Genomic DNA, 69,725 nt, shown 5'->3' on the forward strand with positions numbered 1-69,725 from the left:
TTCTCTCTCACTGCAGCCGGAGGCGGCGGCGTCGGGGCGTCCACGATCGCCGTTCTCGGCGCCGGGTCCGAACGGAAACACATCTTGTGCGCTGCGACGATCTCTGGCGGTCTTTGCATGGATGAACGGGGATCTCAAGGCACAATCAGCAACGCTTTTTCGTTCCCAAATTTGTAAATGTTTATATTGTAATTATATAATCATCCTTAGTCATTACTAAACGGAATATGTTCCCATGCATCGCGCGCATGTCGGGCCGGCGAACATGCAGACATTCCTCTCCAGTGTGTGTAAATACCAAACCGGAGTCGCGTCGCTCGCCGCCAGAGGGACAAACTGCTGCAGATCTTTGATAGTCTGGTGGCGGGTCGACGGTTCCTCCCGCCCACGCTAACGTCATGATTTTTAACAAAAACTGGTAATCTGACTGTTTGGGGATTTGCTATGCATCCGAATCTTTTCATGGTTTAGTTTCGCTCGACTTCAAAAAGTCCCGGAAACGTTCTCACTGAGCACAAGATCCTGGAACCTCTGCAGGAAACCACGTCCCGAACCAAGAACCAAGCTGACTCCTTCGCCCCGCGGCCTCGCTGTTTCTGTTCTTAGACGCGTCGTGTTACATATGTGGTCCCTCATTAGTTCGGTACGGATTTGCTTCGCTGCACAATGTGAACAGGGCGCGCTCCAGTGGCATGCTGGGAAATGGGAAAGCTACAACTTACCAGTCCGTGAAAGTTCAACAGATACGTGATAAAAAATCCTTCAGATTATTAGCATTAGCAACAGCACTGGAATCAACTCGTTGAGGGTTGTACGTTTTAAAAAAGTCTCCTGAAATTTAAGAGTTGGCAGCCATTTTCCAAGATGGCCGCCTTTTTGAGCTCAATGTTTTCTCCAGGTTTGTTTGTTGGGTTGATTTGTGTTTTATGACTATGAAGAAGTCAAATGTTCATCTCTCTAGTGTGTTGTGCTGTGTGAGAAGACGAGACGAGAACCAAGACTCCGTTCACCAGCAGCGCTTCAGAGAAGGTTCACGTTTCCATGGAAACGACCGGAACACTGACAGTGATGTTGCTTTCCTGGTGGTCCACTACCGGTGCTGTCGATTGTTTAAGCAATGGAACCACACACACACAAACACACACACACACACACACACAGAACAAACACTCTGAACATTAACAATGGGAAAGCCTCTACTGAGCATGTCCAGACGCTGTTTACTGCATGTGCACTAGCAGCGTTTCAGAAAAGTTGCGTTTTGACCCTGTTTCCATGGAGACGGGGTCACTGCATTTTCAAAAAGCTGAATCCTTCTGAGCCGTTTCCAAAATACTTGTGTTTTCAGTGACTCCGAGCTCCGTTGTGGTGTGAACAGAAACCCAAAACGCAACGGCAGTTCAGCGTTTTCACTTCAAATGAGCCCCAGGAGCTAGCTCCCTGTCTCCTGGTTTATCAGACATAATTAGCCTGCTGTTTCTCGTGTAGACGCCGTCTTCATCCAGAGGTGGGTGAACAGTCACGCCGCTGCTGCTGAGGCAGCTGGGAGGACGGTTGCTGGAGCCTCTGACTGTACTAATCAACAGCGCTCGATGATTGCTGCTGTGTGGAAGCGTTAATTGCCGCCCGATCCATATTTCCTGATTTGGCCAAACCCTTCGGACGGCGCTCGACAGCAGCTGATCGCGTCTGTAATTGCGGCTGCCCCGCTCTGCCTCTGCGGTCCTGGACTGGATAACTGGGGCTGACTTCTGAAGGTTAAGGCTATTCCTGCTCTGATCTTACATGAAACGACTTCCCTTTCAGGACTAATGAGACAAGCGCCACGGAGAAATCACTCCCCATGTTACATTTCTTCTCCGTTCTGTACCGTGCATCTGAGGGCCGCGATTCTTCTTTTATGTTAATTGACTGACTGATTCTTAGTGATCCTGTGAGCAAACAAATGCTACCTGCTCCGTCTGCGGCGCTAATGACTGTCGGCGCCATTTGTCGCTCAGAACTGTCAGTCAGAATGTGCTTTGTTGCCATTATAGCTCATTTCCCGTCCCTGTGGTGTCGGTAAAGACCCGATCCACCGCCACTCTCATCGTGGCAGCTCTGTTATGCAAATATCTTCTTCTTAAAGGACCGGAGTGTCGAATTAAAGACTTGATTCGTACATGAGAGGGAGGCTGAGGACTGCTGGAACACGTCCAGTCCTCCAGTCAGGGACGAGTCAGGAGGAACCGGGGCTTCTTTTTAACATTTAACTCATTAAAATCAGACAAATACACCAGATTTCTTTTGTACCACTGCTCAATGCCCCACTCCCTGTTTGGTTTCTTCAATTTTAATCATTGAACTTTGAGCATTTCTGCACATTTTATTGATTTTATTAGATTCTCATATTTCATGTATCTGTGCAGCAGCGTTAACAAATGGAGCTGAGTTTGAATTTGTTATTGATATTTAGTTACTGAAATGACTGACGTTCTCAATCAGTGGTGGAAAAAGACCTGGAAGCTGAAATTAGACTCAACTATAGGTATGAAGTATTGTAGAATACTTAAATACTCTTCTAAGAAAGTATTAGCTACTTCCTAACTACATTTAGTCACAGCTGATTTCATCCACGTCTGAAGGAAAATATATTAAATCACAGGATGGAAAACAAATAATGCAAAGCAGACGTCGGATCAACGGTTAGAAGATTAATTCAGTGTGTCACTAAACCAGCTGCAGGACGCTCCGATCCGGCAGAACCATCCAGAAAATTGTCAAAAATTCAAAGAAAGCGTCACTGAGAGCCGACCTGAGGGTTTTCGCTCCTGTGAAGCTGTTTCAGGCGTTCTGTTGTCACTCAGTGACATCTAGTGGTGGCTGGGGGTATGGACCGGTGTGTGTTCTCCTCCCATTGCTAATGATTCCAGTGTATTGTTCCCTGCGGAGTGTGTGGTTTCATGACAGTAACGACCAGCAGCACCAACTAGTGGAGCAACATGAGAACTGCATGGTTTTCAAAACGTTGCAGAAGTGAAACTTTTCTAAAAAGTAAAACACAAAAACGAAGCGTTGCAGTATGAACGGGTTCTCGGTTCTGGACGGTCCCCTTCATCAGGAAGCCTGGACGGGTTTTCCAGCTCCCGCCCCTCTTTAGCTGATGTTATTAGCGAGAAGCCTCTCAGGACGCTCCAGGTCCAGGTCCAGGTCCAGGTCCAGGTCCAGGTCCAGGTCCTGATCCTGATCCTGATCCAGTGTGCTCATGTCGCTTTGTGCAGTTGAACTGAGTGGAGCCCTGGTTTTCAAAGTGTGGGGCGGGCCTCGCCTGGGGTCATCCGAGAGCCCCGGAGGGGCAACGCATAAAAACCAGGGAGGGGGTCTGGAGGGTCCTGCGTCCCAGCATCAGGAAGAGAATCAGGGACGGGGAACCTCCAGGGAAAACCTGCTTCACTGGTCCGTTTACACGACGGCACACTCAGAGACACTGAAAACACAACTTCCTGGAAACTGAGATTTTTAAATCCTCATCAATCACAGAATTTCCTGGTTAATTATTAATGAAATATTGATTTATGGTGATTATTTCAATTTCAGTTATTTTGCAATTCGAGGCAGTTTTAAATCCATAATGTAAAACATTTCTTACCCGACTCTTAATTAGGAATCAAATGAACACGAGGAAAAATTGTTCTTTTTGACCTTTTGTATTTTCCTTCAAAATAAAGTTCCATGTTCTCTAACTGGTCTACTTTGAAAAAAAAAAAACCTTTAACAGCAAGCTCCAGCGGTGATGTCCCATAATGCACCTGTACTTCAAAGTCCCACTAAGAATAAAATTAAATGAATTCACGAGAGCTGAGATTCAGAACTGCCTGAGTTCTACGGTTTCTCTTCTTCAACCATAATGAGATAAAAACAAATTAATCTGTTGAGACTAATTAATCGTGATTAAAGGCGGTCTGGAGGCGCCCTGCTCTCTGCAGCACGTGTTTGTGGTTCCATTAGCGGAACCATCAGCGCCACCCAGGGAACCGACAGGAGAACCACACCGTTCTCACTGGTTTTCACGACGCTGCCGTCGAAACGTGAAACTCTTCTGAAACATAAACCGGGTGGAGGCGGGACCCGGGCGGCCTGACGGAGTCTCTGCTCCGGCAGCTCCAGGAAGACGTGTCTCTTGTCCCCTGCTCATTCGAGTCCCGGTGTTTTTAAAAAGTGTTCCTTTTGATCATTCTTGTGTGAATTCCACGTCTGTTCTGGGTTCCGCTGCACCTCAAGCTCATTGTTCTAGTTTTCTTTTTGCTCTCAAGCTGCTAGTAGAACCGGGGTCCCCCCACACCTGTGATGGAGATCTTGAACTGTATGGACCCCCCACCCACCTCACCCCTCCCCCATGGTGAACTGTGCACGGCGTGCACGGCGTGCACGGCTCGGCCGGCTGTGCCAAGTGACCACCACACTGACTATGATATTGTAATGTACAGAGCACTGTTGGATTTCCTGTATTCTCTGAGAAACAAACCTTGTATTTTCCCGTTATCTGTAAACTACTAAAGAAAATGCAACACCTGCTCCGAGCCGCGTCGTCCTTTGTGCCCGAGAGGCGGAAATCTGCCAAATATGAATTTTAGTTCCTGTTAGAAGTTTGATTAAAGGTGGATTAAGGTTTAACTGACATGAAGCGAGTCGTTTTATAAACAGTGGTCCTTCCTGTTACCATCAAACTGAAGTTTAACTTCTATGTCATTTATGTTAACTAAAATTAATGTTTTTACTTTGACTGTCACAGATTCCAGTATTTGAACTTAATTCAGAGACTAAAACGTCCAGGAAACAAGTTTCTGTTGCTCTGCAACATCTGCAGCCAGACAGATGTTGATGGAGGTTACTGAGTGAAACGAGAAGATATTAAAAAAACGCATCATTAGAACAGGTACCAGAGTCTCACACTGTGAACCGTGGCGAGGTTTAAATGAGCCCATGAGGGGGTTCAGTCCTGGTCCTGGAGGGTCTCAGTCCAGGAGGATCTCTGGTCCTGGAGGGTCTCTGGTCCTGGAGGGTCTCTGGTCCTGGAGGGTCTCTGGTCCTGGAGGGTCTCTGGTCCTGGAGGGTCCCTCTTCCTCTGAGTGATTCCTGTCATGGTCCTCCTCCTGTCCCGTCTCCGGTTCCTCTGTGACGATCTCTGGTTCTCTGAGTTCTTCATCAGAAGGAAATGTGGAACTGAGGAGTCCAGAAAATGAAGATGGGGGGGGGGGGGGGGGGGGGGGGGGGGGGGGGGGATTAGGGTGTGGATCAGGTCCTGGGGGGTTATGGTGTGGATCAGGTTCTGGGGGGGTTATGGTGTGGATCAGGTCCTGGGGGGTTATGGTGTGGATCAGGTTCTGGGGGGGGTTATGGTGTGGATCAGGTCCTGGGGGGTTATGGTATGGATCAGGTCCTGGGGGGTTATGGTGTGGATCAGGTTCTGGGGGGTTATGGTGTGGATCAGGTCCTGGGGGGTTATGGTGTGGATCAGGTTCTGGGGGGGTTATGGTGTGGATCAGGTCCTGGGGGATTAGGGTGTGGATCAGGTCCTGGGGGTCGGGACTCATCCTGCCACACCGGGCACTGGGCCTGCAGCTGAAGCGGACTGTAAAGGTTCAGTGGATCCGCTTCACTCGGACTGTTTCTGATCCGATCGGTGGAATTTCTGTCCACTGCTGGACGCTGAGGACCCAGACAGCCAGAGATCAGACCCTGAACGTTCCCCGAGAGACTTTCAGACCACTGATATGTTGTCCGTTTGGGGGGACGAAGTCCAGTCCGGGGTCCTGCTGTACGTGGAAGACAAGCGCGTTTAAGAGGACTGTCTTCAGCCCCCGTGTAACCCGGGCCGGTGGAAGTCCTCAGCTCCAGCGCCTGGACTGCGTCAGTCTCCTTCAGCGCTCAGATTCTGTCAGCGGTGAGAGGAGAGAGGACTTCAAATGCTGCCTCCATTTGAAGCCTGCCTCTCTGTGGCTCTGCCCCCCCACTGTGATGAGTCTGCCCCCCCGCTGTGATGACGCTCAGTCCGTCCCCTCAGATCCACCACTTCTCCCCCAGAGACGCTCGGGTCCCGCAGAGAGCCCCGGGTCCCGGTCTTCACTGCGTCCAGTCGGTGTGAGTGTTGACGGCGTCGTCACGGAGACAGACGTGGACATCTGTCTGCTGCAGGCGGACACATTCTGAGGGTCCCCAGTCCGAGTCCCCACATCTCCTCTCCTGCAATCCACTCACAGGCTCCGTTTACGTTTTCACCTCCGTTTCCATGGAAACTGCAGTCGCAGCAACGCTGACGATGACGCGGTTCACAGAGTGTGGCTGATTTGTGTGATTTTTCTTCGTTCAGTTTTAGATTTTTCTGAAACAACGTGAACAGCAGACGAGCATTCCCTCGATCTCAGACGAAGACATCATCCAGACGTCGTTCAGTTTGTTCGTTTCCCCGTCAGATATTGTCCTCCCTCCTCATCTCATCATTTCACAGTGTTCGTCGACCCACAAAGCTCACAGAGGGTCACCAGACGTTTTCTAAACGCTCTTCTTCCCTTTCAGCACATCTGTCTCCATCGTTTGCGTCTTCCAGTGTCCAACTCCTGCTCTCACTCTTTCATTTCAGTCGGTTCGTCTCTTTGTTTGAAACACATAAACAACCGCTCACTTTTACAGGATACAGTCCCAGAAGGAGGAAGCTTCATTACGTGATCAGAAAACCAAAACCAGAACTTCTGAGTCCCCGAGGAGAAATCCTGTAGTTCACGGGCGGATCACACTCATGTAGTCGTTTGTTCAGTTTTACACGGAAACTGTGAATCCGAGCAGAAGAAGACGTTACAGCTGCACCTTCTCCTCCCCGCCTTGTGTTTTGTGTTTTCTTCCGTCGCGCAGACTGTGATCCCTGTGATCTGGTGTCGAGATATTTCCAGCGCGGCCACGGCGAAGCCTGACGGCAGGAAGATCTTTGACTGTGTGAAGCAGCAGCAGTAAGTGTCAGACTTCGGTGTCAGCCCTTCCAAATCAAAGACCGGCTCGTTTTCAGAGGCTGGCGAGCCGGGGGGGCCGGGTAACGGCTGGGCCCTGACAGCCGCAGACCTCCGTAGACCACAATGCAGCGCTTCATGCTGCTGCTGAGAGTCTTCTTCACGCTCCTGCCGCCATGCGAGCGTCGCGGTGAGCCGGAGCTCCGGAAATAGAAGGAGCTCGCAGATCGTCACTGTCAGCCCGGCCGAGCTCCGGGAATCGTCCCGCTCCGTGATCAACGCTCGCTCTGAGCCGCAGGACGGGTTGTTTGTGGTGTGATGCAATGTTCCTGCCACCTTCAACAAAACTCTCCTTTTAAATCACAAAACTAGAGATCTCTGCCAGGAGCTTTCACCGGAACATTTTCTTATTCTGGTTCCAGAGGTGAGTTTGCACAGAAACTGAGCCAAACCAAACACGTTGGAGGGAAAAGTTTGTTTTCCAACAGAACTTTTTTAGGACTGTTTGTGTCGATACTAGAGAGCGGAGTGGCACGGTGGAGCAGTGGTTCACGCCGGAGAAAGCTCAAAAATGATGTGTATCAGAGAAAGAGGAAGTCCTCCCGCCTCTTCAGCCTGCTAGTGGCTAACAGCTAGCAGCTAGCCACAAGGAACTGCGATATGAAGTCCGAGACCCGGGTTTGAAGGGGACCGGAGTTCACCTGTTTGATCCGGATCACAGTTCAGGGGAGCTTTAGAACAAGACCAAAGGAAGAGGAATTCAACAGGAAGTCCCTGAAGTGGACTCTGGTCCGGATCAAGCAGGATTGCTGTGAAAGCATCGTTAGTCGTTACTGTTTCCTCCAATCAGTGGAACTGACCTCTATCTGAGGAAACTTAAACTATCTTTTACATTTAGAAACCTTTGTGATATACCATCAGTTTGCTGGACTTGATATTTCACCAAAACAAATCAATATAAACATCAATAACTTCAGTAATAGGACAGAACGCCTCATGGCAGCATTTCCGTACGCTCATAGAGCTTTGCTTCATGTTCTGAAGAGAGAACATTAAATCTCACACACACTTCATGAATTAAGTTTGAATAAATGCTCCAGAAAGTTCCGTCACTCTCCTCCAACTTTCAATCGGAGCGAGCCGTGATGTGATTTGTGCGGCTGTGAGACAATGAGGGGATGGGGCCTCGTCGGGAGCCTTTAAACGCCGCCGTCTCTCCGTGTGTCCTCCCACGCCTCCCTTTGCATAATTCCAGCGTGCGTCTCTGCCTCTCCTCTGCAGTCTGAGCAGCCTCCCGGCGTCCTGCTGCTCCTCCAGATACGGCCATTGTTCCTCAAACCGGGGCAATATCGGCCTGGTTTCCTGTGGTTTGGGCTCCTGTACGAGCCTCTGCTAGGTAAAGCGGAAGCGTCTGTGGATCTCTGAGGGTTTTCTCATTTCAGACCGTTTAAGATGGAAAAACTCAACACTGACTGCAGGTCAGCAGACAGCAAACAAACCGCCATGAAAATATATTGACTGGTTTTCGTTCCCGTGACTCTGAAAGCGTGATTCAAGGTCGATCTGAGGCTGGCTGCAGTTTTAAGCCGTCAGCTGCTGTCGTCGCATCCTGACTCCCGTCCAGACTCACTCAGGTTCAGGGTCTTTCAGCGCGCCTGTCTGCGGGCGCCGCCAACGCCGGCGTGACTGCGTGGGAGTCTGTTTGGCTCCTGAAGTCCAAAAGTCGTCGCTCGCCCAGACTGCCTCTGGTGGTGTGCACCAAGAGACGGCCATCGATTAGCCGCCACTCTGAAAAAGTCTGGGAGCCGCTCAGTGTGTTAGTCTTTAGCAGTGCACTGTGTTAGCTGTTAGCTGCTCAGTGTGTTAGTCTTTAGCAGTGCACTGTGTTAGCTGCTAGTCTTTTACTGTGTTAGCTGTTAGCTGTGTTAGCAGGTCATTGTGTTAGCTGCTCACTGTTTTAGCTTCACTGTTAGTCTTTAGCCGTGCACTGTGTTAGCTGCTAGTCTTTTACTGTGTTAGCTGTTAGCTGTGTTAGCAGGTCATTGTGTTAGCTGCTCACTGTTTTAGCTTCACTGTTAGTCTTTAGCCGTGCACTGTGTTAGCTGTTAGTTTTTTACTGTGTTAGCAGTTAACTGTGCTAGGGGATAGCTGTTCACTGTGTTAGCGGTTAGCTGTTCTCTGTGTTAGGAGTTAGCTGGGTTAGTTGTTAACTGTTCACTGTGTTAGCAGTTAGCTGTTCACTGTCTTTGTTGTTAACTATATTAGTGTTTCACTTTTGTTAGCTGTTAACTGTGCTAGGGGTTAGCTGTTCACTGTGTCAGCAGTTAGCTGTGTCAGCAGTTAGCTGTGCTAGCTGTTCACTGTGTTAGCGGCTAGCTGTTTCAACAGTTAGCTATGTTAGCTGTTAACTTTGTTAGGGGTTAGCTGTGTTAACAGTCAGCTGAGTTAACTGTTTGCGTTAATTCAGTCAGGACATTTCAACTGAAAACACGTCAATTCAGAAAAGTTTCACGTTCACATGTTGACGTTGTGGAAATAGCATGTGGCAGAAATGCTGTAGTTTTATGTTGTTTTGTTTTAGAAAAGTTACATTTCCTCTCTCGTTTCCATGGAGATAGAGTGTCTTCAAAAACTTGCCTTTTCAGCTGCACCATTTTCATGTAAACGGATCCCAAAATGCACCAGTTTGTTCTTCCCATGAAACCTGGGTAAATGGTAAATCCGTGTTCGTGAGCAGAACGGGGAGAGACAGCAGCTCTGCAGCTTTACAACCGTATCAATGACTAATTCAAACTTCAGCAACTGAAGTGGTCAGTGATGAATTCTGTTCCATTAAACACTGGTCAGAACAATAATAATAGTCCACTTCATTTATAAAGTACTTTTCATTTAGAGAGTCTCAAAGTGCTGCAGGCAACAGAAGCAGCACAAACACTTCAAATTAAAACGAGGTCAGTCACAATCAACCTGTTATTCTGGGTCTTTCAGGTCATGCAGATTTTAGATTTTACACAATCTGAATCCAGTTAGATGATGATCATGCTACAGTGTTTTTAGGTTAAAGGCGCTATCCACAATTTTAATTTAACCACGACGAGAAAAATGCTTTTGACATCATGTACTAGCAAGTCCATGCTACATTTCTGTGTAAAAAAAAAAAATCACACATTGATCAGCGTGTTTTGGATATTTGGCCCCGCAAAGCGCTGCCTGAGGATTCAGCGTGACGACCTCTCTGCTCCAGTGGCAGCAGCAGCAGCAGTGGGGGCGGGGCAGGGGCGGAGCCAGGCCGTCTGCAGCGCCTGCACGACACCGGTAAACAGACCAGCATGGAATCTGAAGGAGCAACAAGCTACTGTCTGCATTGAACACATAGTGACAAGGTGACATCTGGTTTACTGAGACGAAGCGGCCATTTATTTGAACAAAAAAGAGTCGAAGTGGCTTCTGCTGTGTTTCTGCGTATGGGATGTGCCTGTAGAGTGGGAGGGTTTTTTCAACGTGAGGAACCAGTCAGAGAGCTCGGGGGCGGAGCCAACATTTCAAACTGAAGTCAGGGCTCAGAATTGTGCAGAATCACGGAGAGCTCCTTTAAAGTAAATCTAAAGTAAGTCTCAACTTCATCAGACTGAGTTCATTTTGGATGCTTCATAAAAACCTAATTTTAGGAGTGAATAGATAATAAACCATTCCATCCTCATGTATTCTGAGTTATTTCCCATGTTTCCATGGTTCTCTGTCTTCAACTGCAGTTTGAATGAATCAGATCTGATGATTATTATGAGAATTTAACGTTTTCTTATTTTCCCTGAAAATGCTTTTTTATGGTTCTCTGTTGACAGACTGAGGCTCTGCTGTGTGGAAAGGATCAAACCTTGATAGTTAACTGTACTGTGACAGCAGTGCAGACACCAAAATAGGCGATGGGTTAAAAATATTACAACTGATCATTAATCTTTGAAAATTGAATTGTGCAGGATTTAATGTGAGTAAATAAAGTGAAGTGTTCTGCTCCTCACTCAGCACATCCTGCTGAGTCCTGTTTGAATTGGACTTGCTACCTGTAAGAAGTGAGCAGTTAAACCCAGCAGCCTAAAAAAATCAGGTCTATTCTGGCCGGCCGCCATCGGGCCGCGCAGCGATCTCCGTGTAATCACATGCAAATGCGCCTCTCAGACGGTGGAAATGTGTTTTTAGCCCTTTGCCTCCTTCACAGCGGGACCGTGGCGCTTTGAAGTTTGGAGCTGAAGTGGCGGCGTGCTCGTGTCACGGAGGAAGCGAGCGTGGGCTCCGGCGTCTCGGCAGCCAACGCGACAACTCGCCACTGCTGGCAAGCATGAGGACGGCGAGGCGTTTCCACCAGCGGCGAGGTGAATCCGAGCACGTTATCGGCCGGAGTCTCATGCTGATGAACCTCCGCCACGTGCACACACACACACACACACACACACGGCCATGCATGAGCACGGTGGGAGCCTCCGGCGGGAGTCTCGCCAGCCTCCGCCGGCACCGAGACGTTTCCTCCAACATGTCCGACCTCATCAGTCAGAGTCTGACCTGCACAGATGACAACTAAAGCCCCGGACAGGAGGGACGCAGCGCACGTTTCAGTGGAGCGCCTGACGGAGTCCGGACGCAGCGCACGTTTCAGTGGAGCGCACGGCAGAGTCCGGACGCAGCGCACGTTTCAGTGGAGCGCCTGACGGAGTCCGGACGCAGCGCACTCGACTCTGAGGAACCAGGGTCGATCGTTCCAAGAAGCTGGGATGGAACATGTTTACCGCTCAGTGTGAGCTTCTTCAGGATTTTACTTTTGTCTTTTAGGACAGAGGTTTTAAAAATGTGCCTTTGACATGTTTTGACCGACTTCCTCTGTCTTCATCAGAACGCCGTCGGTGGAAACATTTTGCAAAATCTTTGACAACCTGCTGCTTCTTGCATCAACATCTACTTCCTGCTTCAGTCGACAGTTCTCGTCACATTTCTGGTGAAGACGTAGCATGGCTGAAGCATTTAAAAGTTGTGCAGTGAAAACTTGGGTTCTCTCTGGTCTGTGTCCTCTGTCCAGTGGCATCGAGAACATTTCAATTCAGGAGACACAAACAGCGCGGAGGCCGGACGGGAACATCAGCCACCATAGCCTTTAAAGCTCAACTTCAGATGATGAAAATGTTTTTATTTTCACATCACATCTAAACAATAATTCCCAAAAGTTCCCAAATTGAAATCAGTTTTAATGAAGCCTTCTGCCGTAGCCCTCAGGCCGATATCTCAGCTGGAATCTCAGTGTTGTGTCAAAGTGTTGGAGAATTCAGATATCGGTCTATTCTTTCAGTCGTCTAATCATACACTCATCTGCAAACTATCTGAAGTTTCTTTCCTCGTCTGTTTTTGACCTGTTTGCTGCATCGCCTCGATTTTAAATACTCTCGTGGTGAAAGCATGATTTTATGTGATAATACTCAAACTGCATGAACTCAGGGAAGGGGAGAAACACTCGATTGGATGTTATTTTCAACATGAACAAACTGCGTCACTCTGTAGTCGTCGGCATAAAAGCTAATGAGCTGTAGATTAGATAATTATATGTAATTTATGCGCTTTACATTCTCTGTCCTAATAAAAACTGCGGCGAAGTAGGACGCCAGCGTCAGTGGAAATGTGCACTTACAGAGGAGAAACTCCCCTCTGACATTTACATCCATTTTTATTTAAAGGGCATTTATTAAAGGACTTGTTCCTGAGGAGTCTGTGAACATACAGTATGAAGAAAGGTAAGATTCAGAGAAAAAAACAAAACAACATGAGAGTACTTTTACTGTATCTGCAGTTTTTCTGTAAATGTCACTATACTGAGATTAATCAAAACCATAGAGAGACTTCCAGTATTTTTGGCCTAAAGATCAAATGAAATTGTTCAAAATGTCACATTAAAAAAAATGAAATTACTTAAGAGCTTAAAGTCTGCCCACAGTAATGTAGAGTCATTCAAATATCAAGCACTGTAGGTTAGCTATTTTTCTTTTTCCTGCAAGTAGATGCATCAACTGTTTTATTTTTCAGCTTTTATGATTTCTACAAAGCAAAGTTGCTATCATATTAGCATTAGCATTAGCCAAGTTGCATCGAGTAGTGGAGGAAGATGCTCCATCATCTGGATGTTAGCTAAATAGTTATCTTCAGCGGGTGTGATGATCAGAACAGAGAGACAGCGGCTCTGCGGCTGTTTAACTTCCACTTTGGAGGCAAACACATAAACTACATGGACTAATTTAGATTACGACTATTTACTCCCAGAGGGTTTGAAAACACAGATCACTGAACAAGGCCGTGTGCTGTGAACTCTTCATGTTACATGAACGTCAAAGACGTGTTCTGCATAATTCATGAGATGTTTGATGTGCAGCAGTGGAAGAATTCTCCCTCTCCACTGAAAAAAGCCTCTGATGCTTCAGCTTTTAAACTGCCGTCAGATGTTTCTGAAAGCTCCTGTCAGCGAGAAGCTGCTGCTGCCAGATGTGATCAGGCTGCTTCACAGGAGGAGAGTCCGATCCCACAAACAGCTGTTTTCACCTGACACCACTGGGCTGAACGCTGCTGTGAGGGCAAAACAACCGACCGATGTCCATCCGAGATAAACTGGATTAAGACCAGTTCTAACTAGTTTAAACCAGTTTGATGTTGATCAGGCTGGTAGTAAACCGGATAAAGACTAGTTGTACCTCCTTTAAAGTGGACCAGACTCTCATGGAGAGTGATTCATTAATAGAGGATCAAACTGCTTCTAAACTGGATTCAATCTGGTTCTACCCTTGACGGAGTTTGCGGGAAGTGGATTAAACTGATCGTGGGGTAAATTAGATCTGGTTTAAAGCAGACTAAAGTCTTTCAAAATGAATCAGATTGCTTCTAAACTGGTTCTTACTTAAAGGTATAGTGGACGATGTTCTTAGCCTATGAATTCTGGGATGTGGATCTCAACTATTGGTCCTCCAACATGTCAGTCACGCTGGAGAAATGCTTGCGTAACGCCGTCAAGCGCACTCGTGCCCGTTATCTGCACATGCGCATTCAGAGTGTTTATGTAGCCGTGAGCTTCGGTTCCAGCCAGGACTTACCGACGGCGAGTCTGACATCATGAAACTGGAACTGTTTCGGAAAACAAGCTTTCTGAGCGAGGCCGATGGCAGAAACTGTAAACAGAGCCGTGCACGCCCGGAGAAGATGAGCTCGCGCTCGCACGCTCCCGACATTGATAGGCGTTTCCTAGGAGAAGCAGGAGAGCCGAGCGGATGGTCTGGCGCATGAGCGTTTTTCAAAAAGCGAGTAACAGACGTTTGGCTTCCACTTTTGAGAAAATCTTCCACTATACCTTTAAATAAAGTTTCCTTCCAATAAAGTTAATTTACCTTGAATGAGGCTGGTTTCTTTACCACATTAGGACAAATTCTATTCCAAACTGAAGTTGTCTAAAGTGGATCAGGGTAGTTCTGGGGGGTTCTGGGGGTTTCTGGGGGCTCAGGGGTCCAGGGAGGTTCCACACCAGTTCTACAGTAAAGTGGAATTTCCAAACAGATCACCTATAAACTGGATTCAAACTTGCCCTGGATCAAACTGGATTATCCTTTCTGGCGGTGGATTAGAACGGTTCCTGAGTAAATCAGACCAGTTTTAAAGTATTGAACTTCTCCAGAGTGAATTAAACTGGCTCTAACTGGATTAAAGTGAACACAAAACAGCTGTTCCTACAGACAAAGATCCACCCAAAAACCATGTCTCCAGACTGCTTTAGGAAACCAAACCAAGTGGAGAACATGCAAACTCCAAACCCCGACAGTCCAGTGTGAGCTGGGTATCTTCCCACTGCGAGGCAGACTGCTAACCACTGCTCCACCTGTCCCTCCACTGGCGTGACGGGGCGTCTCTCACGCCGATTCTCCTGCTGTGGTGATGAACTGCTTCCGGCACTTTTTGGCTCCAGTGAATAATTTCAACAGTCTTTAATATGCAATAGTAAATTCAATCCATTATTGATAGCTAATAACAAACAATGCACACGGCCTGCTTGGTAAATTGACTTTGTTTATGGTGCAAATGGTTTTGAAACACTATGAACATTCATTATACGTCCTCTAATAAATGATTAGGGGAATGAAAGTTGCTCTCCAAACAGCTCTGCATTGGCGCTGTCTTGATTTAAGGCTCTTCTACTCTATGTTCTCCGTTTCGCTCGTCTCATTTGTCTGGAACGAGACGGGTAATCAGCTTTGTGCATGGAAATTGGTGGATAATTCACAATGACCATGCGGCGCAGAGAGCAGCCAGTGTTGCTGCACATTTAATCTTAATATCCTCCTGAATGTGAGGCCTGCTGGGCGAGAGGCTGAGAGCCGAGCTGATCCCACCGAACTCTGCGTCTCGCTGCCGTTCCTCCTTCTGCTGGGCTGAGGGATGGACAGTTGCTCTGGAATAAACCATCATTTTTCCTACTGAGCTCCTATTTGGAAATCTCATGTTCTCATTGTTTGGACTTGAATCTACTTCACAGGTTTCAGGTTTCCTCACCTCATCTGAAAGGCCGTGTAGGCGACGACGTTTCAGGTGGAAACGCAGCGTTTTTATACAGTCGTTTCAGAAAAGTTGCATCATTACACTGTAACATTTAGAAAACTGAAGAAACGCTGAACACGGTGTAGTTTTCACGTTGAGCCACTAGTGGGTGCTGCTGTTTGTTTCAGTGATAAAACCACACACACACTGCAGAGAACACGGAGAACAGTACTCTCTAAAAAATAATGGAGAACTCAGACGTTCATACTGACAGAACACCAAGTCGGATTGTTGTTACGGTGACTGTCAACTCTAGAACTACCAACTCCAGGAGGATCTAAACTGGAACCAGGACCAAGAGGAGCAGGACCAGGAGAATATTTCCAGGCCCAGAGTTTTCGGTGTTGACTCTGGACAGAAGTCGAGTGTTTTCAACAAGTTGCACTTGTTCAGACTAAAGTTGAGCGTCGTCACCGTGTCAGCGGGCTCCAGGGCCGTCTGTGAATGAAGCCTTCGTGACTCTGTCTCTTCAGAATGTGGAACTTAAAGCTTTACATGCCGATAAGTCCAGGATCCTGGACTCCTCAGAGTTCACCGAGTCCTCATTGATACGGTGTGATGGAAACCTGCCGGATCGGAAACTGAACTGATTCATCAAAGAAGCCTTCTGAAGGAAAGAAGTTGGAGGAGAGAGCAAACAGCTGAATCTCCCCCCAGAGGTGATCCGAGCCGTGGCAGCACAGAGGCCCTCGGTGGAAACTCTGCAGGCGTCCAGAAATAACCACCTGATGCTCCATTAGATCAAACCTGCAGAAAGAATGATCTCCGTCTCCCACAGGGTTCTAAGTATAGCCAGGAACAAAAGGCAGCCCAGGAAAATGGATTTTTCTTCTGAGTCACGTTAAAAACAAGCCTTCCGATTCTTACAGGACGAGCGGCAAAAGAAAAGACTGTAATTTGGCATTTTGCTCCTAAAAGTACGACTTCACAGACTCCAGTGAGCAGAGATTCAACTCTAAAGAAGAAAAATACATCTGTGTGAGCCGACACCACCTCACACACCAACCTGGATAATCCCCGATCGGTGGAAGAGTCACGACCGACACGAGTTCAGGCGGTTAAACACGACACTTTGTACAGCTGAGATGTAAATAGATCATTAAACGTTTTTATTTAAAGTACTGAAGCAATGTAAAGGACTTTTTGTTTTATGAATTACTCTGTTATCTGGATGTTACAGGAGGAAGATGCTCTATAACCTGGATCTAATCTGAAGGTACATCAGCTGGTGTTTCTACATGTTCTAAGATGAATGACTGCTCTACTTACGTCTAAAGGAACAGCACACTTTATTTGAATACAAATCTTAAATTCATTCACTTCTCAGTCATTTTCTTCCAGTAATCTCGTGTTTCTTCTCATTTGCCATCACTGGTTTGGCTGCGAATAGAGACGCTTCTGGAGGGTATATTAAAGAGCTGATGAAAGGGAAATAAGTTGACAGAGGAGATATAATCTCCTGATTATTAGCAGACTTCTTTTGACCTTTGATCCTTGGTGAACCTGTGCCGTCTGCAGAGCGTTCAGTTAAAGCCTTTAACTGATGGAGAGGAGGGTTTCATTCTTCACCAGGTAGACCTTCATCGCTCTCACATGCAGCTATCTGCTCTTAATCTGGAGCTGGTTTAAGATGAATTATATCGGCGTATTAAAGAATCCCTGAGAGAGAGATACTTCTTCCTCTTCCTTCCAGCGGATATCAGATCAAATGACTCAGACTTCATTTACAGATCATACTTTGTACGATCTATTAAAGAAAGGTGTTTAAACTGTACGAAGATGGGAATGAAAGACGGGGACGTGGAGTGAAGAGGAGGAAAGCGATGCTGAGGCTGACAGCCTGCAGGGTTTGGAGTGCTGTCCTCTCTCAACCTGCAGACAGAAGAGCTCGTACCTGGATTAAATGATGGTTTCCCTCCGTGTCCGTCGGGAGAGAGGGAATCTAAATCTGCCGGAGAGCGCTGGAGGAGTGACAAGCTGAGTCAAAGTCAATGAGTGGTTGAGCTGTGAGGCTCTGCTCCGCCACACGTCCAGTCAACAGCTGGAGGAGTTCACATTTTCACCCTGACGCTCGTTCAAAGCTCTCTCCTGTGTTTTCATCTCTTTTCTTACTATCATCCCACATTTCCAGCTAAGAAAAACTCGAGTCATGTCTGCTCTCACCAGCATGTAAAGCTGGTCCCTCCAATGGACCAAGTCTTTCCTACAACTGCAGACACAAGATAATTCATCCACTTTCAGTTGATTGTTTCTCAAACCCTGCTGAGAGGAGCATTTCCGTCCTGCTCCATCCTCCTCCCTGTCTCTCCCACACACACCGGACAGGTGCAGCAACCATCCTCAGCCACACCTGAGCCAACGGACCTCGACCTCGTCACAGCCCCTCTGCAGAAGAATAAACGGCAGAACATCCCCGTTTCAAAAATGAATAAAAAAAGTACATTCAAGCATTCTCATGCACCTTTAAACACATTGTAAAGAAACCAAAAATAAACATTTAAAAGACTGGTTTTAAGTAATGCTTTAATCTTCTATTTATTAACATATTGTAATATTTATTTCTATTTCTTACAAGGCTACAACACATAATGACAATGGAATTATTCATTCATTAAGGGTTGAAGTAAATAACGTTTATTTATAAATTTGCTTTCAAGCAAAAACTATTTCAAAGCACTATTTTAAAAAACTGACGATAAACACTGATTTATTGGAAATAATCAGATGAAATTAAATAAAATTATTTGGACATAGCTAAAATATAAATGAAACAAATGATTAAAATTGAATTAAATGATAAATAAAACAAAAATAATCAATACATAAATTAAACAAAATTAGCTGTCCGCCGTAAAGGGACAGTCACTACATTACCCAGAATGCAACGCGTTTCTGCTACTACGGTAAGCAGGAAGTAAGCCTTCCAGTACTTCGCGTAGTGTTTTGACACAAAATCCGCAGAAATGAGTGAATTAATTACAGATGATGGTCAAGTCTTTGTTTTGCCTGTATAAGAATACTTTCCTCGGGTAAAATCCGGTCAAAACGTTGAGAAAATCGCCCATCTCGTCCCTAAAGAACAGGCGGGGAGAGAAAAGTTTGCACGAGTTAGCCGCTAAGCTAAAAACAACAGCTCGCGCTGAAAAGAGAGATTCTCTGAGTTTTTATGAAGCGTTTAGAGTCAGGCGTGACAGCATGGTGGTCCTGAGAGACGGCATGTGTCCTGGGCTGGAAGAGGAGCTACTGAGACAGCTGCGAGCTGCGGATGTGAAGACAGGTGTGTGTGTGTGTGTGTGTGTGTGTGTGTGTGTGTGTGTGTGTGTGTCTAAATCTGTCTTCTTGTGTCCACAGTGGAGGATCTGGTCTCATCCGATATTGAAGAACTTGCTCGGAGATGTTCAGTGTCCTATAAAGTAGGTACAGCTATGACTTTATGTGCATCAGAGGAAATAAGACACTACAGATTATAAACAAACAAATAAATATATAAATACAGGCGCTGTAGAGTCGTTATAGAGGCAGAGGAGAAGCAGGGCCACTAGAGGAGGTGTAGATTCGCTGTAGAGATGTAGAGTCACTATAGAGAAGTGGAGTAGAGCTGGGATTTGTGGCTCTTGGAAGCGAGCCGGCTCCTGAAGAGCCGTTCGTTTGAAAGAGCCGTTCAAAAGACTGACTCCTTAACAAACGTCACGCGACTCTATTATACCCCTTTCACACCGCAACTAGCGGGTCGACCCGTGTTTTCGACCCACTAATAATCGCCTTTTGTGTCCTTTCACACTGCCTGCAGACCCGCGTCTAACCGCCTGCTGGCGAGCCGCGTCGCTGCATCTTCTCGCGCTGATAGTGTCCCGCATTGATGACATCATCAGCGCGACGGAGCAAAGCGAAAGTAAACAATGCAGCAGAACACAGTCCCCGTTACCTGTAGACAAATCTCCTCTTCCCCACGGATCCAGAGCAGCTCTCTGGTCTCGCTGTCTTGCCAATACTGGATCATCTTGACGAAGGAAATCTCACGCTGTGTCCAGAAACAACAACTAGCACGCTAACGTAGCCACGCTACGTCGACGTCATCACGTAAGTTACCGCGTCGACTCGCGTCTGCCTTTCACACTCCCTTTCGCCCCTCCCACTAAAAAGCCGGTAGTAGTGACCCGCTAAAAACCCGCGTCGATGGCAGGGTTGAAAAACCCGGGTCTAATGCCGAGTGAACACTTTCACACTGCCATGAGGACCCGGTTAATCAGCGGGTTTACACGGGTTTTTTGGCCAGTGTGAAAGGGGTATTAGAGACGTCAGCCTCATTAGTGCGAGTCAATCCGGAATTTTCTGACATTCGACACTGTTACTGTCGGTTATGAGTTTTCATCTGGTGGTTTAATTTGTTTGATGACCCGGATTTAAAGAGATGTTTTTCCGACACACATTACATTGTGGTTCACCTTGAATGTCGTCCCCAGAGAAGAGCGTCAAAATACTGCCATGTGTCCTTTGACTGAGTGTTTCATGATGTGAGTGTGTGTTTGTGTGCACGCATCTGTGTGTGTGTGAGTGCCATTGCCAAGATAAAGGAGTCAATACGGTGTTTCAAATTAACTGGTTTCCTTGTTAACTGGTGACTGACTTCCTTTAGGATTTCCTGCTGCTGCTCGTAGCAGTCAATGTTTAAATCAGACTCATAAAAGGTCTGGCAACTTTTTGTCTGGTTGTTAACATCTACCACCAACAAGGGAGTGAAAGAAACCCAGTCGCCAATTAATTTGGAAACCAGTTATTCCAAAACACCAGCTTCGGTTTCTTGACACTTCTCCTCCGCTAGTCAGCTGCTGTGTTCAGGTGACTGGAGCGAGCTGCAGAAAACTGAAACTCGGAAATGTCGTCAGACATGAAGGCAGCGGTGAGAACTCAGACGAACGAGGCACACAGGAGACTCGTGAAGGAAGCGTGAACAAATGAACGACTTGTTCACTGAACAACTCACCACTAATGCAGAGTCACTCTAGAGCAGCTGTAGTGCCACTATAGAGGAGCTGCAGAGTCACTATAGAGGAGCTGCAGAGCCGCTATAGAGGAGCTGTAGAGCCGCTATAGAGGAGCTGTAGAGTCACTATAGAGGAGATGTAGAGCCTTTATAGAGCAGCTGTAGAGTCACTATAGAGGAGCTGTAGAGTCACTATAGAGGAGCTGTAGAGCCACTATAGAGGAGCTGTAGAGTCACTATAGAGGAGATGTAGAGCCTTTATAGAGCAGCTGTAGAGTCACTATAGAGGAGCTGTAGAGTCACTATAGAGGAGCTGTAGAGCCACTATAGAGGAGCTGTAGAGTCACTATAGAGGAGATGTAGAGTCACTATAGAGGAGATGTAGAGCCGCTATAGAGGAGATGTAGAGCCGCTATAGAGGAGCTGTAGAGTCACTTTAGAGGAGATGTAGAGTCACTATAGAGGAGCTGTAGAGCCGCTATAGAGGAGCTGTAGAGTCACTATAGAGGAGATGTAGAGCCTTTATAGAGCAGCTGTAGAGTCACTATAGAGGAGCTGTAGAGCCGTTATGGAGGAGCTGTAGAGCCGCTATAGAGGAGATGTAGAGTCACTATAGAGCAGCTGTAGAGTCACTATAGAGGAGATGTAGAGTCACTATAGAGCAGCTGTAGAGTCACTATAGAGGAGATGTAGAGTCACTATAGAGGAGATGTAGAGCCTTTATAGAGCAGCTGTAGAGTCACTATAGAGGAGCTGTAGAGCCGTTATGGAGGAGCTGTAGAGCCGCTATAGAGGAGATGTAGAGTCACTATAGAGCAGCTGTAGAGTCACTATAGAGGAGCTGGAGAGCCACTATAGAGGAGATGTAGAGTGACTATAGAGCAGTTGTAGAGTCAGTATAGAGGAGCTGGAGAGCCACTATAGAGGAGATGTAGAGTCACTATAGAGGAGCTGGAGAGCCACTATAGAGGAGATGTAGAGTCACTATAGAGCAGCTGTATAGCCACTATAGAGGAGATGTAGAGTCACTATAGAGCAGCTGTATAGCCACTATAGAGGAGATGTAGAGTCACTATAGAGCAGCTGTAGAGCCACTATAGAGGAGATGTAGAGTCACTATAGAGCAGCTGGAGAGCCACTATAGAGGAGATGTAGAGTCACTATAGAGCAGCTGTAGAGCCACTATAGAGGAGCTGTAGAGTCACTATAGAGGAGCTGTAGAGTCACTATAGAGGAGCTGTAGAGCCTTTATAGAGCAGCTGTAGAGTCACTATAGAGGAGATGTAGTCACTATAGAGGAGCTGTAGAGTCACTATGGAGGAGATGTAGTCACTATAGAGGAGCTGTAGAGTCACTATAGAGGAGATGTAGCAGAGGCGGTTCTGGCTACAATTGTGCCCTGGGCGAGAACCGTCCAAAGCCCCCCCCCCCCACACACACACACACACACACACACACACACACACACACACACACACACACACACAACAAAAATTTACCGCCAAACCCCGCCACCAAAACAATATATAGCAATACATTATATTATTTTTTGATTATTTTATTGAATATAATAAATACAAAAACAAAGTATAAACAAGATAAATACATAAAATACAGTATATAAATCGAGCATGCTTGAATAATATCTGAACAAAGTAAAAAAGGCAACTCTATATGTAATCTTCAATACAAAAATGAAACAAGAACAAAGAAAAAACAAAATCAATAAATAAAATAGAGCATACACCTGAGGAGTCCTGCAAAGAACATGTGGCTGAGGAGGTACAGTCGATGGCTCCTCACCAGACTCCAGGACCAGGTCTGTGGCTGCTGTGGTCGTCTCGGTCAGTGGCTCCAGCCCCAAAATATTTCAGAATTGCCCCTGAATTTACAATTAAGATACAATATGTATGTTAGATCACACTGACATCCCACATGCATCAGTTACCCAATTAAAATGAACATAATGCACATTTTATTAACATTTGTCAACATGCAATTAGCTAAGCATGACACACTGCAAATCATTTAAAAAGCCATATCACATGTATCTTACAAAATGTCATGTCAATTTATGTTAGACGTTATTGATCTTAGCATATAGCGTATGGGAATAAAAACGTCCACAGTCAGGATGTCTGTGTATTTGAAACACAAACTTGCCTCTGGGTGAAATTAATTGCATGACATGATGCCTTAATTACAATAGTTGGCAGTTAAGCTAAACTAAATAGGCTCCCACATACAGTCGTCTTCTGTGGCTTAGTAACAAAAAAAAGGCTAATAAATGGATAATAATATCATTCACATCACTCATAAAAATACGCATATCTTTATCTTTTGCCCGTTTCTCCTCTTCTTCCTTTCTTCCTTTTCTAAACTGGGCTCCTCATGGCTTCTTTGGTCTTTTACTTGGATCCATGATCAAAACATTGCCTTTCGCCAGCACCTTCCGGTCACGGTTCACCCGTAAATCAGCCGGAGTCCGGAGTCACGTGACGTAAATAAATTTACGTAGTCCACCCCCCCCCCCCCCCCCCCCCCCCCCCCATTTTTTTTCACATAACCCAGTCAGTTACGTGTGGGTCTGTATTTATAATGAAATACAATTAATTTTGAAGCAGTATGTGTTGGCATCAGTCTGCCCCCCTCCTCCTCCCCCTCCCCGCACCACTGCGCACCACCGCCCTTTTCGCCAACCTCTGCAGTCGCTCGTTGACGCCCCCCCCCACCACCACTAACTTGAGATGGAAATGAGTGCAAGTCTTCAAAACTTGCGACTTTTTTTTTTTTTCTTTCTCGTGCGCCCTCACAGAGATTGCGCCCTGGGCAGTCACCCACATTGCCCATAGCTAAAACCGGCCCTGAGCTGTAGAGTCACTATAGAGGAGCTGTAGAGCCGCTATAGAGCAGCTGTAGAGTCGCTATAGAGGAGCTGTAGAGTCACTATAGAGGAGCTGTAGAGTCGCTATAGAGGAGCTGTAGAGTCGCTATAGAGGAGCTGTAGAGTCACTATAGAGGAGCTGTAGAGTCGCTATAGAGGAGCTGTAGAGTCGCTATAGAGGAGATGTAGAGCCACTATAGAGGAGCTGTAGAGCCGCTATAGAGGAGCTGTAGAGCCGCTATAGAGGAGCTGTAGAGCCACTATAGAGGAGCTGTAGAGTCACTATAGAGGAGCTGTAGAGTCACTATAGAGCAGCTGTAGTGTCACTATAGAGGAGCTGTAGAGCCGCTATAGAGGAGCTGTAGAGCCACTATAGAGGAGCTGTAGAGTCACTATAGAGGAGCTGTAGAGTCACTATAGAGGAGCTGGAGAGCCACTATAGAGGAGCTGTAGAGCCACTATAGAGGAGCTGTAGAGCCACAATAGAGGAGCTGTAGAGTCGCTATAGAGGAGCTGTAGAGCCACTATAGAGGAGCTGTAGAGCCACTATAGAGGAGCTGTAGAGCCACAATAGAGGAGCTGTAGAGTCGCTATAGAGGAGCTGTAGAGTCACTATGGAGGAGCTGTAGAGTCACTATAGAGCAGCTGTAGAGTCACTATAGAGGAGCTGTAGAGTCACTATAGAGGAGCTGTAGAGTCACTATAGAGGAGCTGTAGAGTCGCTATAGAGGAGATGTAGAGTCACTATAGAGGAGCTGTAGAGTCGCTATAGAGGAGCTGTAGAGTCACAATAGAGGAGCTGTAGAGTCACTATAGAGCAGCTGCAGAGTCACTATAGAGCAGCTGTAGAGTCACTATAGAGGAGCTGTAGAGTCGCTATAGAGGAGCTGTAGAGTCACAATAGAGGAGCTGTAGAGTCACTATAGAGCAGCTGCAGAGTCACTATAGAGCAGCTGTAGAGTCACTATAGAGGAGCTGTAGAGTCACTATAGAGCAGCTGCAGAGTCACTATAGAGATACAGAGTCGGTTGTGTTTCCAGAGCTGCAGATTGACGTCTCCTGTTCATCCAGTTTGACGCCTGCTGCTTTAACTGTCTCGTTGATGCTGTTGTTGCTTTGTGACGATGGAAATGGAAAAACACCCACGTTGCTTCTGAACAGTGAGCTGATCAGAACCCGAGCAGTATCACCTCAGTCCCATTCAGTGTTTCTCCCACACGCAGCTCACTTAGATATTTTTACTTTCCGTTCACCTTTAGCAGATAAAACACCTCCCACGGGGTTTATTACACACCGCCAATCCAAACCAGACCATCCGGCTAACAAGGCAGGCGAGGCTGGTGCCCTCGCCTCTTCAAATCAGCGCTGATGATCACTCTGCGTCCTTTGTGTATTTAAATGCGTTTATCTTCCCGGCGCAGCTGCAGCGGGCGTCGTGTTGCTTGCAGTCAGTGTCAATGAATAGTAGTGTTGAAATAAAAAGAAAGTAAAAATAGCGTGTTGGTTGTAGGCGTTGTGTAAACAGACGTGTGTCGCCACCAGGAGACAGGAAGTCCGTCCCCAGCACGCTGAGCCTCGTCATGACAGGAATCCAGTCCGACTCCATGACCACCTCAAGATGGCCTTTTTTTAATCCAGAACTTTTCAGACAAAAAAGAACAAATAGTCATGTTAGGAATCCAGAAGGGCCTGGCAGATAAAAGTGTCTGAGTGTGGGTGGACAGGTCATTACAGTCAGCCTCTCCGGGTTTTAAGCAGCAGTGTGAGAGTGAGTAAATCCTCCTCTGTGGTCCCGGTGTCTGTCTGAACAATCTGGACGTAACAAGAAGAAGGTGTGAACAGCACAGTTTTAATGAAGCGAGACTTTCCTCACAGTGAGATTCAGAGGCAGCGGCAGCAGAGAAGAATGTCTACAGCTTCGGTCCATACCAATGTCTGAGTTCTTCATTACAAAAACAAGCAGCACCAACCGATGGACCAACATGAAATCTGAATCTCTGTGGAAACAGACGTCGTTTTCAAAACCGTGAAACCAAAATGCAGAAATGCTGGGTTTTCACTTGAAGCGTTGTGTAAACGGAGCCTCAGCCTCCTGAAATGAGTATTATCTTCACTTCAGCCTCGTCCCTGCATCCTGAACCTATAGCAGCAGACCTGAGAGAAGGTTCCAGAGTCACACTGAGCGGAGCAGGGAGCCGTGAAGGGCTCCTGGAGCCAGCCTGGGTCGGTTCAGACAGGACCTGGACGCTGTGAGCGTTGGCTGCGCTGCGCTCCAGCGGGCCGATCCGAGGTGGAGGTTAAACGTTCACACCAGGCCTCCCCGCTCCCCTGCAGCAGCCCTCCTTCAGACGCTCCATGGTTCCTCCGGTGGAACGGGTCCTGAGCAGCCCGGAGGCCGAACCTCGATCCATCAGAGTCCGGCGAGTCTTCCCTACAGACCAGAGGGTCTCCTCTGAGCGAGACCCTCTGAAGGAGACGCTGATCCCCGCTGGATGTGTTCCGTCGGTTTCTGAGTTCCTCAGACTGTCAGAAGCGTCTTCCTGTCAAACAGGAATCCAGACGAGCTGTAGGAGGACGGCGGCGGGACAGCCTTTGTAGCCTTGTTTAAAATCTATTTGCAGATTATAGAGCATCTTCCTCCAAAAGTACAAACAACTCAGTTTGCTAAAGGTGGTGTCCCTTTTCATTTGCAGTAACTAGTAAAATCTCTCCTGTAGCCACAAAGTGTTGCTCAACCTGATCATCCTGCACAGCATTCATTATTTAAGTTATTTAAGAATTTTCTTCTTCAATTTACAAACTGCAGTTCACTGTATATATTCTCATGTTCCTTTTATTCTCTAAGGAGAATAACAGGAACATGCATGTTTTAAACATTCCACAGAAGGCCGCTGTGTTTTGGCTGAGCAGGTTTGTGCGGTGAAATGGGCGAGCGGTGGCGTTCCGAGGCCGCGCTGTGTGTCCCTCGCTGATTGACTGTCCTCTGAAAGGCCAGGCCGGCCGCCACCGCCGCCCGTCTCCTCCATCACCCCGCCGCCGAGCGCAGCCTCACACTCTCCTTCTATTTTTCTCCCTAATGAATGAGAGAGCGAGGAGCTCATGCAGCTTTTTGTTCATTTGCTGGAGTGCGGCTCTCACGCCGGTTTCAGAGTGCGGGCGGCGCGGCAGCTCGGAGAGGCAATAAGACTTCCCCGCCACTGTGGCCTCATTTTCCGGGAGCTGTCAGATGTTCACAAGAGGTGAAATTTACAGTGAGAAACAAACATGATGGTGTAACAAGCTCGGCGCTGGAACCAGAAGGCTCCAATTACACAACATTTCCAGAGAAGACGCATCGATTTCACGTTTTGGTTTCACACAGTCGTGTTTTCAGTGGCTGTGAGCAGCGCTGTGGCGTCAGTGGACCTGAACAGGCAATCCGACTGCTGCTCACGTCCATGTTGGGTTTTAGATTAAGTCCATTTTTAGCCTCTGACTTAAAAAAAACACACAAAAAAAAAAAAGAATTGCTATTTTTCACATTTATTGTTACTGCAATATAAATATCACAAACCTGGATGAAACCAGGGTCGCAGCATTTAGCCAAGCGGCTGTGGTCTAGTGTCCCACTGAGGCCAGAGCGCCGCAGACGTCGCCCTGCAGGGTTTGCACTGCAGGTTAATGGGAAGTGTGGCGGTGACGTGAGCGAGCGCTTTCAGAGCTACTTTCAAATGTTATCCGTTAACACAATCAGAGCGACTACCCAATAATAACAAGGCACAGCTTTACACTGAAACCCGGCTCAATCTGGACAAAGCAAATCCTCAGAAATCGTACTGATTGAACCTTGGAATAAGAACCTCTTCGTGTAGCGTCTCTAATTTTAAAGAAGACGGTCCTGAAGATGGAATGAAAACATGAAAACCAGCTCCAGCTGTGCGTTCAGCCCTGTGGACGGTCCCGTTGAGACGTAGACGTTGTTTTTTGCAGCAGCTGTGTCGATTTCTGTGTTCCAGGCTCTGTTTGCGATCCGCCGGGTTCTGCTGGCCCAGCACGCCGCCTTTCCAGTCTCCGGAGCGGACCTGTACCAGGAACTGCTGAGCTCCACGGCCATCCTCTCCACTGGGATTCCCAGGTGAGGCCACTATCACAGGTTTGTGTCCTTCTCCTGGCTTTGGTTCTGGTTCTGGGACGAGTCCAGCAGTCTAAATGAGATGAATCCAGGGACCCCTGCGGTCCAGTTTGAGCCTGCCTGCTGCAGTAAGGAAGTCCATTTCTCTGCCTGTTTGTTCCGTCTGACTCGTAACCGCAGCCCAAAGTGGCTTCTGATATATCAGCTGCATTAAGCTGGCCTCCAGCTCCACCACTTCCCTCTAAAAAAACACAACAAACCACCGACTCGTCTTTTAAAACGCTCTTCCAGCGCATCAGAAAATCAAATTTAATGACTTGAGAGAAGGCAGAAGTTCTCACAGCGAGCGAGGAGCCTGTTACAGCCTGCTACAGCCGGCCGGACAATCAGGCAGGGAAACCGAGCGTTTCCTGGAGCCTTCACCAGATCACTGGGATCCACCAGATTCACATGATCCCGCCAGATCACCGGGATCCACCAGATTCACATGATCCCACCGGATCACTGGGATCCACTGGATTCACATGATCTCACAGGAATCCACCGGATTAACATGATCCCACCGGATCACCGGGATGCACCGGATTAACATGATCCCACCGGATCACCGGGATGCACCGGATTTGCATGATCCCACCGGATCGCTGGGGGTCCACCAGAGGAACACGATTCCACTTGATCACCGGGATCCACTAGATTAACATGATCCCACTGGATCACTGGGATCCACCAGAGCAACATGACTCCACTGCATCACTGGGATCCACTAGATTCACATGATTCGACAAGATCAATGAGATCCCACTTGATTCACATTATTACACCAGCTCAATGAGATCCACTAAATTCACATGATTCCACCGGATCACTGGGCTCCACCAGACTCACATGATTCCACTGCATCACTGATCTGATCCACTAGATCAGGGATCGACATCCTTTTTGTCATGGAGTGCCAGTTTAAAATGTTCTCATCAGCGTGTGTGCCATTATCGGCTAAAACACAAGTTAGCACAAAATACAAAAAGGTTTCTAACATACCTGGAAATTTACTCCATTCAGATAAAGGGCATAAAATCATATCTTTAAAGATATTTTTTCTGTTATTAACTTCAAAAAGTGCTTTCATAAACTTTGTGCTTTGTGCGCCGCATGCCGATGTTTTGAATTAACTGGTGCCCGTGGTAACTTGTGACCAATAGATGACTGAGACATGTACTCGTTCTAGTGAGCGTCGGTTATCGACAGTTACAGCGAATGTTTAAGTTGAAAGTCTTTTGTGAGTCTTACTTTAACAACTGCTGTTATCAGCATATATTTACACAGATTTCAGCCGTCACTCGTTAACACGGGAACCAGTTAATCCGTTACACCGGCCAGACGATCGCTCGTATTCTGCTACAGAGCTCTTTGAACAACTCGCTGTTGCTCGATTTGCTTCCATCTCTCCTCTCCAGTGGTTTTTCTCTCGGGGTTTTTATTAAAAAAAGTGATTTTCAATCACCGTCGTGTTCTGCTTGTTTTTGGACTGTCCTGCTTCCTGTTTACTGCGCACGTCATCATGTCACTACGTACGAGGGAACGCGTCTGCGGAACAAATAATCCCCCGTTTTTTCCGATCCGCTGTCAGGAGGGGATTGTCGATCGGTGTACACCGCCTCGTACAATCGGCTCCGAAATACAATCCGCTCCGAGTGCAGCGGATCCACCCGGTCGTTTACACGTCACATTTACAATCTGCTCTTCCCTATAAGCCATTATATGGGGGCGTATGTAAATGTGCCTCGTGTTAATGCCAGGGGTGCCACAGGTTGCCGACCCCTGCACTAGATTCACATGATTCAATAGAAATATTTTGTTAATCCCAGGGGCAAATTCCTTGGACTCTTGGACCCACATTGATCCATTGGATCATCAGGAATCGCTGAATCAACATGGGCTACTGGATCCAATAGAACAAGATCCACAGGGATTATTGGGAATTCACTGGATCCACCGACTCGGGGATCCTCCAGATCCACTGCAGCGGCTGGTCAGTGTTTTCCAGGGGAGCGCTCCACCGCGGCCGGTCAGGACTGGATGGATCAGCGTGTGGATCCAGCTCAGCATGGTTTCCTGGTTCCCCTGTTCTCTGGTGGAAGCGGGGTTCAGACTGATGAGCAGCCAGAGGTGTTCTCTGTTGACTCCTCGTCTCTGTTTCAGTGGTTTCCATGAATTAGTCAGCACTCTGGCTCAGAGAGTGGCGTCTTCTGTGTGTCTCTGCTGCCCTCTGCTGCTCACGGTGGGAATCCTCATCTCAGCACTGAACTCTGAAGAGACTGGACCTGTGAACAGCGGTGCAGTGGTTTGCTCTGCCAGCTGAGGTCTGTAATGGTATTAGAGGTGAACCGGACCGCAGCCTCCCGTCCGGTCCCACGTCTGTCCCGGGGACGGCCTGCCGGTTGTCTCGAGCCGTCAGCAGAAGACGTCCTCGTGTCCCATCAACATGAGACCTGCAGGGACGCTTTTCACTTCGCAATCAGCGAGAAGAACCTCAATCAAGCGGCGGCGGCGAGCTTTCAACGAGGCTTCGCCTTGAGGCTGGAGGACCGGGGTCATGCTTATTCCACACCGCACGGATCACCGGTTCGAACCTCGACACACACACAGCCTTTCATCACCAGGAGTTCGGCTGATGGCTGCCAACCCCTCAGAGTTTCCTGAATGCCCGACTGACCCAGTTCAGTCCTTCTCTGCATGCTGACATCGCCATGGCGATACGTTTACTATAAACTGTGCAGGTCTATCGACTGTACTCTTCTTTCAGGGAGGACGGGGAAGTTTCTGCCATCTTGTGGCTGTTTTTGAAAAAGACTCTTAGACTGAAGTGTTTATGAGCGTCTGATTGATCCGCATCAACGATTCACCAGAATGTATCGACGGCTGTAGAAATGAGGTTGGATCGCCGTCCTGCTCCTGATCCCCTGATCCCGCCAGAATCAGATCCTCCGCCCGGGCCGGGCCGTTGTCCGTCCGCCTCGACTGGCACAACATTTTAATGCTGTTGGCCTCAGAGTGTAATTACGGGAAGACGTAGATGAGGTAATAAAAAGAGGACGGAATGGGAAGGAAGGCGTGTGATTTAAGAGTGGAGGCGACCCCGCAGCTGTGAAGTGAAGGGCTTTCCGCCATCAGCTCCGTCAGTTAGGAATCAGTGTTTCACAGCTTGGTTCAGCTGCTTTTTCACCTGGAAAACCTGGAGGAAAACACTTTCTTGAGATGTCTCATTTCCAGTTTCAATATTCCTTCAGATCAGGAGCCAGTTTGAACTCTGTCCTGTTTTAATTTGGCCTTGAGCAGGTTTACTACTGCAACTCATCGTCAGCAGGGTAAAACTAGCCTGTCTCACCACGGTCTAACCAGCTCACGTTCCCTGTTAGTGGAGAACCATCCAACGCCTGGTGAATTCTGCTTCACAATGATAGGAAGAGCCGACATCCAAGGATCAAAAAGCGACGTCGCTATGAACGCTTGGCCGCCACAAGCCGGTTCTCCCTGTGGGAGCTTCTCTGACACCTCCTGCTTAAAACCCAAAAAGTCAGAAGGATGGTGAGGTCCCGCTTTCACAGTCTGTACTCATACTGAAAATCAAGATCCAGCCAGCCTTTGCCCTTCTGCTCTACGGGAGGTTTCTGTCCTCCCTGAGACCAAAGTAACGTCCTCAAACTTCCTACTCTACTTGTGTTTCATAGTTTCTCTCCGGTCTGAACGTGTTTCAGATTGTCTTTCAGTTCTAAACCTCGTTTTCACCATTTCTACTGAAAATACAAAACCATTGTGGACTTTGGATTATTTGAATGACTCCCAAAATGGAAGCTTTTGAAAACACTGACTCTGTTTCCATGGAAACGTGGGAAAACGCAACTCTTCAGCAATGCTTTGTCTCCGTCTAAACGGGTAAAACTCAAGTTTGTCATATGAACTAGCAAAAACGCAAGTTTCTGGAAACACCCATGAAACTCTAGTCCTGGTCCTGGTTCCAGTCCAGATCCTCCTGGTTCTGGTCCTGGTTCCAGTCCAGATCCGCCTGGTTCTGCTCCTGGTTCCAGTTCAGGCTCTCCTGGTCCTGGTAGTTTTAGAGTTGACAGTCACTGTAATAACAATCCAACTTGGTGTTCTGTCTGTAAGAATATCTGACTTCTCCATTCTTAATGTTCAGAGTGTGTTGTTCTCTGAGTTCTTTGTGGTTTCATCAGAAACAAACAGCACCATCTAGTGGACCAACATAAGAACCACCTGGTTTTCTTGCGTTTCTGTGTAAACCAGGGGTCTCAAACTCGTGCTGCAGGTTTCCGTTCCGACCAAGCAGGAGCAGCAGACTCCACTCATGTCAGCAGGTCTTCAGTGTAGCTTGATGACATGAGTGGAGTCTGCTGCTCCTGCTTGGTTGGAACGGAAACCTGCAGCCACGCGGCCCTTTCTGGCACCAGTTTGAGACCCCTGGTGTAAACAGACATGGTTTTCAAAATGTTTTTATGTAAATGGGAAACTTTTTTGGGTAACACTTTACTTGAAGCCCCCCTGTATAACATTATAAGTACATTACAGCACTGTGTAACTACAGTTAGAAACACTCATAAATGATCACAATGCTTTATAACATCAGGACCTAACCCTAACCCTATGCTGTATAGTGGGTTATAAAGCATTATGATCATTTATGAGTGTTTACAGTTTATAGTGTTTAATGTGTTATACCGGGTGCTTCACGTAAAGCTCCCTTTTTTGAAACAAAAATGCCAAAATGAGCTGAAGGTCATCACTGAAACGAGGCGTCGTTCTTCAGATCAGAGACGGCGCTGCCTTCAGATGAAAGAGAACAAATCCTTCTGCTCTCGGCCTGTTCGGACCCCCCAGCTCGGATCAGCTGCTCCGTTCAGGAAATCTCTTCAATCCCCCCGAGAATAAATTAGGAGCAGCAGCTTCTTCCCTTTCATGGAGCGGCCTGGTGGGCCGCGGTGAACCCTCTGACGATCTGCCACTGGCCCCCGGGCCATAGCTTTGAACCCTCAGCTCCATCACAGGCTTATCTCTGGTTTAGATTGAATTATGGATCTGCACTGTGTCTTTTTTGCTGTGGTTTCCATGTTTCCCGGTTGGGAATGACCTGCTGTTGTCCCTCCAGGTTAGACAAGCTGCTGGACTCGGGCCTGTACACCGGGGAGATCACCGAGCTGTGTGGCGGTCCGGGAAGCGGGAAATCCCAGGTGAGCGTTTCATCCTGGTCGAGTCCCTCCATCCACCAGCGGCTGAGAACCCCCCCCCACCCCGGCCCCATGCTCTCTCTGCTTCCAGGTGTGTTTCAGCGTCTCCGTCAACGTTTCCTTCCACCTGAAGCAGAGCGTGATCTACGTCGACACCACGGGCGGCCTGACCGCCGGCCGCATGCTCCAAATGCTCCGCACGGAAACCAGCAGCAGCGAGCAGCAGGTCAGGAGGGGGTTCAGTCCAGATCCATACAAACCCCGGAAACCAAGAAAGACGCCGGGAATCACCGAGCAGAGACACGTGAAACAAAGGGCCCTGGGTGATCCCCCTCAGGGGGGGCATTAGGGAGACTCTCAGACCAGTCCTGATTGATCCGGACCAGAGTCCACTTCAGGGCCTTTCTGAAAGTCCTCTTTTCTGTTGGTCTCCTGAACTCTGGTCCCCTTCACACCGTGGGTCCTGGTTCTCCTGCAAGCAGACTTGCGGGCGGACGAAGCCAGAGGATGTGATGCGGAGGGCAGTGCATTTTGGGTAGCAAACAAACCCTACAAAAAGCTTTAAAGGACCTATTTCATGCAAAATCCACTTTCTTAGGGTTTTCAGCATCCCCCAAAGTTGATTTCCCTTTCAAACCACCCCCAAAGTGTTATTTGCCTTCATCCACATGTCTGAGTAATCTGTTTCAGTCTGCTGCTCTCCACAGCAGCCCCTCCCTTCGGGGAGAGAACAGCTCGTTTGAAACTCTTCAAACCTAAGTACGTCACAAAGTTGAACTCCTCCCACCACTCTTCTCCCACCCCACCCCCGCACAGACAACACGCCACTCTCCTCTGACCAGCAGCAGCTGATTTTCCACTGATTGCCCCCCCCCCCCCCCCCCCCCCCCCCCCCGCGCGCTTGGTGAGTTTCTCACAGGAAAAGACGTTTTGGCGTGTCTTGGTGTGGAGAAGCTAGAGCTAAAGAGCTAAAGCTAGCCAGCGTATTTGTTTTGAAGCGCTGATTGGTTGAAGTAGCTGTCAGTCAAAGTCCACAGGGGGAGAGGCGGGATTTTCAGTGAAACAGAGCGCTTTCTCTTCCGGGTTTCAGAATTAGCCCCAGAAAATCTTTTATTTAACACAAACTGACTTTTCCTTAGCGCCAAAAATAAACTGTTAGCATGTTAATGCCAATAATAGGGCTTGGACGAGCTAAAGAAGCAGGATGCAGGCCCTTTAAACTGCCTGGAGGTCAGAGGTCAGATGTGGAGCAATGAGGAGACCCGGAGCTGATAGATAGGTGGCCAGAAGACTAGATATTGCAGATGCTTGTGGCTAGCTGCTAGCTAGCTAAAGGGGCGGGACTTCCTCTTTCGTTCCGGACCGATCAATAAGCTGGATTCTACTTCATCAGGTTTTACCGTCTGACATGATTCCAGTGTTTGGAGGTCGTCTGACAGACTGTCTTTAAATCAAGGAGCAGTCTGACTGTCGCCAGTCCGCTAACGGCCTCCTCTCTGCTCCTCCGAGGTCGTTTCTTTCGTCCTGATCACGTGGTTGGTTCTCGTCCTCAGATGGAGGCTCTCCAGAGGATCCGGATCTTCCGTGCGTTTGACGTCTACGCCCTGCTGGACGTTCTGCACGGCCTGGGCGGCGGCCTGCTGCAGCAGGTCTGTTTGCGGGGAACCATTGGGAGGGGCGGAGCGTTCTGTCGTCTCATTCCGGTCGCTTTGCGTCTCAGGCGTCGATCGGCGGCGGCTCGGTGAAGGCGCTGATCGTGGACTCGGTGTCGGCCGTGATCGCGCCGCTGCTGGGAGGAAAACAGAGTGAAGGTGAAGTTTCTGCCTCTGCTCCATCAGTCCATCAGTCCTGAAATGTCACATACACCACAGCAGTGTAGGTAAGGCTTAAGAGTGCACAAACTGAAGTAATTAAATCTGCTGTCTAGAAGCTGGAGACAGTCTCCGAGGTGCACGATGCTTATTGATGAAGGAATCAGCAGCTGATCAGCTTCAGCCAGACCTCTGGGAAGGTAGATGGAGGTCCAATGGGACGAGTCCAGTTCCCTAAAAAGACTTGTGCTTCCTGTTCGTTCAGGCCTGTCCAGCAGCACAGCCTGACACTCAAGCAGGGACGGAACTGAAATAGTCCAAATTCAAGAAAAGACAAGGAATTAATTTAAAACATGTTTCTAATGAGCGATTAACTTACATCTCTATCAGCTGGATCTACTGTCAACTTATTAACCTCTATCCATCCACTGACTAACCTCTACCATCCACTGACTAACCTCTACCATCCACTGACTAACCTCTACCATCCACTGACTAACCTCTACCATCCACTGACTAACCTCTACCATCCACTGACTAACCTCTACCATCCACTGACTAACCTCTACCATCCACTGACTAACCTCTACCCATCCACTGACTAACCTCTACCATCCAGTGACTAACCTCTACCATCCACTGACTAACCTCTACCATCCACTGACTAACCTCTACCATCCACCGACTAACCTCTACCCATCCACTGACTAACCTCTACCATCCACTGACTAACCTCTACCATCCACTGACTAACCTCTACCATCCACTCACTAACCTCTACCATCCACTGACTAACCTCTACCCATCCACTGACTAACCTCTACCATCCACTGACTAACCTCTACCATCCACTGACTAACCTCTACCATCCACTGACTAACCTCTACCCATCCACTGACTAACCTCTACCATCCACTGACTAACCTCTACCATCCACTGACTAACCTCTACCCATCCACTGACTAACCTCTACCCATCCACTGACTAACCTCTACCATCCACTCACTAACCTCTACCATCCACTGACTAACCTCTACCATCCACTCACTAACCTCTACCATCCACTGACTAACCTCTACCATCCACTGACTAACCTCTACCCATCCACTGACTAACCTCTACCATCCACTCACTAACCTCTACCATCCACTGACTAACCTCTACCCATCCACTGACTAACCTCTACCATCCACTCACTAACCTCTACCATCCACTGACTAACCTCTACCCATCCACTGACTAACCTCTACCCATCCACTGACTAACCTCTACCCATCCACTGACTAACCTCTACCATCCACTCACTAACCTCTACCCATCCACTGACTAACCTCTACCATCCACTGACTAACCACTACCATCCACTGACTAACCTCTACCCATCCACTGACTAACCTCTACCCATCCACTGACTAACCTCTACCCATCCACTGACTAACCTCTACCATCCACTCACTAACCTCTACCATCCACTGACTAACCTCTACCCATCCACTGACTAACCTCTACCAATCCACTGACTAACCTCTACCATCCACTGACTAACCTCTACCATCCACTGACTAACCTCTACCATCCACTGACTAACCTCTACCATCCACTGACCGACTAGCTGAATGAAGTCTCCCGTCCTGCTGACAGAGTTCAGCCTTTTGCTCCCAGACTTTGTGTCAGACTGTATCTCTGCGGCCAGCAGGTGTTGTTGAGTCACTCTGTCAGTGTTGGACTCGCGTCCTGCTGGACACTCTTCCTTAACGTGGTGGAAGGAAAACCGTCCACTCCAGTGTCACTTTTCACTGTTTGCTGTTTAGAAATGTTTGAAAAGCGGTGAACCTGACGTGGGTGTGTGGAAAGCTTAGACGGTGTTCATCCAGGCGCTGCTCTGCTTCCCGCCTGCAGGCATGTCCCTGATGGTCCAGGTGGCCGGAGTCCTCAAGACGCTGGCCAAGGACTTCAGTGTGGCTGTTCTGGTGAGGATCACACTGAGCCACGCCCCACTGCTGTCAGTATGCTTCAACAACTGCAGCAAAGCTAAACATTCATCCGCTCACACTGAGAAAACCCCTTTTCCTCTGTAATGTAAAGTACGACAGCCAGGGGTTGGTAGTTTGATTCCAACAGATAAAACTGTAAAACTCCAGAAGTTATGGAGCTGAGCAACATTCCCCGTGTTGTAATTCCACTGTGGACCACCAGGGGGTTCTAAAGCAGCGGCTGCACCTGCTCAGTGTTCTGCTGGTTAAACGGTGTGATCCGCTGACCTGCAGGTCACCAACCACGTGAGCCGGAGCGCCAGCGGGGAGGTGCAGCCGGGCCTGGGAGCCTCCTGGAGCCACATCCCCCGGACCCGGGTCCTGCTGGAGCGGGCCGACAGGGGCCCGCTGCGCCGCGCCACGCTCACCAAGTCCTCCAGACAGGTACCCGGTCGGAACCCCGGCTCACCAGACTTTAAGGCTCCAGTAGTCTGATCGCTGCAGCGAATGGAAAAACATCAGTCACTTTGTTATTAAACTCCTGTCGTAGTCCGGAGCTAGCTGTAGCATTAGCATTCATAACGCCGATCATTTTCCAATAGAAAATATTTGAGCCATCAATATAATCTGAGATGTAAAAGCTTGATGAAATGAGGATTATGAGAAGAAAGGTGAACAACATTTACTGCATTTTATTTAGCAGTTTTTGTGCAGCCGTTCAGAAACTGAAGACCCTTCTGAGACCCATCGACGTCAGCAGTGTCTGGGTTCTCCTCATGACGGTGGAACGGTCTGAACCGTCAGTTTTCACCTCAGACATGAAGGAACAGCTTCTGTGTTGAAGTCTGTTTGACATTCAACTATTTCACCTCGCAATGGGAAACCAGCTTCAACACTAGACTGGCTGAATCTCCCATATTTGACAGAAGCATCTGTTTCTTCTGCCACTGAGGTGAATCAAGTCTGCCTGCAGTAACGCTTTGAACCACCAGGGGGCAGCGAGCCTCACTTCTCAACCAGACAGTTCAGAGGCAGTGGAAAGACTCTAATGCCCCTCCCCTCCATCTGCCCCCCTCAGCCCTGTCTCCTGACGGAGGAGTTGGACCTGCAGCTGTGGACTCGTCCTGAATCGCCGCCGTCGGGAAAGAGGAAGCTGCCGGATTCGTGACCTCGATGACGGTTCGAACCCCGAGGGAGACCTGAGAGCTCCGACCACCTCCTCACCGCCCGGAGAGTCCAGCAGGAATCAAACACTGACCCCAAGGCTCAATGGACTCACAATGGACTCGAACCAGGACTCTTTGTGAGGCGGCACGGTGCGGCAGTGGTTTGCACTGACAAGGTTCTTGAAGGTATCAGGTCTTCATGAAGACGTCAGGCGGTGCAGTGGTTAGCCTACTGCCTCACAGAATTATGAGATACTCCAACATTTGGTGGCACAGTGGAGAAGTGGTTTACTCTGTCACTGCATGGGAAGAAAGCCACAAAACAATGTCTTTTAAACCTGTCTGGATGCTACAACACGGTAGCGTTGCCATGGTAACACCAACAGCCGCTTCAGTGTAAGAAAACTCCTGAATTCATGTTTTAATATCTTGTTACATGTTGTGAAAACATTAAAGGTTCGAACCCTCAGGTGACGTGGTGTGTGCAGTGTTACGCCCCGTCACCTCACGGTTCGATTGCAGGCTGTTTCCATGCTTGCTGCTGTGAAGTGAAGCGAGTCTTTCCACTCGTCCACCGCGCCGACGTGAAGAAACAGCAGAAGACGTGAAGGACAGAGACGTTTATTTTCAGTTCATGAGCGGACGTCTGAAACTCTACAATGTTCCCGTAGTGTCTAAACACACACACACACACACACACACACACACACACACACACCCCAAGTTTCAAGGACAACAGCTTGAACCCCTGAACCGAGCGTCCAGCAGAGTCCTGAGCGCGGCGCCGCCGCGGCGTCAGCACGGCGGGACGACCCGCCTCTTCCGGATGCATTCCCAGATCCAGCCGGCGGACACCCGCAGCGCCCGGCTGTCGTCCTCGGGCTCCGACACGGTGTGCGTGGCCGAGGCGGCGTCGTACTCCGGCACCAGGTCGCCGTCGAACGCCACGAAGTAGCGCCTGAGTTTGTGGAAGTCGGGCGCCGAGTCGGGCAGGAAGAGCTTCACGCCGCTGAAGATGTCCAGCAGCGTCTGCGAGGAGGAGACCGCAAGTCAACACACCGGCGTGCTGTAACGGCCGGACGGTCGCCACGGCGACGGCAGAGCTTGACGCACCTTGTCTGCGCGCGGCTCCGGCGCCTGAGGCGGGGCTTTGGCTCCGCCCGTCTGCCCGTTGCTCTGGACGCTCTCGCTCTTCCTGGCCTGCAGGGGGGGAGAGCAGACGGACGTGGGCGGGGCTTCCGGACGCTGCTGCCGGTCAGAGGGGAGGAGTTTTACCTTCTTGGCGGCCGGAGCGTTAGCGGCCGGCGTGCGGGGAGAAGACTTGACCACCTTGGGTTTGGACGGCGTGCTGCTGCTGCTGCCGCCGCCGCCGCCTGTCCAACAGACACCAGACAGCCTTCAGAGACACTCTGAGAGTCTGGACCTGGACCTGGACCAGGACCAGGACCAGGACCAGGACCAGGACCTGGCCTGGATTCCTCTCTCACCGCTCTTCTTCTTGGGCGTGGGCGAGCTTCCTCCGCTGTCTCCGCCCGACGAGCCGGGCTCGTCTCTGGACGGTCCGGCCGTCACCTGGAAGTCGCAGTTCTCCTTGGAGATGCGGAACAGCTCCTGAGGAGGAAGAGGGCGGGTTGAGACGGGGGCGGGGGGCGCTGTGGCGGGGGGCGCTGTGGCGGCGGCGGCGGCGGCTCACCCGCAGCTGCGGCAGGTTGGTGGCGCTCTTCCAGTCCTTGTCGTCGCGGACCCGGGTCATGCGGGGGAAGCGGATGGAGATGCCGTCGGCCGTGTGCATCTCCGACTTGGAGAACTCGGCGCCGGTGATCTCCCAGACCGGAGCTTTCTGGAAACCGGGCAGAGGGGTCAGGGTCGGGGTTCCGTTCGGGGTCGGGTTTGGTCCACGGGCCTTATGTTTGGCCTCACCTCAGGATCACGGATGATGAAGTCTGGATAGTAGTTCTTGATGATGTTCAACCAGCCGGGGATTTTACTGGGCTCCTGCGCGCACACACACACACACACACACACACACACACGAGGATGTCAGCAGTGTGTGGGGTTGGGGTTGGGGTCAGGGGTCAGGGGTCGGGGGCGGAGCCTCTCCCACCTTGCTGATCTTGATGACGTCCAGCTCTTTCTGCAGCCGGGCCAGCATGGCGTCGTCGTAGCCGCCGGAGCACTTGGTGACCGTGCACCACTTCCTGGAGTCCGGGTCGAAGCAGCCCATCAGGAAGCTGGACATGATGCCCCCTGGTGGACAGGAAACGAACCGCTCAGCCCAACACTGATGAATCCTCTGGTCGGATTAAAATCTGATCTTCACATCAAACAAGCTAATCTGTGATCAGTAAAAATGTTTCAGTTACAAAAAAAAAAAAAAGTCTGATACTTAGATTACATTTATGATTAAAAAAAGTAAATTTTAAATGAACTATATTACAAATAATGAGCAGGTTAAATATAAATATTTGACATACAAATATAAAAACTAAATCCTGATTTCAGGAGAATTTCCTGGAACTATTACAGCACAGTGAGAAGAAGTGTGTGTGTGTGTGTGTGTGTGTGTGTGTGTTGGAGTCCTGCAGACCGTTGGATCCTTTCCCGTAGAACGCTCCCAGAACCACCAGGTCAGCTGTGTCGGCCATCGCCCCCTCGTTCAGGTAGTCCTTCTTCACCTTCAGCCAGTGACGCTTCCCGGGCTCGTAGGTGCTCTGACACACACACACACACACACACACACACACACACACACACACACACACACTGACGGACCTGCTGGTCTTTCCGCTCCACAGCTCATATTTAAATGAACTCACCTTCACGTCTTTGAGCACCAAACCTTCAAGACCCTCTCTGATGACTCGAGTGATCATGTCAGCCAGATCTCCTGCTCTCTGTGGAGACACACACACACACACACACACACACACACACACACACACACACACACACACTCGGAGTCACGTTGCGTAGAAACAGCAGGCAGTTGGTCACGTGGGTAAACACTCACCGTCACGTGTTTCATCTCTGAGAAGAGGATCCTGTTGGGGACTTCAACCATGTTATCATGGAGGAACTTCCTGCGTTCAGACAGAGGCCTGCAGAGAACGTCCACATTATAGAGCGTCCAGTCAATACCATCTGCGACCACTAGGTGTCACTACACCACAGACAAAGCTCCATGTCTGCTGGATCAGACTACAGAAGTTAATCCAGGAAAGACGAAAGTCTATTTTAAAAGTTGGACCTAAATCTGTTCATTCTTCGTGACACATTGTTTGAGTTAACAGCTCCGGATCAGGTGACCAGTCCCGCTCTGGCCTCGCGTCAGGACAGAATCACTAATGAATCGTCTGCAGTCAGGCTGAAGCAGAGTGTGTGTGGCATCGTACCGCTCCATGAGGCTCACTCCGTTGAAGTAGATGCAGTCGAAGACGAACAGGCAGACGTTGGCGTCTTGAAAGGCCGCTTTCTGAGGGGACGGACGGAGGACGGCCGTTTGAGGACACTCGCTTTAAGAACAGGCGTGCCTGCTGGTGAGGCGAGCTCACCTTGTGGACGCCCAGCGTCCCGAACGGCAGCGGCTTGCTGGTGTTGGTGTCGATCAGGAGGACCTCGGCGTCCAGGATCATGCTGTGGCCTCCTGGAAACGCCTGAGGGATGTAGTCTCTGAAATGAGCCACCTGGAGGAGACAGAGCAGACCTGAGACGCCTGCTGGACGCCTGCTGGACGCCTCTCACAGCGGTCAGTCACTGTTTCATCTGGACATGTTAATGTGGACAGGACCCAGGACCCAGGACCCAGACCCCCCCCGAGGAGACACCAGGAGGGACGGTGGGACGCCTTCTCCTCATCCACTAAACACCTGAGGACTGGTTGGGCCAACTCCTATGAGCCCTCCTCCCACTTCTTTATTTACTTCAGCTGCCGTCCACCGAGCCCCGTTCAGTGTGTGTGTGTGTGTGTGTGCGCGTCTCCACTCACTTTGTGCGGCAGCACGGGCTTCAGGCTGCGGCTGAAGTAGCTGAAGCTGTCTCCGCTCTTGTGGACCTGCACCCGCTCGCCGTCGTACTTGATCTCGGAGTACATGCCGTTGGGACATTTCTTCATGGCGTACTCGATGGATTTACACGCCTCCGCCTGGAAAAGGTTCCACGCCGTCCGTCAGTCAAGTCCTGTTACATCTGAGCCAGTTTTAGGCTCCTGACCCTTCACCATGTGAAGACCACTTCACAGCTGCTACCGGGATTCAAACCAGGGTCCCTCACTCACACTGAAGCACACAGCTTCAGTCTGACTGTTGTTCTCGGTTGTCTGGGAGACCTTCCAGCATGTCGGGAGCCACGGAGGGAGATGTGCAGAGTCCAGGCTCCTCCTCTGGTCTCTAAAGCCGGAGCCAAGCTACACGCTACTCTGAACAATGCTACATAATACTCTGAGCTGTGCTACAAGCTACCGTGGGTCGCGCTACATGCTACTCTGAGTCACTCTACGTACTACATGCTACTCTGAGTCACTCTACGTACTACGTGCTACTCTGAGTCATGCTTCATGCTCCTCCGAGGTGGAGGCTCCTCACCAGCATGGGCTGAACGGGCGTCATGAGCGAGGCCTCCACCGTCAGCAGCTTCCGGGGCCCCGACCCGCTGGCCGCCTCCTGCTGGTTCCTCAGCACGCGCTCGATCACGTCGCCCAGGTTCCTGGAGGCCTTGAAGGCGTCGTAGGCGTTGGGATCCACGGCGTCCAGCCTGGGGGGGAAGGGGGTCAAAGGTGAGGCGACGCTTCCTGCTGCGCGTGGACAGAAGCGGGCGGACGGACACTCACACGTGCTTGGCGCCGGCGTTCATCTTCAGGTCGTGTTTGATGAGGCGGACGATGCATTTGAGGTCGTTGCTGGTGCATCTGTGGAGACGGATCAAACGTCAGGCGCTGGAGAAGCGTCTCCTGCGGGGGGGGAGGGGTTCTGCGTCTCCCCGTTACTTTTTGGCGATGTCCTCCAGCTCGGTCTGCTGCTCGTCCTCCTTGGTGAGCTGGGCCAGCCGGGTCAGCGACGCGTCCACTTCCTGGATGGTGAGCAGGCTCTTGGCGGCCGGAGGGAAGGACTTACTGTCCTCGAAGAAGATCCGCACCGTCTCAGACACGTCGCCCTGCAAGACGAGCGGAGACACGCTGTTGTGGCTTCAGCTTGTCCTCCACGCCGTCCAGAGGATGTGAAGGCGACCGACCTGCTCCAGGTCGCGCACCATGTCGTCCTGGTTGCTCCTGAAGATGCGGCTGAAGAGCTTGACGATCTGCTTGTCGTTGAGGTTGTAGACGCTCTTCACCACGCCCGGCAGGAGCAGCTTCACCGTCAGGTACAGGTCTCCGTGGAACTTATCTGGCAGGGGCGGAGCCAGGACGGGAACGTTTACATATTTTAAAAAAAACACTTTAGAGGAGTGGGGGCGTGGCTAAACACTGAGCGGGTATCGAACCTCCGGCCGAGCCCTTCCTCAGGAACTTCTCGATGATCTGCGTCTTGACGTTGTAGCTGGCGTTCTCCGCCACCATCGCACACAGCTTCCGGAACTCCCTGAGGAGGCAGTCCTTGTGCTGGGGGTCGCACAGCTGGGAGGACAGGGGGCTGCCCTGGCTGGGCCTGGCGGAGGAGGAGGAGGAGGAGGAGGAGGAGGAGGAGGAAGGCCCCGAACTGCTGGAACTGCCGGCTTTAGCGGCTGAAATGACAGAATGACGTTACACTGTGTGAGGTTCTGTCAGACCTGCGACACTTTCCATGAAACAGTCGCCTCAATGTCCTGCTTTCTGGGACTTCAACACAACGTTCCAGTGGGGTTAAAGGTTAAAGGTTGCAGGTTTTGGTCCAGTGAACACGTCCTGCTACATCAGTAGAGAGTTGAAGAGTCTCACCAGTGAAGCCTGAGAACTTGCGCGGTGCGTTTGAGGACGGGTTGGCGGGAGGAGACACCAGCTGTCCCGACGGGTTCATTTTGGCCTGAACCTTCTTCTTGGGACTGGCGTTGACTTTGGCCATCAGCTCTGAGACACGGGAAACACCAGGATGAAGCTTCGGTTGAATTTGAATTAACTGTTGAAATTGCAACGCCACAACTTCCTGTTTGGACTAATGAGTGGGCTGACAACTGCAAATCTGGCCTTGACCGTACGACAGCTGCGGAGCGTCGTACCTGAGACGTGTTTGTTGACGAGCTCCTTGTCCTCGTCCTGCAGCTCCTCCCAGCCCTCCAGGTCCGTGATGTCCTCGATCTTCTTGGTGGTGGCTCTGGCCCGCTCCAGCTTCTCGAAGATGCACTTGACGTGGTACCACTCCTTCATCTCGCCTGCCGACTCGCTGAAGGGGTTGGGCACGATCTTCCCGATGCGCACGATCCCCTTGGCGATCTTGTCCTTGCACTTCTTGCAGCCGGCGGTGCCGCGTTTGGCATATTCGACCAGGAAGCGCTGTTCCGCCATGTCGGCCTCGTCGGAGAAGCGGCGGTGCGGAGAGGGGCCGGGAGGGGGGTGGAGGTGGAGGTGGAGGTGGAGGAGCAGCCGAGGCGACGGAGGAAACTGACGGGCGGCTCCGGGACGGTTCAAAGGCTTAAAGCGCCAGGAGGCGGGACGCACCTGAAGGAGCTGCAGACGGCGAGGTCGAAGACAAACACTGACAGTCTGGAGGCTGAAAGCAAAAGCTCTCTGCATCCAGAGGCTCCACCTGGACAACGACACAAACACCACCAGGCAGGATGAAGCCACGCCCACCAGCACCAAGACGAAGGCCAACAACATGATGATTACGTAATGTTTCATCGAAACACGACGGGTAAATACCGCCCTCTACTGGACAAACACTGCTCTCCACTGGACAAACACCGCCCACCACTACACCCTTTACTGCTCTGTTGTGATGGTTTCATATTGCACTGAAAGCACTTCGGCTGGCCATTGAGCATTTATAGATTTAAAACTGGGCTTGGACGATTCAGCATCTCAGGTGCTCATGACAGCTGAAGAATTTATCACAGTTTAACATGTGAATTAATTTTACTGATTTTAATCCCCACGATGTAGAACTACATAATATTTATTAGCACCTTTGAGAAGCTCCAGGTCACTGTGGGAACACAGTGAACATGTGTTGCATACAATATAAAAATAAGTAAAATCAGAAAAAGTGAATATTCAGTGTAACATTTTTAAAAACGTTATTAGTTTGAGACCGTTTCAGCAATCTTTAGTTTGGATACTTTAAAGTCCTGTTTCACATTTTCAATATCTGAAACTATTTTAAATTATTGAGAGGAAAGTGACAGACAGAATAAATTAAACTGCCAAGTTTAATTACGGGATTAAAAGAGCATAAATGAGGGTAAATTAAGCGATTTAGATAACTATCAAGAGAGAAAACAAGTTTTAGGTTTAATAAAAGGGACAAAGGGGCAACTACTGGGTCTGAATGACTGTAAAAACATTTTCACAATGGATTTACTGAAATCTTCTCAAGAAATTAGCGGTGGGATTCATCAACAACCCAAAAACTGAGTGAAAATCTCTAAAAGTAATTTAATTTGAATTATGAGCTATGAAATAACACAAATACGGAGAAACGAGGGCAGAATTTGTTTTTATGAATCTTTTCAGAGTGTCAAACCAAACCAAATCTCATAATGACACAAGGCAGGTATTTCAAATCAACCCCAGCCAAAATAATAATAATAATAATAATGATAAAAAAAATCAACTTTGAACACGGAGAAATTAAATAACTTCACATGGAGCACACGTACACGTTAGTTAGCATTAGCATTGGACACACTCACGCTTTGCACACATTTCTGGCTTAAGGAAACAAAGCTGGCAGACTCCACATGGATAACCACACTCACTCTGACACGAGTTCCGACACAAAACTTCACGTTTTACCTTAAAGAAGTTCAGAAATGTTTTACATTAATCTGGAACCTTTCTTCATTGTTGTTAGCAGACAGGTCGGAAGAGTCAAGATCACTTCCGGTCTCAACCAACAACGTAAGAAAATGCTGTGTCCGTTTTTGGATCCAAACATGATTTTTTTTTGTAAATTATGATTTATTTCAAAGATTTCATGTTGCTTTCAATTAATTGTGTGCATCCAGTGCTACAAAGAGAAGGAAATATTAGCCTATGTGGTTATTATAAGATATGTTTCTTTTATTTCGAAGCGTTGACAGGGTTTCCGGTGAGTTGATGGTGCGTTTAAATGCATGATAGAAGCGTGGGAGTTTTTTGTCTTCAAGCCTTTTCTGCAGCCTTCTCTTGACAAAGGAGACATTTAAACCGTCAGCGTGGATCTACCGCCCCCTGCTGTCATGGAGCAGAACAGCCACCAGAAAAAAAATGTATTTCTCCGCGTGTTACCGTCCATCCAGTGCAGGGTCGAGGGTTGCCGGAGCCGATCCCGGCCGACTGAGAGTGAAGACAGGTGCACCTGGACAGGTGAGGACAGAGACACGTCTGGAGAGGTCTCTAGTCCCCTCACAGGACAAATACACAACCACACACACTCTCGTTCACAGCTGGAGACAACTTAAGGCTTTTGACAGTTAACCTCACATGCATGAAACCCACCCAGGTGGATTTTTAGGACTTCTGAGTTCATTCATTCATTCGGCTGTAATACAGCCGCAAACCACCGGGTGGTGTAGTGAGCCACCATAGAGTCTACTCTGCTTTTCAAGTTGAGTGAGAAAAACAAAAAAGAGACATGAAATGAAGTTTGATGGTGAAATGAGACGCGCTTCATGTACAGACGTTCACAGTTTATTGTGAAGACGATTCCTGCTGGACAGGAAATAAACGTGAACAGTGACCACGCAAGCTCCAAAAAAACTGCTGGTTTATTTTTCATTTTTCTCACACAAGAAGCTCTGAATGAAAATGAACTGGACTTTCTCACATTTGTAACACTGATAAATATTTAATTTCTAATGATCGGAGGAGTGGAAAGGACCGTTTCAGTCGGGAGAAGAAGAAGAAGAAGCCCTCTCTGTTTTCACATCAGTACAGCAAGTCTGTGGGGGCAAAACCTGCATTAAAGTGCAGACTGGGGCAGGAGAGGGGCAACTTCCAGACCTAAAGTACCCCGGGGGGCTCGGGGGCAAAACGTCCCCCTCACCGTAGCTTATGTTTAGCACTCTTGCAACTCAGTAACTCAATCGGAGCGCCGCACCTGAGTGTTGAGGCGAGGCGGCGGCGGGTTCACGCTGCGAGCAGCGGCGTGGAGAACACAGCGGGTAAGACTGGTCAGCAGTGAAGGATTCTGGGTAATTGGGTCTGGTTGTGGACGGAGTGCTCCTGAAAGCTCCCCGATACGACCCGGCGGGTTTACATGGCGCTACATGCTACACGCTAACATCAACAGGTTTGATTTAAAACGGGTTTGATTAATCGATCAAACTGAATACTAATCAGGCCGTGAAGTGCGAACCAAAGCAGAGACGGCGAGGATGAGGACGCTGCTCGCAGTGTGACGCTAACAAACACACCAAACCACCCAAACAACGGAACTCACTTCATGTTTCAACAAACCACAGGTCAGATTCAAACGGTCGAAAATAAAGGAGAAAAAGAAAGAAAGAGAGACGCCGTCCGGCTCAAAACGGAGGAGTTCCAGGACGAAGGCCGGAGACACGTTGGCACCCAGAAAGAGGAGCAGTGGGGACAGAGCAGGAGGCAGGGTCCTTCTCTCTCTGTTTGAAGATACATTCGTCATCTTTCCATGAGAGGAGCCGTGAAACCAAACGCCTCCGAGGCCGTTCACCCGCAACCTCCTCATGGAAACAGCTCTAATACAGTATGGTGCTGGTGAGGGTGGGGGTCGGGGGTCAGGGGGCAGGGGGCAGGGGGCAGGAGAAAGCAGCTTCAGAGAGGAAAACCCTTCAGACTGGATATCATATGAAAAATAACACCCAGTAGGGGGCAGTAACAGCCTCCAGCAGAGGGCAGTAACAGCCTCCAGCAGGGGCAGTAACAGCCTCCAGCAGGGGGCGGTAACAGCCTCCAGCAGGGGGCAGTAGCAGCCTCCAGCAGGGGCAGTAACAGCCTCCAGCAGGGGGCAGTAACAGCCTCCAGCAGGGGGCAGTAACAGCCTCCAGCAGGGGGCGGTAGCAGCCTCCAGTAGGGGCAGTAACAGCCTCCAGCAGGGGGCAGTAACAGCCTCCAGCAGGGGGCGGGTAGCAGCCTCCAGTAGGGGCAGTAACAGCCTCCAGCAGGGGGCAGTAACAGCCTCCAGCAGGGGGCGGTAGCAGCCTCCAGCAGGGGCAGTAACAGCCTCCAGTAGGGGGCAGTAACAGCCTCCAGTAGGGGGCAGTAACAGCCTCCAGCAGGGGGCGGTAGCAGCCTCCAGCAGGGGCAGTAACAGCCTCCAGCAGGGGGCAGTAACAGCCTCCAGCAGGGGGCAGTAACAGCCTCCAGCAGGGGGCGGTAGCAGCCTCCAGTAGGGGCAGTAACAGCCTCCAGCAGGGGGCAGTAACAGCCTCCAGCAGGGGGCGGTAGCAGCCTCCAGTAGGGGCAGTAACAGCCTCCAGCAGGGGGCAGTAACAGCCTCCAGCAGGGGGCGGTAGCAGCCTCCAGCAGGGGCAGTAACAGCCTCCAGTAGGGGGCAGTAACAGCCTCCAGTAGGGGGCAGTAACAGCCTCCAGCAGGGGGCGGTAGCAGCCTCCAGCAGGGGCGGTAGCAGCCTCCAGTAGGGGGCAGTAACAGCCTCCAGCAGGGGGCAGTAGCAGCCTCCAGCAGGGGGCAGTAGCAGCCTCCAGCAAGGGGCAGTAGCAGCCTCCAGTAGGGGCAGTAGCAGCCTCCAGTAGGGGCAGTAACAGCCTCCAGTAGGGGGCGGTAACAGCCTCCAGTAGGGGCAGTAACAGCCTCCAGCAGGGGGCAGTAACAGCCTCCAGCAGGGGGCGGTAACAGCCTCCAGTAGGGGGCGGTAACAGCCTCCAGTAGGGGGCAGTAGCAGCCTCCAGTAGGGGGCAGTAACAGCCTCCAGTAGGGGCAGTAACAGCCTCCAGTAGGGGCAGTAACAGCCTCCAGTAGGGGCAGTAACAGCCTCCAGTAGGGGGCAGTAACAGCCTCCAGTAGGGGGCGGTAGCAGCCTCTAGTAGGGGGCAGTTTGTGTTCTACCCCCTCCCTGCCTCCTGAACCAGCTCCTGGCACTTTGATAGAGTAGGGGTCAAGGTTATGGTTCAGGTTGGGTCAAGGGTCCGGGTCAGGGTTCGGTTTAGGGTCCAGGCCAGGGTTCGGTCTAGGGTCCGGGTCCGGGTCAGGGTTCGGTCTAGGGTCCGGGTCAGGGTTCGGTCTAGGGTCCGGGTCAGGGTTCAGTCTAGGGTCTGGGTCAGGGTTCAGTCTAGGGTCTGGGTCAGGGTTCAGTCTAGGGTCCAGGCCAGGGTTCGGTCTAGGGTCCGGGTCAGGGTTCGGTCTAGGGTCCAGGCCAGGGTTCGTTCTAGGGTCCGGGTCAGGGTTCAGTCTAGGGTCCAGGCCAGGGTTCGTTCTAGGGTCTGGGTCGGGGTTCAGTCTAGGGTCTGGGTCAGGGTTCGGTCTAGGGTCCGGTCTAGGGTCCAGGCCAGGGTTCGGTCTAGGGTCCGGGTCCGGGTCAGGGTTCGGTCTAGGGTCCAGGCCAGGGTTCGTTCTAGGGTCCGGGTCAGGGTTCAGTCTAGGGTCCAGGCCAGGGTTCGTTCTAGGGTCTGGGTCGGGGTTCAGTCTAGGGTCTGGGTCAGGGTTCGGTCTAGGGTCCGGTCTAGGGTCCGGGTCGGGTCCGGTCTAGGGTCCGGGTCGGGGTGGAAGCGGTGTGCTTGGTGTCCGGCGGGCCTCCCTCACGGCGCTGCCGCTGCGCTCTCCGGCCGCAGAGCCCCGATCACACTCTGGATGTTCTCCTCAGGAACCTGCAGGAACACATTCAGAAAGAAGCTCATCCGGCTCCTGGTCGGCACTCTGCTAGGACACGCCCACTCTACACACACCCCTCGCTAAGACACGCCCCCTCCTTTACAACAATAAGTTCTTCGTGTCTTCGTGTTTTTCTGTTTTTGTTTGGGGTCAAAGTTCACCTGCGGGGCTGCTGAGGGCTTTCTTACCAGAGCGTGGTCGAACTTGAAGGTACTAATGTAGTAAGCGGGAATGTCGGCCGTGGCCAGAGGTTCGGCGATCTGGGCCACGATGCCACACTCATCTGCAACCACAAACACAACGCGTTGCTCTCAGTAATCTGATTACCTTGAAGGCGGGGTCACCGCGGGGGTGATGTGAGGAGGTTCAGCCCAACAATCCCCCTCTAATGAGTAAATCTGTTCAAAATGGAAACAATTACTGGAGGCTGTTTCATCTCCTTACCAGAACTGCGGGTGTGAAGAAAACAATGAGGATTACTGTACCGCTGCGCTGACTGACTACCTCCGAAGGGACAGGGCGTCCGCTCGGGAATCAGCCCGTCCTCTTCGGCTTTGTGAACATCTGGATAAGTTCTAACACGTAGAAACAGCTTGAGGAGGTCCCTCCGGAACCTGTCTGTGGGCAAACTAAACCAAACCAAACCACTGACCGAATCCTAAAGGCTGCCCGCCGATTCGGACCATCTTCCACAGCTCCCCGGACGCACTGGTGAACAGGACGTTGTTGGGAAACCTGGGAGAGGAAACAGAGCCAAGAACAGGTGAGTACAGGTATGGATTACCACAAACAGAGGCGTACAGACAGTTACTCTCTGGTATGATCATCAGCGGCAGAGAGCGAACACTGCTAGCCCTGACAACAACGGCAGTTATTTCTTTCTCCATAATTTAAAGGTCATTCTCAAATGTGCTTTTGAAACTTCATCCAGAAAACGATGGTTATATTTAGTAGAACTCAAATGTCCTATGTCCATGAAGGCATCGCGGCTCCTCTGCGGTGGCAGCTGCAGTCTCATTGGCTGCCTTGGAGCCAAGCTGGACGCTGCCATTGGGTTGTGTAAAGCTGAGTGACTCCCGTCCCGTCACCATGACGCACATATTCCAAGATGGCCGCCCGAGGCCAGCGTTGGACTCCAGTTGAGATTATTTAACTGAGGAGAAATTGATCTGATGAAAAGAGAGGAGCTGGAGCATCAAAGCTGATCGAGATGGAGAAGAAAGAAGCAGGAAGTAGAGTTTGTTTACTTCCTGTAGACATAAATACATCACTTCCTCCTCCTGTCCAATCAGAGCCCGGCACAACCCCGAGGTCTGGAGAGGAAGTAAATAAAGGCGATTAAATGTTTTCACTGTAAACCTGGATCCAGAGCGAGTGGAGACAGGAAGGAGGACGAGGAGGACACTTCCACTCCGAATGAAACCCAGCATGAAAACAAGTGAAGACGCCACTGACCTGCGCCCAGGCTGCTGGTGTGTGTGTGTGTGTGTGTGTGTGTGTGTGTGTGTGTGTGTGTGTGTGTGTGTGTGTGTGTGTTCAGCAGATGAAGCCCACCGTGGCTTCAGGACATGCTGTTCGTCCTCCCACTCGGCCGTCGCTTAGCAACAAAGAGCCGCCATAAATCTGCTCCGTCACATAAACAGAACGTCCCTCCAGGTCCACCCCCACCCCCCCCCCGACCCCGCCCACCCCCACCCCCCACCCCCACCCCCACCTCCGGGTCGTCTGCTCGTCCATGACCAGGGAGATGTAGCCCTCGATCAGGGAGAAGGAGAAGAAGCGGATGTGGCTCGAATCCTCGCCGCTCGCTCCCGAGTCTTTAGACCTGCAGACCAAGACGGAGGAGAAGAAGAAGAGTTGGAGGAAGAGGAGGAAGAGGAGGAAGTAGTTCACTCTTCATCTGGTCACAAATCACTCTGAAATCAGAACGTGAGCATGTTGAAATGCTTGTAATATTTTAGCTTCTTTTGAAAGCTTTCAGTTAAAACATTGTTTTAGCGTTTTCATTTCGGAAAAGTTTCCCGTTTACACAGCAACACTTTGACAATCATGTAGTTTCCACGTTGGGCCAGCAGCTGGCGCTGTTGTTATGAAGCCACAACACACGCTGCAGAGAACAATACAGGCGAAAACCACTCTTTTTGAAACAGGCTCAGGATCCTGGTCCTGGTCCTGGTCCTGGTCCTGGTCCTGGTCCTAGTCCTGGTCCTGATCCTGGTCAATGCTGCCCATGTTTTCTCTCTGTTAACGTTTACAGTGCCACCTTGTGGCCGGCTGTGGTAACTCCATCCATGATCTCGCTGTTGAGTGAACTGACCTCGTTTTCAGAGGCGCAGAACCAAAAGCAGAAAGCTTTGCTGTTGCCGTGGAAACAGGGTGTGAATGTGACACTGTTCAGACCCCCCGACCCCCCAAACCCCCCTGACCCCCCGAGCCCCCATCCTGATGGACTCACCCTCCGGAGTAGAACATGACGTCCATGAGCAGCGTGGCGACGGACGGCAGCGTGTCGGGGTCCAGGCTGGTCACACAGAACATGTTGCTGGGACTGGACAGCGGGTGGATGATGGGACGAGGCACTGAGGGGGACAGAAGACCCGGAGTCAGGAACCCAGGACCCGGGTCAGGAACCCAGGACCCGGAGTCAGGAACCCAGGACCCGGAGTCTGGAACCCAGGACCCGGAGTCTGGAACCCAGGACCCGGGTCAGGAACCCAGGACCCGGAGTCTGGAACCCAGGACCCGGAGTCTGGAACCCAGGACCCGGAGTCTGGAACCCAGGACCCGGAGTCTGGAACCCAGGACCCGGCCGTAGACCGGGCCAGTCTGCCGGTCTGGGGCTCGTACCCAGTTTGGGTTTGACCAGGCCGTTGGACACGCCCAGGTGGGGGGCGGCGACCGTCTCTCCGTTGACGACTCGCAGCAGGGTGAACTCGGAAGACAGCGTGTGCATCACCAGCGGCAGGTCTCGCTCTCGAACCTGAGGACAGGAGACAGAAGTGGGTCCGGTCAGGACCAGAGGACCACGGACGGCGGAGAGCTTCAGGTCCAGGTCTGAGCCTGGAGTAGCCTTGTAAACCAGACCCGCCCACTCCTCATCCACATTTGGATTTGGATTTGGGCTCAGTCTGGATAGGAGCCCATTACAAACTTCCTGCAGGGGGCGTCGGTTACTCCTTTGACTGACAGGTACTTCAGCCAATCAGCGCTTCAAAACAAATACGTCATCAAAATGCGTTAGCTTCTCTAAGGATTAGCATCAGCTCATTAGCTCTAGCTTCTCTACACGCAAAGACACGTGAAAACGTCTTTTCCTGTCAGACCCTCACCAGGCCAGACTCTGGCTCTTGCTTGATTGTTGTAATTCTTGGTATTTTGGCTGAAACTTTACTGACTGCAGCTTTCAGACGATGGTTAAAGTTAAAGTCGTCATCTCCGCTACGCGCAGTGATGGTGTCACTTCCGGTTTAGCCACCGGAATTTACCCAAAAAGAAAAAATTGAAAACAAAAAGCGGCAACGCTGATTGGCTCGGCCGTTTCAGGACAGAGTGAAATCCCCTCTATGGGCTCCGACCAGACTGAGACCAGCTCCAAAATCCAAATGCGGATGAGGAGTGGGCGGGGCTGGTTTACGAGGCAAAGCCTGGAGGGTCCGGGAGGAAAACACTCCGAGGACAACCTTTAACCGGCCCGGAAAGAAAAGACGCAAGGCTGTGCTTGGAGGTGTCCTGGTTCAACTCCCACTGCCAGCAGGAAGAACCCTGGAGGGGATCAGGAGATCAGGGTTCCTGCTCCTATAAAACAGGGCTCACAATCCAACAGCGCTACATGCTACATGCTAAAGTGTGTCAAGGCTCACACACCAGCTATGCTACATGCTAAGTGTCAAAGTGTCACTGATACACTCATTGACAGAGAGCGACAGTGCAGCTGGGCGGAGCTGGTGTAGTGTTGAAGCTGGTGTAGTGTTGGAGGAGGTGTAGTGTTGAAGCTGGTGTAGTGTTGGAGGAGGTGTAGTGTTGAAGCTGGTGTAGTGTTGGAGCTGGTGTAGTGTTGGAGCTGGTGTAGTGTTGAAGCTGGTGTAGTGTTGGAGCTGGTGTAGTGTTGGAGGAGGTGTAGTGTTGGAGCTGGTGTAGTGTTGAAGCTGGTGTAGTGTTGGAGCTGGTGTAGTGTTGGAGCTGGTGTAGTGTTGGAGCTGGTGTAGTGTTGAAGCTGGTGTAGTGTTGGAGCTGGTGTAGTGTTGGAGCTGGTGTAGTGTTGAAGCTGGTGTAGTGTTGGAGCTGGTGTAGTGTTGGAGGAGGTGTAGTGTTGAAGCTGGTGTAGTGTTGGAGCTGGTGTAGTGTTGGAGGAGGTGTAGTGTTGAAGCTGGTGTAGTGTTGGAGGAGGTGTAGTGTTGAAGCTGGTGTAGTGTTGGAGGAGGTGTAGCGTTGGAGCTGGTGTAGTGTTGGAGGAGGTGTAGTGTTGGAGCTGGTGTAGTGTTGGAGGAGGTGTAGTGTTGAAGCTGGTGTAGTGTTGGAGGAGGTGTAGTGTTGGAGCTGGTGTAGTGTTGGAGGAGGTGTAGTGTTGAAGCTGGTGTAGTGTTGGAGCTGGTGTAGTGTTGGAGGAGGTGTAGTGTTGAAGCTGGTGTAGTGTTGGAGCTGGTGTAGTGTTGGAGGAGGTGTAGTGTTGAAGCTGGTGTAGTGTTGGATAGGGCTGAACGATATGGGCAAAATTTCATATCTCGATATCCATGCCAGATATCTCGATATCGATACGATATATTACAATGGATTCAGTAAAAGTTAAGCGTTTTTCAGAAAAATAAAAGCATCACAATACAAAAGGATGTAAAAAAAAAAAAAATGCAGTTTTATTTATGAGAACTCACTGCCACTACCACCAAACTCTTTGTGCAGATTCTGCAACCATCCTCTGCCATCAGCTGTCAACCAGTAAACGAGGTTTGTGGTTGGCTGGCCTTACCTGTGCATGGGCGAGCTGACACGTAGGGCAAGCAGGGGTAATCTTGATATCGTTGATTTTGAGAAACTAACGTCCTGAATGTTCATATCGCGATATCGATATGATAACGATATATCGTTCAGCCCTAGTGTTGGAGGAGGTGTAGTGTTGAAGCTGGTGTAGTGTTGGAGCAGAGGTGGCTGGAGGCTTGCTAGCTACATTATTTTCAAAATTTTTGCCCTTTCCATGTCTGTGATGTGAAACTTTGAGGAACGTGAAACTACAGTCCCATGGAACCAGAGGACAGAGGGACCGGGGGACGGAGGGACCGGGGGACGGAGGGACTGGAGGATGGAGGGACCGGGGGACGGAGGGACTGGAGGACAGAGGGACCGGGGGACGGAGGGACCGGGGGACGGAGGGACTGGAGGATGGAGGGACCGGGGGACCGGGCCGTGCTGCTGAGTGTGAGTGTAGTGTGAGACCCAGCAGCAGCAGCAGCGTCCAGACAGGAAGCAGAGTGATACCTTGGGTTCCAGCAGGCGGCTGATCCCCTTTATGTAACAGATTATTCTGTTTTCACCCGTTTCATAAACATGCTGCAGCTTTTCCACCAAAGCAAGGCAATAAGACGAGTGTCCCCGCGGCCGAGACGCTGCAGACAGAGGGAGGACTCCTTCCTCAATCAAAGGAAGTGGGGGGGCCGTGGGGGGTTGGGGGGCACTATATCCAGGGTTATTGCTTCTCCTGTCGGCCGCTGTGGCTGAAACAACTCCGCTGCCAGCGGTTGCATAACAGACAAATGATATAATGAAGGGAGCAGGGAGGCCACTCAGCTGCTGGCTCTGGACTCAGGCCACAGTTTCAGGGTCTCTGATCCACCTTCTGCTAGATTTCATTACAAAGAGGATTAAAACGGCCCGCCTAATGAGAGCCGAGAGCGACCAGGACGTCTACTACTCACTGAAGACACGGGCGACTCAGCGAAAACACAGAGCATCTTCCTCCTAACGCCCGCAGCCCAGAGCTGTCCGGCAGCGCTCACCAGGATGAAGTCGGTCTGATATGTGGACAGCATGAAGACGGAGATGTTGTGGTCGGCCAGCGGCGCGATGACGGACTTGGCGATCTTGGTGACTCCGATGGGCTGAGAGCTGGAGGCGCTGCCGCCGCCCGACACCACGTTGAGCGCCAGCCAGGTGGCGTCGGCCACGCTGATGTGCTCCGACTGGGGCAGCTCTGCGGCACACACACACACACACACACACACACACACACACACACACACACACACACACCACACACACACACACACACACACACACACACACACACACACACACACACCTGGAGTTATGGGTAATGCTAAAAACAAAACATCTTCGAAAACAGTTTCCAGCTGCATGACTGTAATTTATTATTATTGTCATTTTTCAGAAAAGAATGTTGCACCAGTCTCTCCCTCTATTCCAAACCGGCGGAAAAGAAACCGAAAAGCTAATTCTGGCACATTTTCCAAACTCAGTTTAGAGACGACAGAGGGAAGCCTGGCTCGCTCCAGTGAGTCAGGACGCTGTACTTCCTGGTTTCTGCCTTTTGATGAGCGGTGAGAGGAAGTGGATGAGTCCGCGGTGGAAACAGGCAGCTGTCCATCAGCTGCTGCCGTTTCAGGATCATCAGTGTGAAGGATGTTGAGCCGGCGGCCGCCCGGAGCGCCGCGCCGCGCTGCGCCGGGCGGCCGCCGGCGGGACCAGAGGCCTGCGGCCGTTACGCAACGGACGGCCCGGAGTCTCCACGGCGACCGAGGAGGGTCGGCCTGGGGAACGGCGCGTAACCACACAAACACACGGCGACGCGAGACCACAGAGCGCCCCGGGGTTACGCAACCTGGTTACCACGGCGACCACACACGTCGGCACACGGAGGAGCCCACCTTTGAAGCCCTCCTCGTCCACGATGATGGTGTAGTCCTCCGGAGTCTCCGTCAGGCTGAAGAACTTACACCTGAAGAAGAGGAGGAGGGGGAGGAGGAGGAGGGGGAGGGAGGAAGAGGAGGTAGAGGAGGAGGAGGAGGAGGAGGAGGGGGAGGGAGGAAGAGGAGGTAGAGGAGGAGGAGGGAGGAGGAGGAGGAGGGAGGAAGAGGAGGAGGAGGGATCAGCTCAGTTCACACACCATCACAGTTGGGAGAGAAAACATCTGACATTCAACGTCTCCCGCTGCAGTGTGTCAGTGCACACACACACACACACACACACACACACACACACACACACACACTGTGAACAGCACCTCTGTGATAATCACATTCCTAACAGGCCGTCCGCTGAGCGCTGCCCTCCATATTTGTCTGGAAGGTGTGAAGCAGCAGAGGAGGACTGAACGGTCCTGGGTCCGGGTCCGGGTCCAGGTCCGGGTCTGAGAGGAACCGCGCCCCATCGTTATTCTGACGTGAACTGAACCAGACGGAGGACTTTCTGAAGCAGGTCCTCTCTCCGGGTCCTCCTCTCTCAGTAACGTGGAGGTTCAGTCCTCAGAAAGGCTCCACCTTCACTCAGAAACGTTCTGGAAACGAGGGATGTTTCCACGGCGACGGCACAAACACTGACAACGAGCGAGCTAGCACGTCGGGCCACTGGTTGGCACAGGGAGAGAGAGTCAGTGCGCTTAAGACAGACGCAGTTTTAGAAAGACAGTTCTGGACCAGCGGTTTTAGACTAGTTTACACAGGTTTCAGACGAGTTACAGTTATTAACTAGTTATCAGACTAGTCTCTGACAGGTTTCAAACTAGTTTCAGACCAGTTCTAGAACAGTGTTGAACTAGTTTCACACTGGTGTTGAGCTGGTTTCAGACCAGTGTTGAACTAGTTTCAGACTTGTGTTGAGCTGGTTTCAGACTGGTGTTGAGCTGGTTTCAGACTGGTGTTGAACTGGTTTCAGACTGGTGTTGAGCTGGTTTCAGACCAGTGTTGAGCTGGTTTCAGACCAGTGTTGAGCTGGTTTCAGACTGGTGTTGAACTGGTTTCAGACTGGTGTTGAACTGGTTTCAGACTGGTGTTGAGCTGGTTTCAGACCAGTGTTGAGCTGGTTTCAGACTGGTGTTGAACTGGTTTCAGACTGGTGTTGAACTGGTTTCAGACTGGTGTTGAGCTGGTTTCAGACCAGTGTTGAGCTGGTTTCAGACCAGTGTTGAGCTGGTTTCAGACTGGTGTTGAGCTGGTTTCAGACTGGTGTTGAACTGGTTTCAGACTGGTGTTGAACTGGTTTCAGACTGGTGTTGAGCTGGTTTCAGACTGGTGTTGAGCTGGTTTCAGACTAGTGTTGAGCTGGTTTCAGACTGGTGTTGAACTGGTTTCAGACCAGTGTTGAACTAGTTTCAGACTGGTGTTGAACTAGTTTCAGACCAGTGTTGAACTAGTTTCAGACTGGTGTTGAATTGGTTTCAGACTGGTGTTGAGCTGGTTTCAGACTGGTGTTGAGCTGGTTTCAGACCAGTGTTGAGCTGGTTTCAGACTGGTGTTGAACTGGTTTCAGACCAGTGTTGAACTAGTTTCAGACTGGTGTTGAATTGGTTTCAGACTGGTGTTGAGCTGGTTTCAGACTGGTGTTGAGCTGGTTTCAGACCAGTGTTGAGCTGGTTTCAGACCAGTGTTGAACTAGTTTCAGACCAGTGTTGAGCTGGTTTCAGACCAGTGTTGAACTAGTTTCAGACTTGTGTTGGGCTGGTTTCAGACTGGTGTTGAGCTGGTTTCAGACCGGTGTTGGGCTGGTTTCAGACTGTTGTTGAGCTGGTTTCAGACTGGTGTTGAGCTGGTTTCAGACCAGTGTTGAGCTGGTTTCAGACCAGTGTTGAGCTGGTTTCAGACCGGTGTTGAGCTGGTTTCAGACCGGTGTTGAGCTTGTTTCAGACTGGTGTTGAGCTGGTTTCAGACCAGTGTTGAGCTGGTTTCAGACCAGTGTTGAACTGGTTTCAGACCGGTGTTGGGCTGGTTTCAGACTGTTGTTGAGCTGGTTTCAGACTGGTGTTGAGATGGTTTCAGACTGTTGTTGAGCTGGTTTCAGACTGGTGTTGAGATGGTTTCAGACTGGTGTTGAGATGGTTTCAGACTGGTGTTCAGCTGGTTTCAGACTGGTGTTGAGCTGGTTTCAGACCGGTGTTGGGCTGGTTTCAGACTGTTGTTGAGCTGGTTTCAGACTGGTGTTCAGCTGGTTTCAGACTAGGGTTGAGCTGGTTTCAGACTGGTGTTGAGCTGGTTTCAGACTGGTGTTGAGCTGGTTTCAGACTGTTGTTGAGCTGGTTTCAGACTGGTGTTGAGCTGGTTTCAGACTGGTGTTGAGCTGGTTTCAGACTGGTGTTCAGCTGGTTTCAGACTAGGGTGGAGCTGGTTTCAGGACTGGTGTTGAGCTGGTTTCAGACTGGTGTTGAGCTGGTTTCAGACTGGTGTTGAACTGGTTTCAGACCAGTGTTGAGCTGGTTTCAGACCGGTTACAGACCAGTCTGTCTTGTTTTTTTCCACTGTTTGTGCAGCTCGGCCAATCCGGCGCTGCCTCTGGAGCAGGACTGTTTGCACAGGAACCTGACAGCGTCTGCAGTTTGACTCCACCTGTAACCTTTGATTCTTGATGTGTTCAGGAGTAAATCGGACTTCATGCGTCAATAAAGTCAACAGCTCATTTTGGCTTTTCAACATTTCAAACCTGTTCTATTCTACTTTAGTGAACAAGGTGAACGGGTGCTTTGTACCTGGTGTCTGTATTTTCCTGAGTGCTTTGACTCAATCTGCATCCTGACTGTAAACGGCGGCGGCATACGTTCACCTCAGCTGGCTCTGACCGCCAGCAGCGTTATGTAACGGCCACATGCCGCGCTCGAACTGTGTTTCTTTAAAAGCGCTGCTTGAAGCAGGGATGAACTTTTCCACCGCTGTTCGTCTTTCGGCTCGAGGCGGGCTGAGAGGTTTTATTAATCTTCGCGGTCTTGTGTGTCTCTCTGGATAAACAGGACGGGGTCAGGACCTGGGCCAGAGGGGTTTTCAGATCCCAGGTCCAAACCTGGTCCAGGAGGATGAGACTCAGCGGACACCCCAGCTCAGGTTCAGGCACCAAGACGCACAACAGGGTCAGTTTGAGACTAGTTTTCAACAGGTTACCACTACTTTCAGACTTGGTTCTGGACTTGATTTCAGCGTCTGACTGGACGAGACGTAGACAGGTTAATGACCAGTTCTGGACCTTGGTTCTGGACTAGAGTTAAACCCGTGATGAACTAGTTAGACAGGTTACAGGACTAGTTAAGGATATGGCGTTGGATTCAATTTAAACTGGTTGTGAACTAGAGTTAGGGGCACGATGGGTTCGGGTTCGGGTTCAGGTAGGTCTGTCCACGTGACAGCCTGGACCAATCACAGTTACATCTGGTTTCATACACACAATGTAACACAGTAACACACACACACACACACACACACACACACACACACACACACACACACACCGTGTAACACACTCACAGTAACACACATACAGTGCAATATAGATACACAGTAACACATGTACAGTAAAATAGTCACACACAATAACACCCTCTCTCTCTCTCTCTCACACACACACACACACACACACACACACACACACACACACACACACACATACACACACACCTACACAGTGACAGACAGAGTAACAAACAGAATAACAGGCACAGTAACACACACGAAGACAGTAACACACGCATAGTAACATGTACACGCACAAACACACAGTAACACAGATACACACACACATTAATACAGTAACACACACACACACACACACACACACAAGCAGCTGCAGTTTGAAACCCCCCCTGGTCCTGGTCCTGGTTCAGGCTAGTTCCCCCTGGTCCTTGGCCCTGGTTCTCTCTGGTTCACTCCTGGTCCCTGGTTCTAGCTACCCCCCCCCCCCCCCCCTCCGTCCCCCGGTCCCCCGGTCCCCGGTTCCCCCGGGTCCCCGGTCCTGTACCTGGTCCTGGAGGCCAGGAAGGCCAGCTTGATGAGTCCGTGCGTGCAGACCTGGATCCCCTCCTTCTCGATGCTCGCCACTTTCAGGCTGTGCTCTAAAATGTGCAGCTCCATCTCCCCGGAGCGACGACACGCTTCAGAGCAGCGGCATGGCCAAACGCGCGCACACGGACACGCGCGGCCGGCCGAACGCGACTCCAACAGCAAGAAACAGCAGGAAGAAAGAAAGAAAGAAAGCAGAGGTTAAAAAACAAAAAACAAAAAACCTGCTGCTGTCAGACAGGCAGAACACTTCCGGTGGCACCGCTTCACAATAAGAGCTCAGCGCCGCTCTGTTTTCTTTCTACACTTTATTTTTTTTTATCTTTGAAATATACGATATTGCCAGAAAGCCATTTACTTTGTGTTGTATTGATTTTTAAATAATATCAATTCGCAAAAAATATTTTCAAAAAATCTCACTGACAACCAACCAACAAGTGAGGTGAGAACGTGAACTATTTTTGCAGTCACACACACACACACACACACACACAGAGAGAGAGAGAGAGAGAGAGAGAGAGAGAGAGAGAGAGAGAGAGAGAGAGAGAGAGAGAGAGAGAGAGAGAGAGAGAGAGAGAGAGAGAGGGAGAATAATAAGTGTGCTTGTTACTGATTCATTATTTTTCACCTTTTTTTTGGTACTGCTACCTTGAAACAGGCTGAAAATCCACTGGTAGCATAGCTAACTAAACAAATCAAAAATTAAAAAAAAAAGGAACAATATGGTAGAACGAGCATTTAATACAATATATTGACCAATGTGTGAAAGAAAAACACAAAAATGTCCCGCTTCTAATACTAGTGCTTGTATTTTGAAGATGCCACAGAGATGGAGCCCGGCTTCCTGTCCTCGTGCAGCAGCTTTTTGGGCTGAAGAAGGCTCGCCGGCCCCATGTTGCTTCTCTGTCTAGAACAGTCACCAGCTGGTCCTCGTGTTGACTCTGTAGTCCTGTGGGTTCTGTGGTTCTCTTGTTGGCTCTCTGGTTCTCTGGTCCTCGTGTTGGTTCTCCAGTCCTCATGCTGGCTCACTCTCTGGAACAGCTGATCAGAGTGACACAAACAATCTGCCATTCAGACGGAGGGGGCGGGACTGCAGTGGCCCTAGGCATCATGGGAGTTGTAGTTATTTGTAAACAGGACTCCTACAAACACATTCAAACGTTTCGGTCAGCTTTAACAACAACATGAACAGCAATAATAATAATAATAATAATTTATTACTGTTATTATTGTTTTATTTTATTTTCATTCGTTCATTAATGAATGAATGAATATTTTATTTTATTTTATTTTTTAACGAGAATGCACTTTTGTTTCACAGTTCTGAAGATTCACTCTTTTCAGGGAGTGGATAAGGTCCTGGATGGAAGGATGGATGATGGAAGCATGAATGGATGATGAATGCAATTAATGGATGGATGGATGGATGGATGGATGGATGGCTGAAGAATGCATGATGGATGGATGGATGGGTGATGGATGGATGATGGGTGGATGGCTGATAAATGGATGAGGATGGATGGAAGGATGGATGGTTGATGAATGGATGATCGATGCATAGATGGATAGATGGATGATGGATGGATGGATGGATAGATAGATGGATGGATGGATGGATGGATAGATAGATGGATGGATGATGAATGCATGGATGGATGGATGGAGGGATGGATGGATGATGAATGCATGTATGGATGATGGATGGATGGAAGATGGATGAATGGATGATGGATGGATGGAAGATGGATGGATGAATGGCTGATGGATGGATGATGGATGATGGATGGATGGATGGATGGATGGATGGATGGATGATGGATGGATGGATGGATGATGGCTGATGGATGGATGATGGATGGATGGATGGATGATGGATGGATGATGGCTGATGGATGGATGATGGATGGATGAATGCATGATGGATGGATGGATGGATGATGGATGGATGGATGAATGGATGATGAATGGATGATGAATGCATGGATGGATGATGGATGGATGGATGGATGGATGGATGGATGGATGATGGATGGATGATGAATGATGGATGGTGGATGATGAATGGATGATGGCTGATGGATGGATGATGGATGGATGATGGATGGATGGATGGATGATGGATGATGGATGGATGGATGGATGGGTGGATGATGGATGGATGGAAGATGGATGGATGAATGGATGATGGCTGATGGATGGATGATGGATGGATGGATGGATGATGGCTGATGGATGGATGGATGATGGATGATGGATGGATGGATGGATGGGTGGATGATGGATGGATGGAAGATGGATGGATGAATGGATGGATGATGGATGGATGGATGATGGATGGATGGATGATGGATGGATGGATGGATGGATGGATGATGGCTGATGGATGGATGATGGCTGATGGATGTATGATGGCTGATGGATGGATGATGGCTGATGGATAGATGATGGATGGATGATGGCTGATGAATGGATGATGGCTGATGGATGGATGATGGCTGATGGATGGATGATGGTAGTGGCTGTGTGTTTTCCCGCGGTGTCCCAGTGGAAGCATGGGTGTGTTGCGGTTCTAGGGCAACACTCGCCGGTGCGTTCAAACGCAGCGAGGCAGACATGTTACAAGCATGGCGCACAACACACACATACACACACTTTCCCATACTGCTGGACGGCGTGTTTGCCGCGGGTCCTTCAGGAGTCTCGAGCTCCCAGTCGTGCTCAACATCGTCTGCAATGAAGCCAGCCGTTCTCAGACTCGCTGTCCGGACCGGACTGTCCATTTCTGGGTTTGCTGTGGGTTGAGGGGAGGGGGGTGGCGGTTGATCTGACGGCGGAAAACTGCAGCCTTGACTCCACCTCCATCCACGGACGATGTTCCTCCATGAGGAAGTGGAAGTCATCTCAGCCAATCTGTTTCCAGCTCATTCGCATTCACTTCCCATATATCTGAGAAATATAATCCCTCCCACTTCCTGTTTGCTCAGATCTTTCAAGCAGCAGGTAATGATGAATGATGTTAAACCTCACAATAACAAAGCTGTTCTTTATTAGCTTTACTCATGAAGGCATCAACATTGACATTTTGAAAGCTTGGACTCAACGAGCCTCTCCCTGTCCATCGCGCACTGAGATTTTTGGGCCAGAAGGCAAAGAAGAAAAAAGAAAAAAAGCCTTCCAGTAAGTTTAAATCCCTTCCTGTAATTCTGCAGCCCCAGGTGCAGCCAGTCTGCACTGCTTTAATCCTGCTTTAATTAGAAATGCAGCATCCTGAACTTTACCGAAATTCAGTCGTCTTGGAAGAAACCTCAGCGGTTCTCACACTGACGGATACTTCAAGGGCAGTGGTTCGTTATCTTCCCACCGTCCCAGTCCTGACCTCCGGAGGAGAACTGCAGTCAAACATCATGTTGAAGGGCGAAGGCCAGGTTACTCGCTACGCTTCAAGTGAAAATCAATAGACAGACTTTATTTGTGAATGTTCTGAAAAAGAGTTTCTCTCTGAGTTTGTATGAAAAAATGGAATGGAAAACCAGCGTGAATAGAATCAACAGAAAACAATGAATACATATAAAATATGGGAATGAGCTAACACAGACACACTGGATGGTTATTACAGTGACTGTCAACTCTAAAACTACCAAGACCAGGACTCTGACTGGAACCAGGACCAGGATCTGGACCAGAAGCAGATTTACTAAAGGTTTTGACCTGAATTGAGTCCTCAGTTTGTCAACAATTTCTTCCTGAAGTGGAAAATTAGAGCAAATCAAATGGAAGCAATGTTTCCAAATTTGCATAAAAATAAACAGATGAACATTATATGGAATAATGACAAGAACAACAATAAAGTACTGAGAAGATACAGGAAAGCACCCATTTCTTTATTAGGCTCATTGACATATTTCTTTGTGTTGTCCTGAGATGATTAGTGTGGAGCAGACATAATTTAAAGGGTTAATCCCTGTTCCTCCAGTTCTAATCTCATCTGGAGAAGCTGCAGTGTTAACTGCCTGGAGGTGAGGGTTTCCAGCGCTACAGTAGTTCCAGCCAAGGCACTAATTGCAATGACAATTAGTTGTGCGAGAACACAACACTGTATTAATGAATCAAGGCGAGCCGGGGTGGTTGCGGTAGGGGGATGGTGGGGGGTAGTCCTCGTGAACCATCCCCCCCCCCCACTCCTCATCCACATTTGGGAGTTAAGCTCAGTCTGGATAGAAAACTTCCTGCAGGGGGCGTCGGTTACTCCTTTGACTGGACAGGTACTTCAGCCAATCAGCGCTTCAAAACAAATACATCATCAAAATGCGTTAGCTTGGCTAAGGGTTAGCATCAGCTCATTAGCTCTAGCTTCTCTACATGCAAAGACACGCGAAAACGTCTTTTCCTGTAAGAACCTCGCCAGGCCAGACTCTTGCTTGATTATTGTAATTCTTGGTATTTTGGGCTGTAAACTTTACTGACTGCAGCTTTCAGACGATGGTTAAAGTTAAAGGTGCATTAAGGAGTTTGCACGTTTTATGCGAAACAGTGGCCCCTGCAGGCCTTGGGCGTAATGCAGCTTAGTGAAAAACTCGTCCCTGTGGCTCGCGTGCACGGAAGAGGGGGACTCCGTCTTCGCTCGTTTAGAAGCGCTCAAGTAAGATTTAAGTTTCTTCTCCTGGTGGAGTCTGTGTGGAGCTGCAGTGCTAGAAGCCAGTCTGTTCTGACTTTCTGGAAGATCCTGCTCAGTTTGTTGCTCACTAAGCATCTGGCGGAGTAATGGCGGACAAAATGAAACCTAACGAGCCGGAGTGTGCATTACGTCATTCCTTTCAAATTCTCCCCCAAAAGATTCTGGAGCCGGACCGGCACTGTGACTTTCAAGTGACAATTTAGCGCGGTTACAGGTACTTGCAATGAATATGTCAGGGCACATTGTACACATCATTAAAATGTGTAACATAGGTGGAAAATAAGTATTTTAAGGTTGTAAAACTCCTTAATGCACCTTTAAAGTCCATCTTCTCCGCTACGCGCAGCGATAGCGTCACTTCCGGTTAGCCACCAGAATTTTGGCAAAAAAATTTGAAAACAAAAAAATGGCAACGCTGATTGGCTCGGCCGTTTCAGGACTGAGTGAAATCCCCTCTATGGCTCCGACCAGACTGAGACCAGCTCCAAAATCCAAACTGGATGCGGAAGTGGGCGGGGCTGGGTTACCAGGCAAGGTGGGGAGGGGGGTTGGAGGTGCACCACCGCACACCAGATGATTGAGACCTCTCTGTCAGGATGTTAGAACAGAAGAGGAAATAACTTCGCCTGTGACCAGAATCCACAGAAACACAGCAAGGGCTTCACTTACACAACGTTTCAAGTCACAACGTTCAAGTCACAACGCATCGCTGTTGCTTTGATGTTTGAGAAAAGTTTCAGGTTTACACGGCAACGCTCTGAAACGACGTGTGAAATGTCAGGAATACTGAAAACCATGTAATCAGCAGGTTGTGTGGAGAACAAGGAACAACATGTTCGAATGAACAGGTCAACATCAGAGAGTCGTTTCCCGTCTCCATGGTGATGGAGCAGCAGCAGCAGCAGCGGCAGTTTGAAAGTGCTGAGTCATGTTCCAGGAGATCCCGACTCTAATCTCTTCACCATGACCCTCATGAGACCCAGCAGGGTCTGACAGCCCCCCTCCCTCTCTCCGCCCCCCTGGGGAGGGACCTGGACTTTGGACACACCTCCTCGAGCTGCAGCCAGCGTGAAGGAGAGGAGCTGCTGGAGGTTCTCAAAATGCGGGGCAGACCCCAGCGGGCCCCTCAGAGCTGCAGAGGGTCCAGCAGAAGCTCAGAGTCTCAGAAACCAGCAAGTAGTCTGCTGACACGACGACTTCAAGTGACAACGCAAAACCCGCATGTACCCTTTTCTTTGAGCGTTTCAAGCAGACGGTAGCTGCTGCAGGAGTTGACACCCCCACCGCCACAAAGGTGGGGGTGTCACGCTTTCCCACAAATGATGACAAGGCATGACAGTTCAAGCAAATTCAGAAATACAAAGTTTTTATTCAATATCTGTGTATAGAACGTGAAGGTGCAAGAGAGAGAGAGAGAGAGAGAGAGAGAGATTAAGACTGGTGTTGCTTGCTGTTTGTTGCCTTTTTTTGGAGTCCTTAATCATTTGGTGTTGTTGGCTCAGTTCGGCTCCAGTCCAGCTGTTTTCAGGGTCATGATGGATTCCAATGTCCCGTTCAGAGGACAGGGTATTTCGTTGGGAGGTTCTGTTCAGCCCCGACCATGGAAACACCCTCTGGTCATCAGCATTTGAATGAAGAAGCACTGAAACCAAGGTTGAGATCTTTGATCAATCAAATCAACTTTAATGTAGAAAACTTTTCATATCAATCAAACAACGCAAAGTGCTGAACAGTAAAAAACAATCATAAAAACAACACAAAAACAAATAAGAACAAAACGCCCCATCGATCATTATGCACACACACACACCAGCACAACACACACACACACACACATACAGACACTCTCCATATTTTAATTCACACCGAAGGGGAGCATGGCATGGCACTAAGCATCATGGGAAACCACCACCAGGGAGAAGTCAAAGGTCATTAAAACCTGGGCTCCAGCGCACGACCCCCGACCCGCCCGACCAAGGGACGCACGCACACCCAAGGTGTGGAGACCCCCGGGCCAGCCGGGACCAGAGGACACGAGCACAGGAACCCCAGAAGAGGACTGGGACAACCTCCCGGTGTGAAGGACCCCCCCTCAGTGTTGAGGACCCCCCTCAGTGTGGAGGACCCCCTCAGCGTCAAGGACCCCCCCCAGATTGAAGGAACCCCCCTCAGTGTGGAGGACCCCCCTCAGTGTGGAGGACCCCCTCAGTGCGAAGGACCCCCCCCTCAGTGTGAAGGACCCCTCAGTGTGGAGGACCCCACTCAGTGTGAAGGACCCCCCCCTCAGTGTGGAGGACCCCCCTCAGCGTCAAGTGACCCCCACAGAGTGAAGGACCCCACCTCAGTGTGGAGGACCCCCTCAGTGTGGAGGACCCCCTCAGTGTGAAGGACCCCCCCTCAGTGTGAAGGCCCCCCCCTCAGGCATCGTGTGGAGGACCCCTCAGTGTGAAGGACCCCCCCTCAGTGTGAAGGACCCCCACCTCAGTGTGAAGGGACCCCCTCAGTGCGGAGGACCCCCCCTCAGTGTGAAGGGACCCCCTCAGTGTGAAGGACCCCCCCCTCAGTGTGAAGGAACCCCTCAGTGTGAAGGACCCCCCCAGAGTGAAGGACCCCCCCTCAGTGTGAAGGACCCCCCTCAGTGTCCAAGGACCCCCTCAGTGTGGAGGACCCCCCCCTCAGTGTGGAGGAACCCCCCCCTCAGTGTGAAGGGACCCCCCCTCAGTGTGGAGGACCCCTCAGTGTGGAGGACCCCTCAGTGTGGAGGACCCCCCCTCAGTGTGAAGGACCCCCCCAGAGTGAAGGACCCCCCCTCAGTGTGAAGGACCCCCTCAGTGTCCAAGGACCCCCTCAGTGTGAAGGACCCCCCTCAGTGTGAAGGACCCCCTCAGGTGAAGGACCCCCTCAGTGTGGAGGACCCCCTCAGTGGAGGACCCCCTCCCCAGTGTGGAGGACCCCTCAGTGTGAAGGACCCCCTCAGTGTGGAGGACCCCCTCAGTGTGGAGGACCCCCTCAGTGTGAAGGACCCCCTCAGTGTCAAGGACCCCCTCAGTGTGAAGGACCCCCCCTCAGTGTGAAGGACCCCCTCAGTGTGAAGGACCCCCCTCAGTGTGAAGGACCCCCCTCAGTGGGAGGACCCCCCTCAGTGTGGAGGACCCCCCCTCAGTGTGAAGGACCCCCCTCAGTGTGGAGGACCCCCTCAGTGTGAAGGACCCCCTCAGTGTGAAGGACCCCCCTCAGTTGGAGGACCCCCTCAGTGTGAAGGACCCCCCTCAGTGTGAAGGACCCCCCTCAGTGGAGGACCCCCTCAGTGTGGAGACCCCCTCAGTGTGAAGGACCCCTCAGTGTGAAGGACCCCCCTCAGTGTGGAGGACCCCCCCTCAGTGTGAAGGGACCCCCCTCAGTGTGGAGGACCCCCTCAGTGTGAAGGACCCCCCTCAGTGTGGAGGAACCCCCCTCAGTGTGGAGGACCCCCCTCTCAGTGTGAAGGGACCCCCCCCAAGCAGAGTGAAGGACCCCCCCTCAGTGTGAAGGACCCCTCAGTGTCAAGGACCCCCCCCTCATGTGTGAAGGACCCCCCCTCAGTGTGAAGGACCCCCCCTCAGTGTGAAGGACCCCCCCCCCCTCAGTGTGAAGGACCCCCTCAGTGTGGAGGACCCCCTCATTGTGGAGGACCCCCCTCAGTGTGAAGGACCCCCCCTCAGTGTGGAGGGACCCCTCAGTGGGAAGGACCCCCTCAGTGTGAAGGACCCCCTCAGTGTCAAGGACCCCCCTCAGTGTGAAGGACCCCCCTCAGTGTGAAGGACCCCCTTCAGTGTGAAGGACCCCCCCTCAGTGTGAAGGACCCCCTCAGTGTGAAGGACCCCTTAGTGTGAAGGACCCCCCCAGAGTGAAGGACCCCCCCTCAGTGTGAAGGACCCCCTCAGTGTCAAGGACCCCCCGAGTGAAGGACCCCCTCAGTGTGAAGGACCCCCTCAGTGTGAAGGACCCCCTCAGTGTGAAGGACCCCCCTCAGTGTGGAGGACCCCCTCAGTGTGGAGGACCCCCCTCAGTGTGAAGGACCCCCTCAGTGTCAAGGACCCCCCGAGTGAAGGACCCCCCTCTGTGAAGGACCCCCTCAGTGTCAAGGACCCCCTCAGTGTGAAGGACCCCCCTCAGTGTGGAGGACCCCCTCAGTGGAGGACCCCCTCAGTGTGAAGGACCCCCTCAGTGTGGAGGACCCCCCTCAGTGTGAAGGACCCCCTCAGTGTGAAGGACCCCCCTCAGTGTGGAGGACCCCCTCAGTGTGAAGGACCCCCCTCAGTGTGAAGGACCCCCTCAGTGTGGAGGACCCCCTCAGTGTGGAGGACCCCCTCAGTGTGAAGGACCCCCTCAGTGTGAAGGACCCCCCCTCAG

General features: G+C 50.3%; 4 protein-coding genes across 6 annotated transcripts in view; 2 read left to right on the plus strand and 2 right to left on the minus strand.

The window, feature by feature from the left end:
- The window catches only part of tmem132e (transmembrane protein 132E), a 381,572-nt gene extending 377,025 nt beyond the window's left edge, over window positions 1-4,547 (plus strand). For both annotated transcript variants that reach the window (XM_030100150.1, XM_030100149.1), the window contains exon 9: window positions 1-4,547. This exon is cut by the window's left edge and continues 1,639 nt beyond it. The gene's annotated coding sequence lies outside the window, so the exon portion shown is untranslated.
- Window positions 4,548-18,493: 13,946 nt separating this feature from the next.
- Window positions 18,494-38,280, plus strand: rad51d (RAD51 paralog D). The gene is made up of 10 exons (XM_030100177.1): window positions 18,494-18,867; window positions 18,942-19,003; window positions 27,454-27,572; window positions 32,734-32,815; window positions 32,904-33,038; window positions 34,366-34,461; window positions 34,533-34,623; window positions 36,523-36,593; window positions 36,891-37,040; window positions 37,675-38,280. Exons 1-10 carry the CDS (start codon window positions 18,786-18,788, stop codon window positions 37,762-37,764), a joined length of 978 nt encoding a protein of 325 aa, XP_029956037.1. The 5' UTR covers window positions 18,494-18,785; the 3' UTR covers window positions 37,765-38,280.
- A 77-nt stretch (window positions 38,281-38,357) lies between these two features.
- lig3 (ligase III, DNA, ATP-dependent) lies at window positions 38,358-45,773 on the minus strand. 2 transcript variants are annotated; one of them, XM_030100154.1, is made up of 21 exons: window positions 45,684-45,773; window positions 43,949-44,475; window positions 43,671-43,799; window positions 43,238-43,477; window positions 42,989-43,140; window positions 42,744-42,910; window positions 42,588-42,665; window positions 42,343-42,511; window positions 41,748-41,903; window positions 41,314-41,445; window positions 41,155-41,234; window positions 40,773-40,860; window positions 40,579-40,656; window positions 40,350-40,473; window positions 39,867-40,009; window positions 39,683-39,757; window positions 39,456-39,602; window positions 39,253-39,373; window positions 39,038-39,132; window positions 38,876-38,962; window positions 38,358-38,791 (listed from the first exon to the last, which is right to left on the minus strand). In XM_030100154.1, the coding sequence occupies exons 2-21, from the start codon at window positions 44,460-44,462 to the stop codon at window positions 38,558-38,560; spliced, it is 3,009 nt and encodes a 1,002-aa protein (XP_029956014.1). In that variant the 5' UTR covers window positions 44,463-44,475; window positions 45,684-45,773; the 3' UTR covers window positions 38,358-38,557. The 2 variants fall into 2 exon arrangements, with proteins under 2 accessions (XP_029956014.1, XP_029956013.1); XM_030100153.1 differs by having other exon boundaries at window positions 39,038-39,135; window positions 39,250-39,373.
- Window positions 45,774-48,524: 2,751 nt separating this feature from the next.
- On the minus strand, window positions 48,525-60,858 carry castor2 (cytosolic arginine sensor for mTORC1 subunit 2). The gene is made up of 9 exons (XM_030100176.1): window positions 60,618-60,858; window positions 56,552-56,622; window positions 55,664-55,857; window positions 52,524-52,656; window positions 52,132-52,255; window positions 51,391-51,501; window positions 50,329-50,411; window positions 49,865-49,959; window positions 48,525-49,672 (listed from the first exon to the last, which is right to left on the minus strand). The coding sequence occupies exons 1-9, from the start codon at window positions 60,728-60,730 to the stop codon at window positions 49,604-49,606; spliced, it is 993 nt and encodes a 330-aa protein (XP_029956036.1). The 5' UTR covers window positions 60,731-60,858; the 3' UTR covers window positions 48,525-49,603.
- Between the last annotated feature and the right edge of the window lie 8,867 nt (window positions 60,859-69,725).

This window comes from Salarias fasciatus, chromosome 10 (genome assembly GCF_902148845.1).
Source record: "Salarias fasciatus chromosome 10, fSalaFa1.1, whole genome shotgun sequence".
Classification (NCBI taxonomy): Eukaryota; Metazoa; Chordata; class Actinopteri; order Blenniiformes; family Blenniidae; genus Salarias; species Salarias fasciatus.

Coding starts and splice junctions, on each gene's coding strand:
- lig3 (XM_030100153.1), bottom strand. CDS start 44,462: ATGCAGAGAGCTTTTGCTTTCAGCCTCCAGACTGTCAGTGTTTGTCTT. Junction 43,800..43,948: donor CGTCAACAAACACGTCTCAG/GTACGACGCTCC, acceptor CCCGTGTCTCAG/AGCTGATGGCCAAAGTCAAC. Junction 42,512..42,587: donor AACGCCGGCGCCAAGCACGT/GTGAGTGTCCGT, acceptor CTTCCCCCCCAG/GCTGGACGCCGTGGATCCCA.
- rad51d (XM_030100177.1), top strand. CDS start 18,786: ATGGTGGTCCTGAGAGACGGCATGTGTCCTGGGCTGGAAGAGGAGCTA. Junction 32,816..32,903: donor CGGGAAGCGGGAAATCCCAG/GTGAGCGTTTCA, acceptor CTCTGCTTCCAG/GTGTGTTTCAGCGTCTCCGT. Junction 34,462..34,532: donor GCGGCGGCCTGCTGCAGCAG/GTCTGTTTGCGG, acceptor TTTGCGTCTCAG/GCGTCGATCGGCGGCGGCTC.
- castor2 (XM_030100176.1), bottom strand. CDS start 60,730: ATGGAGCTGCACATTTTAGAGCACAGCCTGAAAGTGGCGAGCATCGAG. Junction 55,858..56,551: donor GGACGAGGAGGGCTTCAAAG/GTGGGCTCCTCC, acceptor TGTGTGCCGCAG/AGCTGCCCCAGTCGGAGCAC. Junction 49,960..50,328: donor CGGGCAGCCTTTAGGATTCG/GTCAGTGGTTTG, acceptor TTGTGGTTGCAG/ATGAGTGTGGCATCGTGGCC.